The sequence below is a fragment of the Mustela lutreola genome, chromosome 4 (assembly GCF_030435805.1).
Source record: "Mustela lutreola isolate mMusLut2 chromosome 4, mMusLut2.pri, whole genome shotgun sequence".
Lineage (NCBI taxonomy): Eukaryota > Metazoa > Chordata > Mammalia > Carnivora > Mustelidae > Mustela > Mustela lutreola.
This window is the reverse complement of record NC_081293.1, coordinates 89,276,852-89,348,940: the sequence shown is the minus strand read 5'-3', so window position 1 is coordinate 89,348,940 and position 72,089 is coordinate 89,276,852. Positions and strand designations below refer to the sequence as shown.

At 47.2% G+C, this 72,089-nt stretch overlaps 1 protein-coding gene across 1 annotated transcript; it reads right to left on the bottom strand.

Moving 5' to 3' along the window:
- Positions 1-23,961: 23,961 nt before the first annotated feature.
- Positions 23,962-64,914, bottom strand: LOC131829104 (uncharacterized). The gene is made up of 4 exons (XM_059170504.1): positions 64,786-64,914; positions 34,514-34,654; positions 31,794-31,835; positions 23,962-24,917 (listed from the first exon to the last, which is right to left on the bottom strand). The coding sequence occupies exons 2-4, from the start codon at positions 34,524-34,526 to the stop codon at positions 24,283-24,285; spliced, it is 690 nt and encodes a 229-aa protein (XP_059026487.1). The 5' UTR covers positions 34,527-34,654; positions 64,786-64,914; the 3' UTR covers positions 23,962-24,282.
- Between the last annotated feature and the right edge of the window lie 7,175 nt (positions 64,915-72,089).

Genomic DNA, 72,089 nt, shown 5'->3' with positions numbered 1-72,089 from the left:
CCCTTTGGATCACTACATTTGTATCTTTAGGGTAAATACCCAATAGTGCAATTGCTGGGTCATAGGGCAGTTCTATTTTCAACATTTTGAGGAACCTCCATGCTGTTTTCCAGAGTGGCTGCACCAGCTTGCATTCCCACCAACAGTGTAGGAGGGTTCCCCTTTCTCCGCATCCTCGCCAGCATCTGTCATTTCCTGACTTGTTGATTTTAGCCATTCTGACTGGTGTGAGGTGATATCTCATTGTGGTTTTGATTTGTATTTCCCTGATGCCAAGTGATATGGAGCACTTTTTCATGTGTCTGTTGGCCATCTGGATGTCTTCTTTGCAGAAATGTCTGTTCATGTCTTCTGCCCATTTCTTGATTGGATTATTTGTTCTTTGGGTGTTGAGTTTGCTAAGTTCTTTATAGATTCTGGACACTAGTCCTTTATCTGATATGTCGTTTGCAAATATCTTCTCCCATTCTGTCAGTTGTCTTTTGATTTTGTTAACTGTTTCCTTTGCTGTGCAAAAGCTTTTGATCTTGATGAAATCCCAGTAGTTCATTTTTTCCCTTGCTTCCCTTGCCTTTTGCGTTGTTCCTAGGAAGATGTTGCTGCGGCAGAGGTCGAAGAGGTTGCTGCCCGTGTTCTCCTCAAGGATTTTGATGGATTCCTTTCGTACATTGAGGTCCTTCATCCATTTTGAGTCTATTTTTGTGTGTGGTGTAAGGAAATGGTCCAATTTCATTTTTCTGCATGTGGCTGTCCAATTTTCCCAGCACCATTTATTGAAAAGGCTGTCTTTTTTCCATTGGACATTCTTTCCTGCTTTGTCGAAGATTAGTTGACCATAGAGTTGAGGGTCTATTTCTGGGCTCTCTATTCTGTTCCATTGATCTATGTGTCTGTTTTTGTGCCAGTACCATGCTGTCTTGATGATGACAGCTTTGTAATAGAGCTTGAAGTCCGGAATTGTGATGCCACCAACGTTGGCTTTCTTTTTCAATATCCCTTTGGCTATTCGAGGTCTTTTCTGGTTCCATATAAATTTTAGAATTATTTGTTCCATTTCTTTGAAAAAGATGGATGGTACTTTGATAGGAATTGCATTAAATGTGTAGATTGCTTTAGGTAGCATAGACATTTTCACAATATTTATTCTTCCAATCCAGGAGCATGGAACATTTTTCCATTTCTTTGTGTCTTCCTCAATTTCTTTCATGAGTACTTTATAGTTTTCTGAGTATAGATTCTGTGTCTCTTTGGTTAGGTTTATTCCTAGGTATCTTATGGTTTTGGATGCAATTGTAAATGGGATTGACTCCTTAATATCTCTTTCTTCTGTCTTGCTGTTGGTGTAGAGAAATGCAACTGATTTCTGTGCATTGATTTTATATCCTGACACTTTACTGAATTCCTGTATAAGTTCTAGCAGTTTTGGAGTGGAGTCTTTTGGGTTTTCCACATATAGTATCATATCATCTGCGAAGAGTGATAATTTGACTTCTTCTTTGCCGATTTGGATGCCTTTAATTTCCTTTTGTTGTCTGATTGCTGAGGCTAGGACCTCTAGTACGATGTTGAATAGCAGTGGTGATAATGGACATCCCTGCCGTGTTCCTGACCTTAGCGGAAAAGCTTTCAGTTTTTCTCCATTGAGAATGATATTTGCGGTGGGTTTTTCATAGATGGCTTTGATGATATTGAGGTATGTGCCCTCTATCCCTACACTTTGAAGAGTTTTGATCAGGAAGGGATGTTGTACTTTGTCAAATGCTTTTTCAGCATCTATTGAGAGTATCATATGGTTCTTGTTCTTTCTTTTATTGATGTGTTGTATCACATTGACTGATTTGCGGATGTTGAACCAACCTTGCAGCCCTGGAATAAATCCCACTTGGTCGTGGTGAATAATCTTTTTAATGTACTGTTGAATCCGATTGGCTAGTATTTTGTTGAGTATTTTCGCATCTGTGTTCATCAAGGATATCGGTCTATAGCTCTCTTTTTTGGTGGGATCCTTGTCTGGTTTTGGGATCAAGGTGATGCTGGCCTCATAAAATGAGTTTGGAAGTTTTCCTTCCATTTCTATTTTTTGGAACAGTTTCAGGAGAATAGGAATTAGTTCTTCTTTAAATGTTTGGTAGAATTCCCCCGGGAGGCCGTCTGGCCCTGGGCTTTTGTTTGTTTGGAGATTTTTAATGACTGTTTCAATCTCCTTACTGGTTATGGGTCTGTTCAGGCTTTCTATTTCTTCATGGTTCAGTTGTGGTAGTTTATATGTTTCTAGGAATGCATCCATTTCTTCCAGATTGTCAAATTTATTGCCGTAGAGTTGCTCATAGTATGTTCTTATAATAGTTTGTATTTCCTTGGTGTTAGTTGTGATCTCTCCTCTTTCATTCATTATTTTATTTATTTGGGTCCTTTCTCTTTTCTTTTTGATAAGTCGGGCCAGGGGTTTATCAATTTTATTAATTCTTTCAAAGAACCAGCTCCTAGTTTCGTTGATTTGTTCTATTGTTTTTTTGGTTTCTATTTCATTGATTTCTGCTCTGATCTTTATGATTTCTCTTCTCCTGCTGGGCTTAGGGTTTCTTTCTTGTTCCTTCTCCAGCTCCTTTAGGTGTAGGGTTAGGTTGTGTACCTGAGACCTTTCTTGTTTCTTGAGAAAGGCTTGTACCGCTATATATTTTCCTCTCAGGACTGCCTTTGTTGTGTCCCACAGATTTTGAACCGTTGTATTTTCATTATCATTTGTTTCCATGATTTTTTTCAATTCTTCTTTAATTTCCCGGTTGACCCATTCATTCTTTAGAAGGATACTGTTTAGTCTCCATGTATTTGGGTTCTTTCCAAACTTCCTTTTGTGGTTGAGTTCTAGCTTTAGAGCATTGTGGTCTGAAAATATGCAGGGAATGATCCCAATCTTTTGATACCGGTTGAGTCCTGATTTAGGACCGAGGATGTGATCTATTCTGGAGAATGTACCATGTGCACTAGAGAAGAATGTGTATTCTGTTGCTTTGGGATGAAATATTCTGAATATATCTGTGATGTCCATCTGGTCCAGTGTGTCATTTAAGGCCTTTATTTCCTTGCTGATCTTTTGCTTGGATGACCTGTCCATTTCAGTGAGGGGAATATTAAAGTCCCCTACTATTATTGTATTGTTGTTTATGTGTTTCTTTGATTTTGTTATTAATTGGTTTATATAGTTGGCTGCTCCCACGTTGGGGGCATAGATATTTAAAATTGTTAAATCTTCTTGTTGGACAGACCCTTTGAGTATGATATAGTGTCCTTCCTCATCTCTTATTACAGTCTTTGGCTTAAAATCTAATTGATCTGATATAAGGATTGCCACTCCTGCTTTCTTCTGATGTCCATTAGCATGGTAAATTCTTTTCCACCCCCTCACTTTAAATCTGGAAGTGTCTTCGGGCTTAAAATGTGTTTCTTGGAGGCAACATATAGATGGGTTTTGTTTTTTTATCCATTCTGATACCCTGTGTCTTTTGACAGGGGCATTTAGCCCATTCACATTCAGGGTAACTATTGAGAGATATGAATTTAGTGCCATTGTATTGCCTGTAAGGTGACTGTTACTGTATATGGTCTCTGTTCCTTTCTGATCTACCACTTGTAGGCTCTCTCTTTGCTTAGAGGACCCCTTTCAATATTTCCTGTAGAGCTGGTTTGGTATTTGCAAATTCTTTCAGTTGTTGTTTGTCCTGGAAGCTTTTAATCTCTCCTTCTATTTTCAATGATAGCCTAGCTGGATATAGTATTCTTGGCTGCATGTTTTTCTCGTTTAGTGCTCTGAAAATATCATGCCAGCTCTTTCTGGCCTGCCAGGTCTCTGTGGATAAGTCAGCTGCCAATCTAATATTTTTACCATTGTATGTTACAGACTTCTTTTCCCGGGCTGCTTTCAGGATTTTCTCTTTGTCATTGAGACTTGTAAATTTTACTATTATGTGACGGGGTGTGGGCCTATTCTTATTTATTTTGAGGGGCATTCTCTGAACCTCCTGAATTTTGATGCTTGTTCCCTTTGCCATATTGGGGAAATTCTCCCCAATAATTCTCTCCAGTATACCTTCTGCTCCCCTCTCACTTTCTTCTTCTTCTGGAATCCCAATTATTCTAATGTTGTTTCGTCTTATGGTGTCACTTATTTCTCGAATTCTCCCCTCGTGGTCCAGTAGCTGTTTGTCCCTCTTTTGATCAGCTTCTTTATTCTCTGTCATTTGGTCTTCTATATCACTAATTCTTTCTTCTGCCTCATTTATCCTAGCAGTGAGAGCCTCCATTTTTGATTGCACCTCATTAATAGCTTTTTTGATTTCAACTTGGTTAGATTTTAGTTCTTTTATTTCTCCAGAAAGGGCTTTTATATCTCTCGAGAGGGTTTCTCTAATATCTTCCATGCCTTTTTCGAGCCCGGCTAGAACCTTGAGAATTGTCATTCTGAACTCTAGATCTGACATATTACCGATGTCTGTATTGATTAGGTCCCTAGCCTTCGGTACTGCCTCTTGTTCTTTTTTTTGTGGTGAATTTTTACGTCTTGTCATTTTGTCCAGATAAGAGTAAATGAAGGGGCAAGTAAAATACTAAAAGGGTGGCAACAACCCCAGGAAAATATGCTTTAGCCAAATTAGAAGAGATCCAAAATCGTGAGTGGGGAGAAAGGGGATAAAAAGAGGTTCAAAAAGGAAGAAAGAAAAAAGAAAAAAAAAAAAAAAAAAAAAAAAAAGAAAAGAATTTTTTTTTAAAAAAGAAAACACCTAAGAAAAATGTAAAAAATATATATATATATATTAGATAAACTAGTAAAAAATCGTTAAAAAAGAAAAAGGTAACAGTTAAAAAAAAAAAAAAATTTTACCCGAAGGCGAGAAAAAAAAAAAAAATGAAAAAGAAAAAATTAAATTAACTGCAAGACTAAAAAAAATCACAGGAAAAAAGCCATGAGTTCCGTGCTTGGCTTTCTCCTCCTCTGGAATTCTGCTGCTCTCCTTGGTATTGAAACCGCACTCCTTGGTAGGTGAGCTTGGTCTCGGCTGGATTTCTTGTTGATCTTCTGGGGGAGGGGCCTGTTGTAGTGATTTTCAAGTGTCTTTGCCCCAGGCGGAATTACACCGCCCTTACCCGGGGCCGGGGTGAGTAATCCGCTCGGGTTTGCTTTCAGGAGCTTTTGTTCCCTGAGCGCTTTCCGTAGAGTTCCAGAGGACGGGAATACAAATGGCGGCCTCCTGGTCTCCGGCCCGGAGGAGCCGAGAGCCCAGGGCCCCACTCCTCAGTGCGCCCTCAGAGAACAGCGCCCAGTTACTCCCGTCTGCCTGACCTCCGGCCGCGCTCCGAGCTCACCGAGCCTGCGACCGGTTCAAGGTAACACGGAGCTGCGAGCTTACTGTCGGCTCTGTCTCTGTAGCCGGCTTTCCCGTTCCAATACCCGCAAGCTCTGCGACACTCAGACACCCCCGATCCTTCTGTGACCCTGCGGGACCTGAGGCCACGCTGACCCCGCGTGGGCTTCGCTCCGGTTTAGCCTCTGGAGCGATGTCCCTCCGCGGAGCAGACTTTTAAAAGTCCTGATTTTGTGCGCGGTTGCTCCGCCGCTTGCCGGGAGCCGGCCCCTCCCCCCGGGGTCTATCTTCCCGTCGCTTTGGATTCACTTCTCCGCCGGTCCTACCTTTCAGAAAGTGGTTGTTTTTCTGTTTCCAGAATTGCTGTTCTTCTTCTCTTCGATCTGCCGATGGATTTTCAGGTGTTTGCAATCTTTAGATAAGCTATCTAGCTGATCTCCGGCTAGCTGAAGCAGTCTCAGCTTGCTACTTCTCCGCCATCTTGACTCCTCTGTTTATATTTTTTAATGGCCAAATAGTAGTCTGTTGTGTGGATAGACCACATTTTTGTTTATCCGTGTCCTGAACATAGTAACTGTGGGAGCTCTTATTTTTACCTCATTCCACTTATGCACCAGTCTCTTCTGGGCTGTAGGACATGTCCAAATTATTGCTTCCTAATTAAAAAAAATTAGGAATTAAAAAAAACTATTTTATTTTAATTAAATTAATTTTTAACTTATTAAAAAAATTCCATTAGTTGGAGTAAGTTAGTCACCTTCCTCTGCACAGAGGTCCACAAACACCGTCCTCACAGTGCTCCCCACCCTTATCCTGTTTCTCTTCCCTTCTGCACAAAACACTACTCTTAGTATGTTTGTGTGTGTCCCTAAAGATGCTGCAGCTGGGTACAACATGGGGGCTCTGAGCATGTGCTTTTCCTTTTTCAGTTCTGCTCCAAAAATCTCGTTCTCTGCTTTCTCCTTTCCCAGTGCACTCTGGGGCTACTTATGTTGTTGTCAGTCCTTCTTCCCACTTGGGGCTTTTCCCCTGCCACAGGTTCTGTAGCAAGCACTGAGTGCTTCTGTCTCATCAGTTCACCAACAATAGAGAGTACGTTCTTTCTAATTCCCTGCCACAACACACTGAGCCTGTTTCTGTGTCTCCCTATGGATGAATTTAGGAGTATCTCTAGATAGAGGCCCAGGAATGAGATAACTGGTCACAGGACACATGCTTTTTGTCACTGAATGCTCCCCAGACTCCTTTCCAGAATGTTCTGTGATTTGCACTCCCACAGAAGGGCTCAAAAGGCTGTTTCCTCCCACCTAGGCTGACATATGTTATTATGACCCCCTTATTAGTCACTTTGATGGATGTGAAGTGTATCTCATTATTTCAACATACATTTTTTGGCTTACTCGTGGATAGAACATCTTTTCACCAAATGGATATTTAGTGTTCTTTTCTGGAAATTGCCCATCTTTTGTGGATTTTGTGTCTTTAGTGGAATTTTTTAAAGACTGGGACCCCTTAGCTTTGTTGTTGCTGTCATCCTCGTAGCTCATTTGTAAGAACTTTTGGATATAGAATGACTGGGTGGGCTCAGTCAATGGAGTGCCTGCCTTTGGCTCAGGTCACAATCCCAGAGTCCTGGGATCAAACCCCGCTTTGGTAGTCCATAATCAGTGAGAAGCCTGCTTCTCCCACTTCCTCTGACCCTTCCCTGCTTGTGCTCAAGCTCTCTCTTTCTCTCTGTCAGATAAATAAAATCTTTAAAAAAAAAAAAAAGAATTTGGGGATACGGTAGACTTTGATTTATTGTATTTTAGATATGTCTCAAGAATAAAGTCTGTTTTATGTATGCGGTACCTTGAGTGTTGAAGTCTTTCTTAACACTCTGTGGGTATTTATTGTTGATTAGAAGTGCTTAATTGTCTTGAATGTTTTTGTTGTGTTTCTGATGTTTTTTCTACCCTTTGGTTAGTTTTATATTCTCTTCTTTCTTCTTTTGATCTTTAATCTATTTGTAGTCCAACTCTCTATCCAACAGCTGAATTAATAAATAAACATAGAAGGAGAAAATCACCCTTACGGAAAAATTCCAATTAATGAATGCAGACCAAATGAAGGGAATAGAAAATCACCATTAGCACATCACAGCGATATTGCTGCTGGCAATATCCATGAACAAATGCCAAATATTGATTAATTACTATGTTGGTTTTAACATATGTCCACAAATTATTTGATATTCCTCTTTCCAAGAGGTGAAGCTTGATTTCCTTTCTGCTGAGTGTGGGCTAGAATTAATGACTCATTTCTAATAAATAGTGAACAGAAAGGGAAAAATATTAACTCTAGTGGAGAAACAGGTGGGCGCCAAATTGCTGAAGGTTCATGTCACCAGAAATAAGTCATGTGACGGAGCTAATGGAAGGACTCAGGCTTATCACCCCTGTGGCATCCTTCTAAAAATCTGTGCCTCCCAGATCTTCCCAGAAACCCCATCTGATCATGGGAGGACCCTGGACACACCCAAATCCCAGGACACTTTATGAAAAACTTGACCTGGACTCTTCAAAACTTCGGGACCAGCAAGGACAGATTGAGCTGCTGTCTCTTCGGAGAAGACCTGAGGAAACAGCAACTACATACTGTGCGGAATCATAGGACACAAGGGGAAAAAGCAGTTAAATTCCAGTCAACTCTTCAGCTTGAATGATAATAATATGTCAATATTAGTTTCTTAGAATTGGCAAATGTACAATGATTATATTAGGTAACATTATGGGGAAACTGGGTGAAGGCTCTATGGGAACTCTGTGCTCTTTGCAACTTTTCTGCCAAACTAAATAAAAAGTAAAATTCATTTCAAAATAAAAATTTAAAAAAACCCACAAACACTTTACAGATGACATAATAAACTAGAGGAAATCATTTTTCATAGTAATGTGGTGTGGAATGTATATTTATGACTGACAAACTTGACTACATAATAATCTTTCAGTAAAAATATAGCAAGTGTGTAAACCTGGTGATTCACAGACCTGTACCCCTGGGGATAAAAATATATGTTTATAAAAAATAAAATATTATTTAAAAAAATAGCAGGGCAAAAAAAAAAAATAAAGCTAACAGTTAAAGAACAAAATGGGGGTACTACAAGACCACACGTAGAAAGGGATCTTGGATGCAGAGTACACTGGACATGAGGCAAACCCACAGGTAAAGAGGTAATTCCAGTGACCTTGAAACAATTTTACTTCAAAGTCGCTGTAAGTATATCTCTGCTTTACACTGTCCCTGGATGCTGTGAGGGGTGTCCCTGAGCGCTGCACAGGGTGCAGATCTCCGATGTATGAGGACGTTCTTTGGGTGACATCCAAAGTCACAACACCTGTGTACTATTTCCTCACTACTCCATTCCTTAAAAATCCGAAATACATCTCTTCGGTGCTCAGGCAGCCTCTGCCCACAGTCTTCAATTCAGAGTCTTCTGTGGTAACTTATTCACTTATGTCCTTGTGAATCTCTTCAGTCCATCCAAAGCATTGCTCAACAAGTAAACAAACAACATTTTGCCCTACAACATGGCTTGATCAACTTACTGCCCTGGTCCAAGCCTTGAAACACTTTCTGCTGTGGACAAGGCCACTTCAGTGCTGGCCTCCAGGGTACAGCCTGGTTTGCAAGGTCACCTAAGGGACCCACAGTGGAGAGGAAAGGGGCCCACTTATCTCAGACTTGTATGCAATTGTTAAATACTCTCACTCTCTGCTTTTTAATTCCTAAGCAAATGTTTGAAAGGATTTTCTAAGGAGACCACGTCCAAAGGAATTTAAGACTCCCCTGGCTGAGTCTACTCATTACTCCCATTAAAACTGGTCTGTTAAGTAGGACTTCAGACAGTTATAAGTGTGGGTGCCTGAGGGCAAGTGAGGACCCCAGCAGAAGCCCTTGAGCTGAAGCATGAACTTGAGCTTGAGAAACAGACAAGCATAGGAGGGCATCCTAGGAACCTGGTGTCAGCAGATGCATAAAGTCAGAACAGCTAGCAAAGACCTGGAACAAGAAAGTTCTTCTACATGATGCCCAATACCATAGACATTCCCAGTGAACTGGAAGTGTTAGACAAGGAGAGTCACCAAAATAGGGCCAGGGCAAAAAGTGCAGTGAAATGCAGGGAATCATGTGACCCCCTTTAAGTAGGGAGCAACACAACTGCTTATGCATATAAATGGCCACCACCATACCTATTCCTTCCTCCATTTCCTCTTGCCTCAGTCAGTGATTTTCAGATTGACTCCCACAGACACTGGGGGTCCCTGTGGTTTTCCATGGGGGTGGGCTGGCATGGAGGTGATAGATGAAGGCTCGAGCAGAACCCCCACATTTCACGAGTGATTCCATCAGAGAAACGCCTCGTTCATCTCTTGCTGTCCTGAGCTTTGGGAAGGGATGCTTCCTAAAAGCAGAGATGGAATCTCCTGCCCAGGCTGGCCCCATTTCTGTTCTCTCATTACACAGCCATGTGCTGATCCCAAGGGTGAAAACTACATATCCCACTGTAGAGAAACTTTCCCGATTCTTCTCTGGAAGAGACTTCACCTAGTGATGAGACAAAGGTGCAAACCTGGAAGCAGGAGGTGAATGGAACTATTCTAGGTGGTCTTCCCCAAATTTATGAGTGGGCAGCTTAGTGCTGGCTTCATGCTGAGGTGCTTTCCTTTCTGCACAAGTGGAATTTGTGGAGGGATTGAATTCTCCAGAATGGAGGGTAAGGACCTCATTCTCCCAAGGAGCTGGAGCGATTATGTTATTCATTTAGGACAGAGCTAAGGTCCTTGGCTAAAGCTGGTGGTTTAACACACCTCCTGGCTGATTCCCCCATTAACAGGTATCTGTGAAGAGTGAGCTTTAGTTAATGGCACCCATTATGGTATGCACTCCATGGGTTTTGACCAAGGTGAACAATCACATACCCACCAGCAAAGCCATTTCCTTCGTCGCAAACCTTCCATCGTGCTTTGCTTCTGTCATGGAACCCTCCAGGCACCGGCAAGCCCTGACAGTAATGGATCTGTGCTCCATCCCTTCTGCTTCCCCTTTCCAGGATGTTACAGATGGACTCAGAGACTGGAGATCGTTTCAGGCCAGGCTTCTTCACAGTGAATTGCATTGCTGAGTCGTCCACATTTTTGCCTGGGTCAGGTGTTCCTTCTGTTAATGGGTCATATTCCATTGTATGGATGCAGCACAGTTTGTGAACTCACTCCCCTGCTGAAGGACTTCTGGACGGTGTTCACTGTTTCAGGACTAGGACAGAAGCTGGAATTACAACCCTGGACTTTGGTAACCTTTATTAACTCACAAAATGAAGCCAGTAAAGGAGTTTATGTATCCCCATGCACCCCAATTTCCCATCTGGTCTTCCTGGTCACCAGTGGTCTTTGATGAAAGGAAAATATAGGGAAATGTGGTTTGACCCTACTTGCTTTCTGACCCCTGAGGGAAAGACCAAATAGTCCTGGAAAGCCTGAGGGAAAGAGAGAAAGGGGGAGAGAGAGAGAGAGAGTAAGAGAGAGAGAGAGGAGAGGTGGCAAAACCATTCCCTGCTCAATGCAGTGGGAGCTATAGCAAAAGGTGAAGGTTCAGTTCTCTTTCGTGAAGGGAAGAAAAGTGCTCAGAGTGTAGAGACACAGAAAATTCAGACCTCGAGGTCATCTAATCAGTTGGACTCTGCCATGTTTATCCCTTCTGGAATACCTGCCATAAAAGAAAAAAAAAAATTCCTAGATGCAGGGTAATGAGATATGTAATGGTGAAGAAGTGATATAGGTAAAAAAGCAATAATGTAAGACAACAGAGGATGATTGCATATAGGACCTTGAACTGCGAAAATGATCCAAGTTCTCAACTCATTTATTCTGGTATAATTTAATGAAGGCATGAGAAGTCTTCAGAAAGTTCTAGTGAGCCGAGATACTGCAAATTAAATATAAAGTGGAAATGCTAGCATATTTCTCCACAGGAGACTGGATGTTTGATTTTGAAAATTAAAAAAGACTATTTCCTGCCTCAACTAGACACTCGGTCTGGTTACACGTCTTGGGTGTGGCATCCACTCCCTGGAATCTGTGACCCAAATGACATCTCTTCCTCCTCCAGTGCTCCTGGCTGAGGCTGCTGGCCCAGCCTCCCGGTTCCCTGGGTTTAATACCCAGGCTGCTTTTGCCCTCTTTCCTCTGGTGGTCCTGCCTTTTGTTTCTTACCCACATCCCACGGCACCTCGGTCCTTACCAAACTGCACAGTGAGTTGTGTGAGCCATGGTTCTGCTATGTCTCCTTTCAATCTGAAAGCCTCCCCTGGATCCCTGTTACCTAGATGATGAAGCCAAATGTCTCTTGGCCCTTGGCCATACAGACAACACAGCGACACTGAAATTGTTCTGTAATACCGGATTGCTTCTCAATAATCTCAAGCAAGAGCACGTTCTGTGTTCCAGGCTCAGCTGCCTTGTCCTGGCCTGTCCCCCTGGTGGCTGGATCTCTTCTCCCTGCCTGTCCTCATTCTCCACGAGGACCCCTTAGCACTCTCAGCATGTATGCCTCATTGCTGCCTGGACGGGAGGGCTAGTAAGACCTGAAGGAGCACAAGACGATCAATGTAGTCTGAAAATAAAGCATGGACTGCATCGTGTTCAGAGACCAGGTGTCCCAGCAGATGGCGGGCTGCCATCCTCCCTTCCCCATCCCAATCAGATGACCGGGCCACTGCGGACAGGCTGCCAGGCTGCAATGCTCCATCTGGAATGCTACCACCCCAGGCAATCCCTTCCTAGCTGTCAGAGCATCTTCCCCAAGCTGTTTTCACTAACAATGCCTTGGACACCAAAGGTCATGGGCGTTTTGTACACCAGGAACCCAGGCTCTGACACCAGCTGGGTGTGGAACAATTCAGATCCATTCTGATGTGAAATAACCCTGAGCTGGGGCAAACTTCCTGGTCCCACAAGACCATCCCCCACTTCAGAAACCAGTCACAAGTCCTGGCCCACTCGCACTTCTGGTGGACCAGCTTTAGCCTAAACACTCTAGGACCTTCTCCTCAGGTTTGAGAATTTGCTAGAATGGCTCACAGAACTCAGGAAAGGGCTCTGCTCTCTACTGTCAGTTTATTGTAAAGGCTCCAACTCCAGGACAGCCAGGTGGATGAGAGGCACAGGGCAAGCTATGTGGAGAGGGACAGGGCACTGCCACACTCTCTTGGGGGGGCACCAACCTCCATGACTTCCATGCCTTCACCAACCCAGAAGGTCTTTTTGGAATTTTCAGGGAGGTTTCATTACATAGGCACAGTTGATTAATTTGCTGATCATGGGTGATTGACTCAATCTCTAGCCTCTCTCCTCTCCTAGGAAGTCAGGAAGGGGGGCAGAAAATTCCAGCCCTTTAGCCACATGGGTGGTCTCCTGGCTGTCAGCCCCCATCCTGGGGCCACCAGCCATGTCACTGGAAAGCAGAAGCTACTCTCATTACTCTGACGATTCCAAGGGTCTTCTGAGCCCTGTGCCAGGACACAGGGACAAAGGCCTAATACATGTTCCCCATGTTCTCATAGTTCCTTGGCTCAAACCCTCCCATGGTGCCCCATCCACTCGGAGTAAAGGCAAAAGTTGTTCAGTGGCCTGCAAGGTGCAGCATGATCTAGCTCTGCTCAGATCTCATCTCCCACCATCTTCCCCAGTCTCACTCTTCAGCCACTGCCAGTTGCTGCTGCTCACATATAGCTGACATGCCCTGCCTTTGGGCCTTTGCACCTGCTCTCCCTTTGCCAGAAGTAGGCTTCCCAGATGTGTGAGCGGCTGCCTCCCTTACCACCCAGGACCTCAGCTCGAGCATCCCTTTGTTGAGGGGGCTTCCTTTGACGGAGACAGCAGCCTTCTCCTGGGCACTCTTTCCTCTCTCCTATATGTTTCTCCCTGCTGCTCACCATTTCTGACACTCTGAGTCCCCTTGCCTGTCTCTCCTTTGCTCCCAGCACTGAAAGCCCAGAGAAGCCCCCTCTGCTGGTCTCTGGGTCTCCCATGCTCCAAGAACCATGTAGTGGTTCTTTCCCCTTCTGTTGGCCAGAAAGCGTTACCCCCACCATCACTGTTGGCTGGGTGGGTGTCTGTGAGCGTCTGTGCTGCAAAGAAGGAAGGAGGGAAGGAGCGAGGCTGCCTAGGCTCAGCCCACCATGACCAAGTGAAAGCCGGCTGATACCCAGTGATGTGGGGTGGGCCTGAGAGAGGAACCCCAGGTCTTCTGGCTCCCAGTCCCATTCAGTGGACTCCACCGTGGTCAAGGTACCAGCACTGGCCACCTGCAGGACTGAAACTTGGACCCCATCCTCGGACTCCAGATCCCACCTGGTAGGATTTCCCGAATCAGTATTCATGTCCTGACCTGAGTACGTCTTACTTGTCAGTGGGGACAGACACATCAGCCACCCCTCACAGGGGCCAGGCCTGCAGGCGGTTCTGGTCCAAAAACAGTGGACGGCAGGGGTGTTGGTTTCACACGAGAGCACAAAGGGTAAGGGAGCTAGTCCGTGGGGACACAGCCCGTCTTCTGTGCGCGTGCTGCAGTGGAGACTCGACTCGGTTCCCTCACGCCCTGCGGCTGGCTCTGGTTCCAGCCAGGACCGTTCCTCAGTGTGCAGGTGGTCTTACACCTGCTGCTGGTTCAAGTGATGAGCATGAAAGATGTCGTGTACCTCTATGCTCAAGGTTTTACAATCTTTCTTGCAGTAAATACAAAGACTACTAATTTTTTTTATACCTCAAAGCATAAGAAATAATAATATGCCTACCCAATAGACAGCAAGATATTGGTATTATTGATCCCAGTTTCTGTTATTTATGATGCTTGCAGCAAGATATTGGTATTATTGATCCCAGTTTCTGTTATTTATGATGCTTGCTCAGTTGAGCAGTGGTTTACCAACTGATGTCTATGATACATGAAGCACATCTACTATTTTTGGCCACACCATTCTTGCTCTCACACTAATAGGGATGGCCAGAGAGGTGAGCATCTCATATTTTGCTGTTAACACCTGCTATCTCCCCCTCAAAATATGATTTTTAGTTTTCCAGCACTTTATAAAGAGAATGTCTGTCATCTTTCAAATCCATCTACAAGTGTCTACTAACCACTTTCTCCACCAAATAGGGTTCTGAAAAGCCCCTGGTCAGTGGTCCTTGGAGTGCTTACTCTAAGAGTGATCAATATTGACGTCTGTGGACAAATAAATCAATAAATGAATTCAGAAGGGGACAGGTTCACCCAAAATTGACTTCTGACTTATGCGCCATGTATTGTTTTCTTTTTACTTCAGTGTGTGTGTGTGTGACTTGAGATCTGTTCTTCATTTAATCCACCCATACAATTCTAACACATTAATCAAATATTAAACTTTCTAAGCTGTTATATGCCATGCACTGAATATGCATTCCCTGTAAATTTAGAATACAAATGTAAAAAGCCAGATAAATTAAGGAGTCACCACTCACATAAAATCATTTGTTTCTTTTGCTACAAAAGAAAGAAATCTTGCTTTGGGGCCTGGGAGGGTCAGTGGGTTAAGTGTCCAACTCTGGTTTCAGCTCAGGTCATGATTTCAGCGTGGTGAGATCAAGCCCCGGGTTGGGCTCTGTGCTCAGTGTGGCATCTGCTTGAGATTCTGCCTCTCCCTGTCCCTCTGTCCCTCCCCTACTTGCTCTCTCTCCCTCTATCTCAAATAAATAAATAAATAAGATTTTTAAAAAAGCAATTCTGCTTTCTTCACACCTCATCAGAAGATACTAATAACTGAATAACTTGTAACCAGAAACATCTTGGACCAAAAAGCTAAGAGGAAGCCAATGTGGGCAGACTGGTGAAAGGATGTCTCCGTGCCTGGGATGGAGGCTCCATCATTTGAGAAAAATTATCAGACGTCAAGAAAGTGAAACAAGGGCGCCTGGGTGGCTCAGTGGGTTAAAGCCTCTGCTTTCGGCTCAGGTCATGATCCCAGGGTCCTGGGATCGAGCCCCGCATCGGGCTCTCTGCTCAGCAGGAAGCCTGTTTCCTCCTCTCTCTCTGCCTGCCTCTCTGCCTACTTGTGATCTCTGTCTGTCAAATAAATAAATAAAATATAAAAAAAAAAAGAAAGTGAAACAAAACAGAAAGGCACGTGGGCATTTAAAATTTTTAAAAAGGGAGGTCTTAGGATTAGTTTGTGATTTTTAAGAATTGGTTGCTACAAAGTGTGGAGAAATGTGGATCCCTTACTTATCTATTTATTTTAATAAGAGCACAGGGTTTAATAAGGCTCAGGGTTTCATTCCAGAAGCAAAGCCTCAGAGAGTGGTCCAGAGGGAAGCTTTTGCCCCACCCCATCCCTGTAGGCACAGAACCATCCCCCTTATAACAAAGGCATGCACTGCAGAGATTGTATTGGGAATGTTACTGGAGGGTCATGGGAGCCACAAGGGCTGGCTGAAATGCTATTCCTAATAGGGGATAGCCATTCCAGGCACCCCAAGAGCTGGCTGTTCCCCCTCCCCCAAATTCATGTCTGCCAGCTCTGGGCACTGGCTGAGAAACAGGAGTTGGCCAAGGCCAACAACTACCTACCTCTGGAGACAAAAGAAACCAGCAGAGCTCTGGCACTCATCCAGAGTCAGAACACGGGAGGCTTCCTGAACATGAGACATGGAGTGGTTTTCCTCAGAAGACATCTGCTGAATTTTGTGTGGAAGGAGCCTGTGATGCCAAAGCTTCTGAAAAGCAGAGTAAGATCTCCTATAGGCTCAGGGTCTTCAGGAAAGAAAGACCTGTGGCAGTAGGTTCCTGAGATGAGACCTCAACAGGGAGGAGCAAGTAGACACTCATGGTCTACACTTGACCCTAGCCTGAGGGTTTCTGATGCATTCGGTGGGAGGCCTCTGCTATGGACATTTGCATGAGATAAGAGTAACAAATTTAGAGACGTTGGGGGGGGGGGGGTTTGAAGCATACAGTGATTTCTTCACTGAAGACTTTTGAGAGATTTTAAAGCTGTTGTCTTTTTGGTTCAAAGGAGGGTGGAAAAAGGAAGTGGATATTCTCAACCCAACCAGATCCACCATGGATTCTCAACTGAAAGGACTAGAGGGGAACTGAAGGTACACTGAATCTCACTAATGTTTACCCAAACTGCCACCCAGCTCTGATCGAGTGTAACTCTGACTGGTGTAAGGCTAAATACCCATCTGAGAAAAAAAAAGGAAATGTAAGATGTTCCCTGGTGCATAAAGGAAGGAGAACTCTGTCCTCCTAATGTTTCTGTATCATTTTGTTTAGGAAATTTGAAGTTGTAAGTGCTCTTTCCAACTGTACAAGATGTGAAAAAGCTAAATTGGGACTCTTGGCATCTGAAGAATGTCCTTCTTGAAGATCTTTGAGGTATCTCTTCAAAATACAAACACCAAGGAGTATGATACCCCATCCTTCTGTTTCCGGGGGTTCAAGTTTCAACCCTTAGCTCCAAGTGATAACTTCCTGTTTGTGAAAAAGACACTGCAAGTTCTAATTTTCTTTTTGATAGTTAGGACAGTGTAAAAGGATGAGTATCCCTGGCTGTGGGAAAGGGTGGGATTCTATTCTGCCTTTGCAGTATTTTAGTTGATTGTCTAATGGTTATACAATATCAGTTTAATGCTTACTCAATAACAAAACTATTCTCTTGCTTTTAAAAAAAATTGGGGAAATATTTTCTGGGTTTGCAGCAGGCTTAATTTTGGTGTTTTCCCAAAACTCGATGTGGGGAATCAGCCCCCACACATCCTCTGACATAGAAGAACCCCTTCAATAGTGGGGAACATCCCTGGGTCCTCTAAGGACATACCTGGAACACTCTCAGAGTAGAGCCATGCAAAGGGGCAAGATGACAGAGCTGCTAAACAAGAGAGACAAGGGATGATAGAAACAGAATCACAGATGACCTAGCTATTACTAGTGGCAGACAAGGGCTTTTAAATAACTGACTGATGTATTCAAGAGACACATGGAGAAGATGAAAAATGGAGGGTTTTATCAGAGGATTGGAATGTATGAAAATCAAATAAGCATTCTAGAACTGAAACAATACAGTATCTTAAATTACGATATCAGTGGATGAACATAAGTGTAGATTGGACAGGATTGTTGCACCTGAAGACAAATCAATAGAAAATATCCAAAGTAAGTAGGAAAGAAAATAATCATGGTGCAAAATAAAATTATAAGAGACATGTAGAACATGTTCAAAGTTTCTATGGGATGTGTAATTGGGAGTCTCAACAGGAGAGAAGAAACAGAATAAAGCAGAAGCAAAACTCACAACGTTTAAAGAAATACTGGCCAAAAACTTTCCAGAACTGATGAAAAAAATATTAACCCAGAGGTATTTGGTGAGTCAAAACGAAAACAACAAAACAAGATAAAACACCAGACCTTGATGTGCAATTCCATAGCGAAGTTCTATGTTTAATTTCTTGAGGAATCTCCACACTGTTCTCCAAAGAGGCTGCACCAACTTGCATTCCCACCAGCGTGTAAGAGGGTTCCCCTTCCTCCACATCCTTTTCAACACATGTTGTTTCCCGTCTTGCTAATTTAGGCTATCCTAACTGGTGTAAGGAGACATCTTAATGTGGTTTTCATTTGAATCTCCCTGAGGGCTAGTGATGATGAACAATTTTTCATGTGTCTGATAGCCATTTGTATGTCTTCATTGGAGAAGTGTCTGTTCATATTTTCTGCCCATTTTTTGATATGTTTGCCTGTTTTGTGTGTGTTGAGTTTGAGGAGTTCATTATAGATCCTTGATATCAACCTTTTGTCTGTACTGTCATTTGCAAATATCTTCTCCCATTCCGTGGGTTGCCTCTTTGGTTTTTTTTGTTTTTGACTATTTCCTTTGCTGTGCAGAAGCTTTTGATTTTGATGAAGTTCCAAAAGTTTATTTTCACTTTTGTTTCCTTTGCCTTTGGAGACATATCTTAAAAGAAGTTTCTGTGGCTGATATCGAAGAGATTACTGCCTATGTTCTCCTCTAGGAGTCTGATGGATTCCTGTCTCACGTTGAGGTCTTTTATCCATTTTAAGTTTATCCTTGTGTATGGTGTAAGAGAATGGTCGAGTTTCATTCTTCTACATATAGCTGTCCAGTTTTCCCAGCACCATTTATTGAAGAGACTGTCTTTTTTCCACTGTATATTTTTTCCTGTTTTGTCAAAGATTAATTGACCATAGAGTTGCTGAGTGAAATAAGTCAAGCAGAGAGAGTCAATTATCATATGGTTTCACTTATTTGTGGAGCATAACAAATATCATGGAGGACAAGGGGTGTTAGAGAGGAGAAGGGAGTTGGGTTAAATTGGAAGGGGAGGTGAATCATGAGAGACTATGGACTCTGAAAAACAATCTGAGGGGTTTGAAGTGGTGGGGGTGTGGGAGGTTGGGGTACCAGGTGGTGGGTATCATAGAAGGCACGGATTGCATGGAGCACTGGGTGTGGTGAAAAAATAATGAATACTGGTTTTCTGAAAATAAATAAATCAACTTAATAATCATAAAAAAAAAACACCAGACCTTGGTCTTTTTAAGTAAAACCATTAAAAATCAATGACAAAGGGAGGCACCTGGCTGGCTCAGTTGGAAGACCATGCAACTCTTGATTTCAGGGTTGTGAGTTCAAGCCCTGTGCTGGATATAGAGTTTCCTCAACAAATAAACTTAAAAAAAAAAAAACTGTGAAAAAAAAGAAATCTTTAAGGCAGTTAAAAAAGAGCCAGAACACTGAAATATTCCTTTCCTTCCTAACTACTTCATCAAACCATTTAAAATATAAATACAAATGGAACCACCACACTGAAGAACTCTTACTACTGTAGCAGAGGTTATATATACATGCTTGTAGAAGACTGTTCCTGCTGAGTGAGGTTTGTTATTTAATTTGTGAGTATACTTTAATCCTATGAATATGATTCTGAAAGCAGGACCTTTGGATGAGAAGGCAAAATCATAAAGCAAAGAGGTTGTCAGCTGGAAAGTCATAGACATCAGCCTCCAAGGGGAAAAACTCAAAAGAGAAATAAGTCTGGTGCAGAGGAGACATGCAAGAAGAAGCTGGGAGTCCAGATGCATGAGAGCACTGGAACTAAGAACGGTTACATTTGTAAACACACTGAAAAGGAAACGTGTATGGTAAGAAGGGTGTGGTGTTTTGGCCTGTCATGTGGATTTATGCAAGTACAAGTATGCTGAAGTTCATTGACTATTCTTTTTCCTATGTTACCCAGATTAAACAACACGACAACATTTCACCACCTTTTTAGTCCTTTTGTGATTTGGCATCAATATTAAAAAAAAAAAAAAAAAAAAACTCCACTGCCTTAAAATTCTTTCATATAAAAAAGGGATTTTTTTTCTAAAATCACTTTTTTGAGTCATATTTATCCTCGCCAAGTCAGTCTGCTATACATTTTTAAAAATCAATATAGTGCACCAACTGAGCTAAACAATGTGAGAACTCCAGTCTTTGTGGTTAACTTCTGACATTCCTGATAAACACTGACCAAAAGGAATGAATACCCCAAGCTATTTCTCTTCTACCACAGGAGATGGGGAACCTTGTAACTTTCCTGAGTCTTGCCTACTTTCCATGAAAACTTTGTAATTTCTTTCTGTAAGAAGCTCATTTTTGGTACACTTATCATGATGGGGGGAAAAGCTCATTTTTTCCCCCTGATGCTGGCCAATGGGAGAGCTAGCTATGTGGGAATCAGCGAGAATAACACAACATGCAAACTGAGTGAAAGATTTGGATTCTGCCCAGTGAGCCTGCAGTTTGTAGATTGTGAAAGAGAAACAATGATTTTTAAATCAACACATAGAATCAAAAATAGTTCTAACAGATGCAAATAGTATATCTTATTAAAGGTGATCTTTGAACAGCAATTGTAATAATCATTTCATTTGACCATGAAGATGTTATTGTTATGTCCATGGTAACCTGGTATGGTGGAAAGAACATAGAATCAAATGGGGATTCAAAATGCAGTCCACTTCTTCTTGAGATGTTCAAGCCATTCGTTTCTTGGTAAGTAAACTTAAATGAGTAATATTTCCATCAGACAGATGCTCTGAGAATTGAGAGAGAAACAAGAAAGCATTGAGTACAGCACCTGACACAAATGTCAGTCCCTGGTTCCTCCGTCTCACCTCAATAGTACTCAATAGTACAATAGACATTTCTTAGCGTCTCAAAAATATAGCACAAGTACTTCTACTAAATCCAAGACAAAATCAATATTACACTTACTTAACTGAACAATCAGATACACATAGAAAGGGCACTGAGTCACCCACTGGAGAAAGGGAATGTTAAGTAAGTGGCCATATGTATGTTGCTAATTGACTAAGGGAACTGAGCAGTGTGGAGGTAAAACTCCCCCTTCAGCATGTGTTTTAGTCCTAAATCTTGTCATCTTGTCAGAAGACCTACTTGGATTTAGGGCACAGGAAAAAAAGAAAAATAACTAGAAAAAATTAAATGCAGGGTTGGGCTCTCACATCCAGATTTAGGCTTCTCTCATAAGAAAGAAAGAAAGGAAGAAAGAAAGAAAGAAAGAAAGGTCAAGTTATGAATGGCTACCATGTACTGACTATTAAGTATGTCCCAGTAACTGTGAGCTTAACTGTGTAGTTGTCAGCCCACTCAGTCACTATGTAATTCTGATAAAGGGGTTTTACTCACTTTACTTTACAAGTGAAGAAACTGAAGCCAGGTGTGAGTAGATAAATGTGTCAAAGTCAGGTACCCAGGTGGCACATTTGTTTCGGTTGGTTAAGTGTCTAGCCCTTGGTTTGTGCTCAGGTCATGATCTCAGGGTCATGGGATCGAGCACATTGGGATCTGTGCTCATCAGGGAGCCAGGCTGAGATGCTCCCTCTCCCTCTGCCCCTCCTTCTACTCTCATGTGCTTGTAGGTGCACGCTCTCTCTCTCTCAAAAATAAACAAATAAAATATATATTTTTTAAATGTCAGGAACCTACTCAATGATAGAACAAGCATTTAATCCTAACCTTTTGAATTACAAAGATTCTATCCTTTATTTGTTGTAATTCCTCTCTCACGGTCTACACAAATATACCAATATTTGTTCATTGGTTTCATAGTGAGAATGCATAGTCAAGGCAACACTTAAGGAAAGGAAGAAAGGAAGAAAGGAAGGAAAAAAGCAGGAGGGAGGGAAGAAGGTTGGTTGGTGTGCTCTCTAGGGCTTAGAATTTTGTTGCTGTTGTTTCTGATTTAATCATCTCTGACTTACAGACATTTCTTAGCGTCTCAAAAATATAGCACAAGTACTTCTACTAAATCCAAGACAAAATCAATATTACACTTACTTAACTGAACAATCAGTCCCTCAAGGCAGTTCAAACAAAGATGCAGTCTTGTCATCCTGCCAAGAAAGTGACACCTGCTCCACTCCTGGGGGGGGGGGGGAGGCCCCTTATGGCAGATTCTACTCACAAGAGCTGCAGTCCAGGTCATTAGTCACCATTGGGTTTCCATGAACCTGGGCTGCCCAGGAAGACACGACCCACACAGGCACTGAATGGAGAAAGGCTTTCCTCCCGAAATAAGGGACAGGGCAAGAACAGCTTTAGTAGGGAGCATGTCTCACCCCTTAGCCCATTCATGGCCATGGTATTCATGCACCCCTCTCAGCTGCAAGGGGAGCACGCCATTTCCTCACCGGTGGGAAGAAGGTAGAGCAGTGGGACTGGCCACGTGCCACATGACACCTACACACACTGAATCAGAACAAAGAATTGAATGTCAAGCTGGGAATAGGAGAAAACAGTCCCAAATAAGGTGAAAGGCAGCACAGGCTAGGAGAGCTCCTGTTTCCTACAAGGAGATGGTTCATGTCCGAGGCTACTCTCTTGATCAAGAGTTGGCAGATGGCATGACGTTGTTTCCAACAATTACTATGTCATGAAATTAGAGTTCTATTTTGCTGTATTTGGGTCTATAAAGCTTTTTTTTTCTCATCTGAAGAAAATGCATATGGAAACTTTTATCAAGGCAAATAATCATTTATGAACAGCTTAGAATATTTGTCATAAAAACACGATGCCAGGCACACCTAAAACTAACCAATTTGTAGTAATTTGTGCCAGTAGAAGAATTCTTTGATGATAATATTTTTGATATTTGATGATAATATTTTGATAATTTTGATAATATCTTTGATATTATCAAAATATGGAAATTTTTATAATTGATAGAAATAATTGACCTGAAATAATACTGACAAGAAATTAAACGGCACATAGTAGAAGAGTTTACCAGGCAAAAATGGACAAATCTGAACCCTCAGGACTTTGGATTCTTGTTAACCAATTGAGGAGAGGAATGTCCTCATGTCAAACAAGGCACCATGACAAAAACTAGACTCAGGAACATAGTATATGACACTGCACAGAGCAGGATTGATAAATCTGTACTTTCTATAAAATTAAGACAAAAAAGAACTGAAATTAGTGGGCTACAAATAAGGTGAAAATTTCAAAGTATTTTCCCTGTGCTGCAAAGCCTTTGATCAAAGAATTAGTGGCTATAGACAGGAGTTTTAATGGAAAAGAATCCATCGAGATCATGACAGTTGCACATTTTATGTACAATGTCCTCAGGGTGGAAATAACAAGGTCAAAACTTGAATTGCTTAAAACTGGCAGGACAAGACAGAAAACTAGACGTTTCTTAACAGTGGTTTCCTACCCTTGGCCTTACATTTTAGAGGCTTACATCGTTCACAGATAAAGTAAACATGCTTCAAAGGGACCAGAGCCCTTGACTTTTCTGTGAGGATGTGGAGATCTCATTTGCTCCTACCAAACCCAGCACACTTTACAATTTCTTCTCTCTTTAGATGAGTTTCCAATTCTTGCATCTTCTTAAGGACTTTTCATTTTTTTTTTTCCATGTTCAACTTGAGACTGTGAATTTTGGCTTCCATACCCAACTCCTATTTTGCAAAAATATCTGCAGAAACCTAGACGTGCTAATGTTGCATTTTTTAATGGCAGCAGTGAGTCAGACTTGGCTGACTACACTTACTTACTTTGTGACGTTAAGAAACTACTTACATTTATTAAGCCTCCATTTCTAAGTCTCTAATAAGGAGATAACAGCCCTCAATTTGTGTGTTCATGGTGAGGGTTAGTAAGACTGGCCTTCCAAAGGCTTTCTGTGACTCATATTCCATAAAGGGAGGATTTGTCTGCCTTCCCAGCAGGTGAACTATGAATTAGATCTTGTTTATCAATTCTTTCTTCAAACACACCTTCATCATCTCTGCACTCGAAGGGGTTTACTCTACACATTAAGGTTTCTCTCTTTCAACTCATGCACCCCATTGTCAGAGTCACAGACTCGTGTATGTACGTAATCTTTGGTATTGTGAAAACTCTCATTATTTCAATGGGTGTTTGGTGTGGAGACATGTATGTGTCTTCAAATTGAGTTCAACAGATCAGAAGATGACTTACATTGCAAAGAGATTTTATTATTCTCCAAGGTCCCCACAGGAGGGGGTCTGCACCACTGAGGGCCACCTTAGTCAGGAGACTAAGGTGGAGAGGCAGAGGAGATGAAGAGAAAATGTGGACAAGGACCTATCTTGGGGTTTCCATGGGATGGAACAGGTGAAGCAGGGTGGGCAGGCTTGGGATTGGTTAGTTTGAACCATGTCAGTAGGCTGTCGGGCAGAGGGGCTGTCCCAAGCTGCCTGGCCTCTGGCCTGGGGCTAGAGCATGAGAGCCCAGCACACAGGAGGAATGGCTGGGTGTGGAACTAACCAGCTGCTCAAGTAGAGTTACTTATGGGTCTCCAGTTGGAGCCTCAAAACTAGGCCAATACAAGCTACAGAAAGCTGTACCCAGTGTGAGGGTGAGGAAGTACATACTCTCCTGCTGTAGGGAGTGCAGCTCATGCCCTTGGAGGCTGGTTCTTACATCAGGGAACTCAGGAATCCCAGTGTAGCTGGAGGCCTGGGGCCATATCATCATGGTTCCTGAGCTGGGAGAGTGCACCCCCATCAACAGCCACAATTTCATATGATAAACCAGCACTCCTGGCTCACGCCACGGGCCAGTGAGGGATCCAGCAGTTTGGAGAAGGTAAAGTTTCAATTCAGAGGAAATTTTAATTTCCTCCTGGGTCTTGGCATAAGCCAGAACATGCAGAAGAGTGTGGGAGGTGGGAAACGGATTAGCGCACCTCTCTGGAAGTGTTTTCTGGTGAGGAAAGACCTGTGTAGGTGTGAGGACTGTCTTCCCTGGGTGGGAGGATGCTGGATGTTGTCTAAGGACACCCTCAATGATAGTAGGCATCAACCAAAATGCCGGGTCGCCAACTAAACTCTTCATCACGTCGAAGAAAGCCATTGGTGGTAGTGCATTCCAAAGCAGCTTGCGAAGAACCGCATAGTTCCATCCAAAATTCCAAGTCAGACCTAGGAAATTGAATGTGAAAAGGAAGAAAATGGAAGTCTAATGCTCAAGTTGCATTTTTAGCCTTTTCATCTGGGACCTCCTTATCCATGAGGTACAGCTGACAAAAAGGCTGCACTTGAATTTCTTTTAAAATTATGAGGAAAAAAGTGAATATAAATAACAATGACTATATTAAACAACTAGATTTTTATACTAATACAGTCATATGATGGAACTTTTAATACTTTCTAACAGAGGAAATAGTCCATGGAGTAAATATACTCACTCAGTCAGTGAGAATAACGACCCCAGCATTGCCCCCACTCTCCTCCCCAGACCCTGTGTCCATGTGACTCCACGTGGACAAAAAGGACTTTGCACATTAAGGGTTTTGGGATGATCCTGCAGTACCCAGTGTGATCTTCAGGGTCCTCTGAGGACAGAGCATGTGTGTGAGAGAGAGGGAGATCTAACCAGAGAAGAGGGGTTGGAGTGACGTGCTTTAAATGTGGAGAATGTGGCCACAAGCCAAGTAAGGTGGGCATCCTCCAGAAGTTGGAAAAGGAAGATGGTCACTTCTGCTCTGGAGTCTCTTGAAGGGACGTGGCCCCACTGACACCTGGTTTCATGTCAGAGATCTGACCTCCAAAACCAGAGAAGCACCAGTTTCAGCTGCTTGAAGGTGCTGAGTTTATGGACTTGTCAACAGCTTCCATAAGAAACTATGACACCCATGAAAGTTGCAAAGTGGTCCCCTCACCTTTGGCAAATCTCTGACATAGTCGGGCTTTAAATTCTTCCTCTGTCACGGAAGGAGACTGAAGCAAGTCTCATTTGCACACTCAGATTATTTCAAGGCCAGACAGGTAGCGTAACCTGGTGACTCTAGACCCTCGTTAGGAGCAAGAAGTCAGTCTGTGGCATACTGGTGCTGGCCTAGCCAAACAAAATACCCTCAAAGACATGGGTGGGAAGGAGTTGTGTGAAGTCCCTCTCAAAGTCCTTATGGAATTTTTGTCTTTTAAAGATTTTATTTATTTATGTGACACACAGAGAGAAAGCACATGTGTGGCATGGAAGGAGGGGGAGGGCAGGCAGAGGAAGAGGGAGAAGCAGCCTCACCACGGAGCAAAGAGCCCCACTCAGGACTTGATCCCAGGACCCCTGAGATCATCACCTGAGCTGAAGGAAGACACCCAGCTTACTAAGCCACCCAGGCATCCCATCCTTATAGACTTCTACAAGAGACAGCTCAAACTCTTGAAACTGTAAATGAACTTGGAAAAATGTCACTTTATATTAACTAGTAACTTATAGCAGCTCAAGATTTTATAGGTTCAGTGCATCTGGGTGGCTCATTTGATTAAACGTCTGCCTTCTGCTCAGGTCATGATCTCGGGGTCCTGGGATCGAACCCCATGTCTGGCTCCCTGCTCAGGAGGGCCCTGCATCTCTCTCTCCTCCATGCCTGTGCTCTCTCTTGCTCTCTCTGTCACCATCTGCCTCTCTCTAAAATAAATAAATAAAGGCTTTTTTAAAAAGAATTTTTTACATGCTCACTGTTATCTACATGTAGAAAATGGGTTCTGACACCTGGGAGAGTATTTGGCATAAAACATGGGTTCCAAAAGAGTGTTCTTTGAAAATAGAAGCACATCCTTAGACCAAAGGTCCTGAATTATCCCCAAATCAGACCTTTCTTACCAGCATGCGAAGCCCATCTACTTTGAGTTCATAAATAGCAAGTGTTTGCTTACTTGTTTTTACACGTTTAGAATCAACACATTTACCCCCCTTGAGGGATGAAAAAGGATTCACTCAGCCCGACTTTCTCTATAATCTCCCTTCCTTCCTGGAATCAAGATTGCATCTAAGTTTTTCTGTCTGGATAGGACTAAAATAACTCCATCAGGAACAGTACACCATGTGCCTCCTGCTAGATGAGCAGTGGGCACTGCAGACAGACATCACTGCTGCATTTCCCATTCAAGGGAGGACGGTCTAATGGGAAATTCCAAAGGCTCTTCAATACCAGTAAAACCAGTAAAAGGCATCATCGTCACCTATAAAAAGAACAATCCCTAAAGTCAAATTAATTCTGAAATTGTGTTCTTCATCATTGTGGAAAAAATTAATAAATTTTTCCTTTAAGGATTTTCCTTCTTTCTTTAGGGAAAAAAAAAAAAAGGTGGCATCCAGAGCTAGAAGAGCTGGTCCAAGTGGCTTACTTGGTATTTGCAAAGTATTTTCCCACTAATTAAATTGTGTTATATCTAAGGTTACATCCACAGTCTCCTAACCTGTTTACAGTTATATTTTAATAATAGGAATAATAGATATTTTAAGTCAATGTGATTTCTTAGATGGTGACAAAAAGTCAATTACTAGTATACATTCCCAGCCAAAATTAAATACAGTGATAAGAAGATATTTTGTTTAGAGCAATAACAATTAACTCAGAAAATATCTTCTCAAATTTTAAAATTTCAATGGCAAGTTTGTTTTTTAATTGATTTGGAAGATTTTTAAGTTTTAATTTAATTTAATTTAATTTTTTAAATTTTTAAATTTATTTTCAGCATAACGGTATTCATTGTTTTTGCACCAGACCCAGTGCTCCATGCAATGCAGGCCCTCTCTAATACCCACCACCCGGTTCCTCCAACCTCCCACCCCCCCACCACTTAAAACCCCTCAGACTGTTTTTCAGAGTCCATAGTCTCTCATGATTCACCTCCCCTTCCAATTTACCCCAACTCCCTTCTCCTAACTCCCCATGTCCAGCATGCTATTTGTTATACTCCACAAATAAGTGAAACCATATGGTAATTGACACTCTCTGCTTGACTTATTTCACTCAGCATAATCTCTTCCAGTCCCGTCCATGTTGCTACAAAAGTTGGGTAGAAATCCTTTCTGATGGAGGCATCCTACTCCATAGTGTATATGGACCACATCTTCCTTATCCATTCGTCCATTGAAGGGCATCTTAATTCTTTCCACAGTTTGGCGACCATGGCCATTGCTCCTAAAAACATTGGGGGTACAGATGGCCCTTCTTTTCACTACATCTGTATCTTTGGGGTAAATACCCAGAAGTGCAATTGCAGGGTCATAGAGAAATTCTATTTTTAATTTCTTGAGGAATCTCCACACTGTTCTCCAAAGAGGCTGCACCAACTTGCATTCTCACCAACAGTGGAAGAGGGTTTCCCTTTCTCCATATCCCTTCCAACACATGTTGTTTCCTGTCTTGCTAATTTTGGCTATTCTAACTGGTGTAAGGTGATATCTCAATGTGGTTTTAATTTGAATCTCCCTGATGGTTAGTGATGATGAGCAGTAATCTCTTCAATATCAGCCACAGCAACTTCTTTCAAGATATGTCTCCAAAGGCAAAGGAAACAAAAGCCAAAATAAACTACTGGGACTTCATCAAAGTCAAAAGCTTCTGTATAGCAAAGGAAACAGTCAAGAAAACAAAGAGGCAACCCATGAAATGGGAGAAGATATTTGCAAATGACAGTACAGACAAAAGTTTGATATCCAGGATCTATAATGAACTCCTCAAACTCAATACACACAAAACAGACAATCATATCAAAAAATGGGCAAAAGATATGAATAGACACTTCTCCAATCAAGACAAACAAATGGCTATCAGACACATGAAAAAATATTCATCATCACTAGCCCTCAGGGAGGTTCAAATTAAAACCACATTGAGATATCACCTTACACCAGTGTTTTGCTGGTTTCCAGTCCCTAATTCTTGATTCTGAAATTTTAGTTCTGCAGCTCTTCTTTTGATTTTTTTTTTTAAAGATTTTTTCTTTATTTATCTGACAGAGATCACAAGTAGGCAAAGAGGCAGGCAGAGAGAGGGGGGGAAGCAGGCTCCCTCCTGAGCAGAGAGGCTGATGTGGGGCTCGATCCCAGGACCCTGGGATCATGACCTGAGCCGAAGGCAGAGGTTTTAACCCACTGAGCCACCCAGGCACCCCGAGAGAGAGAATTTCAAGCAGGCCCCACACTCAGCAAATAGTCCAACGTGGGGCTGGATTCCAGGACCCTGATATCATGGCCTGAGCCGAAATCAAGAGTCGGACACTCAACAAACTCAGCCACCCAGGTGCCCTTAGAAGATGCTTTTACTAACCAACCTGGAACAACTTGAGCAACAAAAGGAACAAGGTATCATTGTATGATAATCAAAATATAAAATAACTAGCCATGAATTCATGCTGATATAAATGGATTAGTAAATAGGAGAGAACAAAAAAATCTCCTATGCAGAATTCCTGATAATTTATGTACATAATTATGTAGCTACCCCAACAGGAAGGAGGTATAGTGTAAGTGGTATAGTGTAATTGCCCACTTCCTTCCAAGAAGTACAGTATGAAGAGAGAGAAAACAAAGTAATAAGTCATGTCCAGAGCACTAACCCTTGATAGGATAAAACCAAATCACATTTTATCTCTGTGGTCTTCCTCCAAGAAACCCATAACCTCAGTCTAATCATGAAAACAATAGCAGACAATTCCCAATTGAGGGACATTCTACAAAACACCTAACTCTACTACTCAAAACTGCCCAGGTTATCAAAAACAAGGGAAGTCTGAGAAATTGTCACAGCCAAGAGAAGCCTAAAGAAATGACTAAGTGAAATGTGGTATTCTGAAACAGAATACCTGCATGGGGGAGAAAACTCCAGGGTCAACTATCAAAAGACAAATCACATCCCATAAAATAATAGTTGGCAACCCATAAAATGGTCAAGTGTATCCCTAATATATAAAGCGCTAGACTGAAGAAGAAGAAAAACAAACAAACAAAAAAAAAAGCCACAAACCTAAGAGCAAAATGGGCAAAAAATATGAACAGAGGGTTCACAGAAATGTAAATACATCTTTCAGATACATGAAAAAATACTTAACCTCACTCATAGTTAAGAAACTTGCAGATATAAACTTCAGAAAATTCCATGTTTCTCTTTCCACTGCCAAAATTCCAGAAGTTGAACCACGTGTTCTTTGGGGGAAGCTGTGGACAAACAAGAACCCATGCGGTGTTGATGGGAGTGACACAAAATGATACCAAAATCCTGAATGATCGAGTTATCAATTATATGCACCCTTTGACCTGGCAGCGCACTTCTAGTAATTTATCGGTTAGAAAAAACCTATATGTACAAGGTCATTCACTAGAACACGGTTTGTAATAGCAAAAGGTTTGAAATAGTGCATAACTGATAATAAACAGTTTAACTATGGAACGTCCATGCTTGAATTACTGTGCAGCTATAACAAAGAAACAATCCATGTTCTGTTTAGATGCAGATGTCTGGGACAGGCTTTTAAGAAGTGACAAAAAAGAAAGAACAGAAAATCAATTATAGACTCCTTACTCGAAGTGTGGCTCCCTAAGCAGCAGAGTCTGCTTCACCTGGGAGCTTTTTAGAAATGCAAAACCCAGGGCCCCCACCAGATCCACTAAATCAGCATCTGCATTTTAACAGGATGCCAGCGGTGTACACCTGCATCTAAGTTTGGAAAGCCCTAAAGATGATGGATTTCCTTCTAAATAAAAGTAGGGGGCATACAAGAGTATTTTTTAACTGAAGAAAGAAGCACTGGTAGGACAAACAAGACAGACAGATATCTACAACAGGATGACCATAACTCCAGGTTGTCTGGGACTGTCCCGATATAGCCAGTTGTCCCATTATAACTTTATGGAACCTCTTTCATTCTCAGTGGAAGTGTCTCAGTTGAGATGAAAAATGTCACCCTTCCTAGAGGGAACATCACTTAACCTTTTAACCATGTTATTACTAATTCAAAAGTATTTTATTAAAAAGAGAGAGAGAGAGAGAGAGAAGACCAGTCAGGAAAAAACACAGACTGAAGAAAAGCAGTGAGCCAAGGATGGTTGGGCAACAAACCCAAGGAGAGTCAACGTCTGGGGCAAAAGGGAAAGGGAACTTTGTGAGCAACAGTAAGGGGATGTATCAGAGTTAAGAAAGGAAAGCTAGCAGGCAGGTGTCAGAGACAACAGAGACTGAGGATTATGCTGCAAGACGGTCAAGTAAGACAAAACCAAAAACTGGATTTAACTACAATTTGGTAGCCTTTTCCAGAGCTGACTCAGGAGAATGTTGAAGAAGCAAGAATGCATTCATGAAGTTGAAATATGAATGAGAAAAGCAGAAACTAAAGCCAGAACAGTCGGCTATTCAAGCTAGAGATGTGAACAAGCTGACACAAACCCTTAGGGAGAGTCATCTGGAGGACGCATGGTCCCTCCATTCCAGCAGATCTTCGAAGTCATATTCCTGGATCAAGCAGGACCATGAGAGAGCTGTCTACTCAAACCTCATTGTTCGGTCCCCTGAAAAGCATCCATACACTTCTAGCACAGTGCTGTGTCTATCAGAAATGATTATAGGCAATTTCAGTGTTGTTATTAGAAAAATCAAAGGAAGTTTTACAACTTGCAAAACTCTGTGAAATTAAGAGTCTTGCTTCTCATTCTACCAACTGTTCTTTGAATTTGCTTGATAGACTTGATATACTTCCCTTCAAGTAATTCTTGCCTATTTCTGTCTTTTTGGGTTATTTTAAGATTTTTATTCATTGGACAGACAGAGATCACAAGTAGGCAGAGAGGCAGGCACAGAGAGAGAGGGAAGCAGGCTCCCTGCTAAGCAGAGAGCTTGATGTGGGGCTCGATCCCAAGGACCCTGGGATCATGGCCTGAGCCAAAGGCAGGGGCTTTCACCCACTGAGCCACTCAGGAGCCCCTCTATTTTTTTGTTTTAAAAATATGAATCCTTTCAAATTTTAGAAAACTCATTTTAAAACAAAGTGGAAATAAACAAACAAAAAGCTCACCTGGTATGTGTTCATTTTTTGCTCTTAGTGGAGAAGGGAGAGCTGAGGAAGAAGGAAGGAAGAAGGAAGTTAGAAGAGACTTGGCCTGCCTTGCAGTTCCTGGATTTACCTGCCTACACAGCTCCACATACAAGATACTTACGTGTCCATGTGTGGCTCTGATAGATGTTGAGTTTAGACATGATACTTTTCACTGAGTGAATGTAAACATTTGTTTCTTATTGATTTATTACCAATTTAGGTTTTGTGACACAGGAAAATTAAAAACATGAGATGAGTTTAACATTTAACAGTAACCCAAAGGAGAAAACACTCTGGCTTTTTCAGAACTGATGTGGGAAAAATTAAAAATTAAAAATCTCAAGCCACATTGTTAATCTGTTTTCCTGTGAACATTATTAATCCCCTGAGGTCAGAAAATCCAAGAAACCTCTGGAAAAAAGAGATGGGGTGTTGAAGGCGAGATAAAAAATAAATGTCTAATGTTTGTTTCTTACAACTTTCAAAAGGTCTTTTAATAAGAAACTATCTTTGACTCAATTAATAGTGACAAAATGAGCCCTGGCCTGGGAATTTGCACACCTGGCCTTTTTTTAAAAAATATTTTATTTCTTTATTTGACAGAGAGAGAGAGATCACAGCTAGGCAGAGAGGCAGGCAGAGAGAGAGGAAGCAGGCTCTCTGCTGAGCAGAGAGGCCGATGCGGGACTCGATCCCAGGACCCTGAGATCGTGACCTGAGCTGAAGGCAGAGGCTTAACCCACTGAGCCACCCAGGCGCCCCTGCACACCTGACTTTTAACCATGGTTCTACCACCAACAAACTGCATGATCTTTGTCAGTCACCTTCTCAGACTCAATTTTTTTTTTCATTTTTCAAATTAGGCCAAAACAGAAAACCTCTTTCCTGCACTACCATCCTGTAGGTCTATAAGGCCAGGAGGAGAGCAGGAACCTCTGCATCTTTCTAGATGCCAACAACAATGGCAGATGGGGAATGGAAAATGAGGGGAGGAGCAGGTGTTCAAGGAGGGGTGATGACAGAAATTCCTTCGTTATGGCTGGTGAGCCTTTCATTCCGATCATGCCCTCACAGACTCTCCAAAGGGGTGACATTTCCTGTGTAGCCTGCGTGCCCACCCCTCTCAGCTCCAGCTCACCTCACTCTTCTTATTTTGTCCCAGACCTTACACTGTCACACAGCCTTCGATGCCTTCAGGATACTGTCATGCTTATACGTAACAAATAACAAATGAATACATAATAAATAATAACTGGGGACATGGGGAATGTCAGAGCCAGGAAAGGGCCTTGGTGGCTAGCTAGTACAGCCTCTTCCCTCTTCCATTGCCCAAATGAGTTAACTGAGCAATGAAGGCCCTAGAGAATTGTCAAGGCTCCAGCCACACGTTATTACATACATAACAAATACAATAGCAGCTAACAAAATGTGAGTGCTCAGAATAATCATGTCGACTATTCAGGGCTCAGGAAATGCTTCCTGAGACCTTTTGACTTGGAGGGCTCAGGCAGAGTCAAACGTGCCATGCTTTTACGTGCTTTTGAAGGAATGTTGGGTCCCATTTTGATACATCCTAGATGTCTAGCATTGCCGTCCTTGAGGCCCAAGTTTTCCCCGAGGTGCAGAATGGTGCTTGGGGCCCCAGTTCCTCTGGCGTGGTGTCTGGGTGCTCCCGAGTCGGAGCTCAGATGAGGGACAGCCTCTCCTCGCTACACCCCTTGCTGCTGCCAAACACACAGGCTGAGCGGGGCCCATTTTCTGGGGCTGCTGCCAGTGTTGAGCCCAGCATTGGGCACGGTCCTGTGCATGAAAGCGACGGGCGGTTCCAGGGCAGCACCCTCGGGGAGTCCAGCAGGAGTAGGATTGCTGCCCCTTGAGTCGATCCCAGGGTGCTTTCCAAGGAACATGAGTCCTGAGTTGGCTATCTCTGGAAGGAAGTGTTCTTTTGAAGAGGAAAAGTTGGTTTCAAGAACCCACCTTTGTGGACGTTCACGTCTAACTCTGGTGGCCTTTCCAAATGTGTTGCTTACCTAAGCTAGACAACTTGAGGTCACCCTCAGAAACATGGCCACATTAGCTCATGGGTGGGCAGTCCCCTTGCTCCTTATTCTGCGGGCATAACACCGGGACCCCATGGGCTCAGGGTTCATTCAGCAACTGGACCATGCGATTGATTCCCCCACAGCTGTGGAACTCAACGAGCACCTTGACCAGCTGGATGGGGCTGGGATGAGAAACTCTTTCCCTCAAAGCCAGAGAACCCACACCACTCCACAGTGTTCTCTGGGGACTTATGGGGACAATGAAGGACTCCGCTCTCCACCTGGAGTGGAGAGTGCACTTGGAGTGCCCTTATCTCCCGGACAAGTTTTCTCCCACTCACCAGCGACTCCTACTAATGAGGATCTTCCGGTGGGACCTCCAATCAAAAGGTCTCGGGACTCTGCTACCAGGGGTAGCCTGGAGTTCAGAAGTTTTATGTAAGGCAGGGACTTGCAGAACCTTCTCCATATGTGCCAAGAAGTAATTTTCCCCCGCAGCCAACTCTAGACATTCTGGTTAAGGGTATATCTCTAAGTTAATTGACAATAAGAGGCTATCTTTTCCTCTGGAAGAAAGACAGAAGCCGGCAAGAAAGACACCCAGGTCAAGGCCTGAACCTCAACCCAAGGGAGAGGTTCATAACCAAGACAACTTACCACTGCGATGCATGTGCACCAGGGAGATGACAGCGGTCACACTCCTGGATGTGCTGCACTTCCATTTGCACTGAAGAGACAGAGGCCAGACGCTTTGGATGCTGCCCAGGAGGCCACGTCCCCTGAGCCTCGAAGCACCACCTGTAAAAACAAGGAGAGCATTCAGTCGAGGTCTCAGGACCCACACGTGGGGAGACACGGAGTCACCCAGGACCGAAAGTAGGCCTATCCCTCCCAGTAGGGAGTGAAGGCTCAAGGAGGCCCAAACCAGAGGGCCTGCCATCTGTCAAAGTCTTAGCATAGCTGCTGGAAGACCTTCCCCTAATACATGCTTAGAGATTAGGCTGCCAGGAGTTCCATGGGGCTGAAATGGGCCTCTGGTCTTTCCTTGCTAAGACGTGCCTCTTGTGGACACTGGAACTCAACAAGAAAAAAAAAAAAAAACAACAATAACAACTATCTTCCCCTTCCCCAACACCCTTCCACTTCAGGGTCGTGTCTATGGCAGACTTCACGCTGTGCACATTTTGCCCTGATAAACGCCAACCCTCCAATAAAGCACAGAGCATGGAGCCAGGCTTGGGCACCCCGGTGACCTGGCTGGCTGCCGTGGCTGCCTGGCCCTGCCTGTCTCCCTCCCTTCTTCCCTAGCTCCAGTCCTTTCTATAAGCATCTGCCTGGGCCCTGGGACTCTGACTCTGCCCCAGGTGCCCCAGGCCCTGGGTGCAGGCTGTCAAAAGGCAGTTGAGGGGCCGTAGACTCCAGTTGGCCGGCCCTGTGCTCCTCTCAACCCAACCACCGTGGTGACCAACGTGGGCCCAGGTGCCAGATCCAACTGCGGAGCCCACCTTCCTGCTCAAACACAGGGGGTTTCTCAGAAGCAAGGCACATTGGCCCCAAATAAGCTGCCCCTAGGCCCCCACCCCACTGGCCTGAATATCCCTTGGGGACAGAAGTCCCAGACGCCAATACAATCTCCACTCCAGGCAGCGCATTTCACTCCTCACGTCTTGCACAGGTTGTCTGATGAGTCCAGAAAAACCCGCCTACGGTCTGGCCTGCATGCTACTGTGATGTTAGGAACCCTTCACCTCCCCAGAGTTTGAAAGCTCACCTGACCCATTTCGGAGGGCTGTCCCAGCAACCACGCCCACTTCTCCTGCCAACCTGGGACTCTGCCTGCAGAGGAAATGCCCATCATGGCTGGCCAGAGGCATGACACTCTAACTGCCCCAGCTGAACAGAGCAGGAGACCCAGCAGAGGAGGGGAGAAGGGGCAGGCCCTTGGCTCAGAGACGAGCCCACATGGTGCTCCATGGGACGTGACATCCCTCTGGGAGCTGTCAAAGAAGGGGCAGCTTGGACAACAAACTCAGGGGCTTCATCGTATCACAAAGGGCTATAAACAGTGAGCCACGGGGCTTTCTCAGACCTGAGAAGGGGCTGTGACCAGCAAGTCAGGCTGACGTGGATATCGGGTTGCTACGGGCCCTCCTGGCACCATGGGCCACTGAGCACAGACTTCATGGCAGAGGCCAAGGTCCGCACATGCCTGGATTCCCCAGGAAGCCTTCCCTGCCTCTCTCCGGCAGCACATCCTGGGAAGCAGGAGGATGCCTCCAGGGGTGATAATCCCTCAGTTCTGAGGGCAAGACTGGAAGCATCTCTCTGTCTTTTGGGTTGGCCCAGCCCTCCACAGATCTCCTTGTTCCCCGCAGGGACCTGAAACCCACAGTCTCCCCTTCCCACGGTTCCCCAGAACCAGGCTCCTCAACAGGGGCACGCTGCCCGGCCCCTGAGAGAGGCAGGCCAGGACTCCCAGAGGGCAGGGGCACCTGGAGCACACTGGTCTCCCTCACAAACACCTCCACGGTGTCCTAGATGGGCTCAGGCCAATGCTCTTGGAGGCCGCCAGGATGACCCCAAAGGGCCGGTATTTCTTCACACCTACAGATGGAAAGAGACAGGGATCAGGGGGTCGGGAACCACCCCCTCTCTTGGAACCACACTGAGCTTCTGCAGGCAAAGCCCCGGGCATCCCCAGAGGGTGTGTGTGGAGCGGCGTCCTCCTCCTTCCCTGACCAGGGACTTTCATCCACCCAGCACAACAGCAGACCCACCCAGCCCCTCTGCGCTGAGGGTCAAGGGGGACAGCAGGCTTTCTTCCAGAGGAAGAACACAGGCGCCAGAACACAACGGCATGGGTCTTGCCATTCCTCTAGAATCTCTCTGTGAGAACAGATGGGGAAACACCCCAGCATTGGAGCAAGAAATGCAGTTTGGACTCTTGAGTATTTTAAATTGTCCTTGTCCAGTGGCTTCTACCTTGCGTTTCTCCTGGCAGTATTACTGAAAATGTCAAAATCAGTGTTCCTCCAAGAATGCAAGTCAGCCATCAGGACTACCCAGACATGAGACCCTAAGTCCCATCGAGATGGGTCATCCTCAAGCCTTCTTCTTAGTGGGATGCAATCTGAAGACTCAACTAGCTTGGATGATCCAGGAACTAGGAAACTGCCACCTTCCAGGGGCAGAAGGGACCTGAAGCAGGATGCCAGCCACCCAGACAGTGAGAAGGGATGGTAGGAAAGAACACTCGGATCATTGCTGTTTTCCTGGTAAAAGGATGGCAGAAAAGAGATGGATGAGAATTCTCAAGGAAGATTCGTGATGATGGAAGCTTTGCTAAGAGAGCCACTCTGAAACTAGAGTGTGAAGGACAATCAGGAAGGAAACCCTGGGCATATCTCCTGTGTCAAAGGTCCGAGCACCGAGAACTTTTGATGTCTGGCCCATGAACCTGCTCAGTGGCAGATCCCCTACCACCTGGTACACATCCCTCTACTCTGGACGGAAAGAGAACAACACAGCGCCTGTTAGCTGCCAGCACTCATCGTCGTCCTTGCAAAACACGTGCCTGTGCTTTTCACTCATGAACCTATACTCCGTGCTCCAAATCGGGAGCACACCTAATTTCCCTCCAATCTGTGTCTCCCAGAGGACCGTCCCTAATTCCCCAAAACAGAAGTGTGCCATTTTGTTTCTTTTCTTTTCCAGCATCCAATTCTTGACTGACACAAAGATGTACCAAGGCAAAGGGCCACGGTAGGCTATATACACATCGTCAGGTGACGGAAAACATCAGAGGAAACATTCAAAGGCCAAAGTTCACTTCACCTTAATTCAGATTCCGGAAATCGATGGGTTTCCTATTCAGTCTTTTTGGAAAATTTCTCTCCAAAGAACCATCCCTGGCTGTCGGAAGTAAAATGTCTGTTTTGGGGGTGCCTGGGTGGCTCAGTGGGTGAAAGCCTCTGCCTTCAGCTCAGGTCACGATCCCAGGGTCTTGGGACCGAGCCCCACATTGGGCTCTCTGCTGTGCAGAGACCCTGCTTCCTTCTCTCTCTCTGCCTGCCTCCGCTTACTTGTGATTTCTGTCAAATAAGTAAAATCCTTAAAAAAAAGTCTATTTTGACAGAACATCAGAAATCCATCCAATTTCCTCCATCGTAGTCTCTAAGATACTCTAAATAGCTAGACTTGTCTTCACACCACCACCACCAAGGAAACCCTCACCAAGTCGTAAACTCCAATTAATTGTTATCCGACATTTGCCAGAAGGACAGAGATGACTGGGTATTACTCAAAACTTAACTTCTTAAAAGTACATATTTTCATAACATCCTTAAGAAAGGTTTCCAAAACTGTGCCAGAAAAATGATCTATTTAGATATCAATTGGGTCAAAGGGTATAATTGTGTTACCTGAAGTAGCATGATGATTGTATTGTCCTGTATAAATACATGCTGTTACTAGTTTGGTTTTGTTCCCCCTCCCATTGTATTATGTTGCAGAACTCATAAAATATATTCATTTATGTATCATTTCTATTAACTTGTTGATTTATATTGTAACGTTGTTACTCACTTCTTTGGCAGAGCGCTCCCAAGCAGGCCGAGCCACAGGCCGAGGCAGAGGGAGAAGCAGGTGCTCCTTCCCTGAGCAGGGAGCTCAACTCGGGCTGGATCCCAGGGCCTGGACCTGAGGTGAAGGCAACTGCTGAAGCGACTGAGAAACCCAGGTGCCCCAGTTAGAAACTGTTGTAAAGAAATCACGTTCTATTTGTGGCCTGTAAATGCCTACATCCCCTGGGTCATTGCCAAGGAGTTCTGGATGGTCACTTTCCAAGAGACCACACGGCAGTGACCAGGCCCGCAGGGACTTACAGTGGATGTGGCCCCCTGCATGCCCAGCTCCCGGTTTCAAGGGGTGAAACCAGCAGAGAGGTTTGGGGTCCAAACACTCCAGGGTGCACAGACTGACCTCAGCAAACAAGAGGGTCCTACCCAGCTGTCAGCTGCCTCATCCTCTGTGTCCATGTAGGGATACCACATGTGCGTGCCATGTATGCAGGCCCTGGAGATGCCATCTGATGCTGGAGACGACCCGCTGTCCACAAAGGGCGATCTTCCCGGCAGACCGGAAATGGAGGATGGGGGGCAGGCAAAAAGGAGGTCCGTGCACTAAGGGCCTCTGAAATCGAACGTGCACGGAGAACCCAGGGTTTTCAAAGGGTATCTCTCTGTCCCCTGCAGAAAGGGCACCTTGCAATCCACATGAATGCAGCTCACTGAAAAATGACAGACATATGTTTGTACGCTTAGCTCATGGCTCAGGTAGTACGCCCCACAGACAATACTGGGAACTGACACTCTTGGCTCCCAGGGGATCCTAGAAGGCACACAGGGCCTTCCTGGGGAAGGGAGCCCCTCAGGAAGCCCTTTACATATTTTCCTATCTTTTAAAGTATTTATCTATTTTCTCTCTTTTCAGTGAAACAGTATTCATTGTTTTTGCACCACACCCGGTGCTCCATGCAGTACGTGCCCTCCTTAATACCCACCACCTGGCTCCCCCAACCTCCCACCACTCGCCCCTTCAAAACCCTCAGGTTGTTTTTCAGAGTCCATAGTCTCTCATGGTTCACCCCCCCTTCCAATTTCCCTCAACTCCCTTCTCCTCTCCATCTCCCCAAGTCCTTCATGTTATTTGTTATGCTCCACAAAGAAGTGAAACCCTGTGATAACTGATTCCCTCTGCTTGACTTATTTTACTCAGCATAACCCCTTCCATTCCCATCGATGTTGCTACAAAAGTTGGGTAGAAATCCTTTCTGATGGAGGCATCCCACTCCATAGTGTATATGAACCACATCTTCCTTATCCATTCGTCTGTTGAAAGGGAGCATCCTGGTTCTTTCCACAGTTTGGCGACTGTGGCCACTGTTGCTATAAACATTGTGTCTACAGGGTAAATTTTCTTTTCACTCCATCTGTGTCTATGGGGTAAATACCAAGTAGTGCAAACACAGGGTCCTTATTCAACACAGCAGGCAGGACTTGGGGAGGGGCAGAGGGAGCAGCACTCCCCCTGAGCAGGGAGCCAGATGCTAGGTTTGATCCTGGACTCCAAGAGCAGGATCTGAGCCGATGGCCAATACTTAACCCACTGAGCCACCCAAGAACTCCTGGAGAGACTTTGTGAAACAATCTCGTATAAATAGAGGAATTTTCCAGAGTAGCAGATAGTAAAATGAACATTTCAGTCTCCTAGGTGCCCTCAGGAGTATCCTTTTTTGAATGTCCAAAAATGAAGTTAGTTAACGTACAGCGCAGTATTGCATTCTGCAGTACAACTCAGGGGCTCATCACTTCTCTCCACCACTCAGTGCTGACCACAGCAAGTGCCTTCCTCAATGCCCATCATCTATCGACCCCTCACCAACCCACTTCCCTCCATGACCCCACAGTGTGCAGGGATGCCTTCACCATGAGAGTTCTGTCATGAGCCATTGCCACGATGACCCAATGACACGCATCCAACCTTCCGTTTCAACTGTCACTCTGTGAGCCGAGGCCGTGACAGTTTGGTGAATGGCTGTAGAGGTCCCCATGATGGGGAATCTTAACTGCTGTTGTACAGGTATGTGCCTATCGATTTTCTCAATTCTCTTCTCTCAACCTGGCTGCCTCCCTTTTACAGAGACATGCTTCTTCTCTTTGGCTTTTCCTCTCCACCCTCTGATTCCTCCTCCCAGTTCGATGCCTGTGTTTGTTCGTTTGTCTGGGTGATTTCATTGGGATTTCGTGGGGAAGCTGCCATCCTTAAAGCACTTCTACGTTCAGAAAACCATATTCTTTCTGAATACCCATTTCGGACACAGTCCTACAGGGACAATACACAGGTCACACGTCACACTGCTGTCCCTGGATCAGAGAATCTTGGTGTGACACAGGCACCACACTTGAGGGGAATGAATTGCCAGTCACGTCTTCCCGATGGACATGACAATATCAGAGGAGAACGGTCAGCGGTCAAAATGCAGCTGTTTTTAGAAGGAGATACACTGGAAGACAGTGGGGTGGTCTCATGGGTTGATGTGAAGGGTTTCACGGGCCGTCTGCTTGATGCCTGGGAGTGGACAGGAACGGGCTGTGCCACCGGGTGGGTGGACAGAACACAGGGCAGCTGCATGGTGGACTGTCTGCTGGTCTCAAAGGTAATCCTGGGCTGGGTTCTCCAGTATCAGCCTAGGGAGGGAGACAGGAGACTGTCTGCTAAACCTACAGTCTCCAGAGGGAATCAGGAGACCTGAGAGTAGACAGGGGATGCTGGCAAAAATGAGAGAGTAGGGAGGGACTCACAGCAGCCAGGGTAGCCTCACTTCCATCCAGGCTCCTCAGAGCAGTCTGCACGGCAAGAGTGGGTCACTCAGCATCATCCGTCTCCTTCCTGAAACCAACCACCCCCAGCCCACATGGCTACCTCCATGTCCATTCGTACCATCGACTGCTCCTCGGCATTGGCGAGCTCAAGGGAAGCGCATTCTCGGTGGGGTCAAAGTGTGACCTTTGGGAGCGGAAGGCAAGTGAGTTCTCGGCGGGGTCCTATGTGACCGTTGGGAGTCTGAATCAGCTTGGGAGCCAAGCAGAACCCCAGGAGCCGTGGGCTGCAACTGGCCTTCAGGATGGCCTTGGGCGACTGTGCTGACCTTGCAGAGAGGTGAGGGAACATGGCCCATGCTACACGTTCCTGGTCCTTCACTAGGGCCCCACTGGGCAGAAACCGCCATATAGTTGATGTCAGGGCCCCAAACACAGGTGAGTGAGGACTGAGGCTAGTCTCATGGCTCTCACTCCCCCCTACAGAAACACTGGCACAGAGGGATTTGAGATTGTGAGGGCAGCTCTTGGTTTAGGTCTTCAGGATGTTTTCTCAGGGGCCGTGGGTTGGTGTCAGGGGCTCAGGGTTGTCCAGCAACAGGGAAACAATGACATTCCTGTCCCAGATCCATCCCTCATCACAGTGGCAACTCTGGATGGTCCTTTCACCACCCTACATTTCAGGGCCCTCCACTGTCCAGTGGGGTTGCCAGCCTGTCACCACTCCTATCGGTGCTGCTGTGGGGAGGACCGGACAAAGGCACACAGATTCTCTGTTGGCTGTCAAGCATCATTCTCATGGGAAGGATAATGAGGGGGCTTCCATCCTCCCCTGCAGTGGAGCCATCCCAAGTTCCACGTGTGGCTTCACCCACAGCCAGCCATCTAGCTGAGTCTGTAGGCAGTCTGTTTCTCAACACCTGCCAAGCGGCTGGGAAGCATCCCGTCCTCCCCAAGGGCCCAGGCACTCCTTGGACTCAATCACTTGGGACACCGTGATGGCACACTAACATCTAGGCCGGAGGGCAGGGACAGGGGGCACAGAGAGTTCTGGGGAACACTTTCAGGTAGGTGTGGCTTCTCAATGGGATGTGAACCCAGGCCCTCAGGTGTGCTCACGGCGCTCTGTTGTGTTTCTGTCCTGTCTCTCTTCAATAAAAGCCATTTCCCAGAGAACCTGTGGGTGAGGGAGGGGGCAGAATTCAGAGCACGGCACACGGCGACCTCTTCATAAGTCCCACCTGGAGGGAGGAATGCCTGCTGGGCAGCTGGAGAGTAGAGGCAGCTGAAGGATGGACTAGAAGGAAAGGATGTCCAATCCCCCTATGAGGTCTACACCATTGAGGACACCGAGGAAGGTACCTTGGGGATTGACTCATTACGTTGACTGGAGATGTATTCTTTCATTCAGTAGCACAGACATAACCAAAGCTTTGAAAACTGCTGAGACACCTTGTCCTCTGATTTCACTGGTAGCCATTTCCCTCTATGCTGTCCGTCCATCCCCTTTTAAGTTCACAAGACACGATGAGATTCTCCTTCAAACTGGATCCAAGGGACACAGGAAAAAAGTGTCTACTAGCTGAAGGGATGGATCTTAGGTCTTTCTGGAACACACAGGTCCCTATCGGTCTCCCCAGGAAACATGGTTCTTAGATGTGTAGGTAGGAAGAGACTATATTTTCTGCCAGGAACGCTGAACAGAAAAATGGACCAGAATACGACAGGAGGTTTTACGATGTCCCCTCTCCACTTCCACCCATTAGCCACATCTTAACACGGGTGTGCTACATACCATCAAAGGAACAAAATGACCTCACCACATTTGGGGAACTCAAGTACCCAGCACATTCCATGTGGTTACCATTCTACAAATGGGGCCAATGCATTCGGTGACGTCTTTTCATTCTGGAAACAGACAGAAATCTGTGCACTAATGTCTCACACAGCTGGGTTCCCAATAGCCCCAGAAAGCCACTGCCCCCAAATTCATCATGGTATGAAAGAACACATTCCATGGCATCCATACACATCATGGAGTGCAATTCAGGTGTAAGAAGAAACAAATGTTTCCAATATTTTATGAAACAGATGGACCCTGGAAACCTAACACACATGTTGAAAGCAAGCACACAAAAAAAGAGGTACACTACATGATCCCAGGCTTTCAGGACACTCGAGTAGGGACATTCGGAGACCCAGAAAGTGGAAGGGACATTGCAGGGGAGGGCCGGTCATGTTGTCATGGCTACAGAGGTGCCATGAGATAGGATGGCAATGTTTTCCCCGAAGATGGCAGTGTGGTCTACAAAGCATCACGGATGTCAGCAGTGTCACTGAACCGACACGTACTAACAAGTACAACCATCCCCAGTATTTAGATTCCATCACCAAAAAACCTACTTCTCCAAGGCACGATAGAGGACCAATAGGGTCACACAGCAGAGGTGCACAGAAGACAGCTGAACAGGCCCCATGACCAGCTGAAGAAGTGGCAAGCTGGCTTGGCTTCACAGTGGGCAGGAGGGCTCACGGGACTGCGCCCTGAAACCCAGGGTGCCTTGAGTGTTTCCCAGACAGACGCTGATGAGTTCCCACTGATGATGTCCCCTCCGTTGGAAAGCCAAGGCCCCATTTCCTTTTCCATCCTGCTCCCCTCTTCTGTGTTTCTGTGTCCACCACTGCGTACCATGTCCACCACTGTGTATGCCACTGTTGGCCCACTGGCAAGTCAGGCCTTGCTTGGTCACCCTTCATGTCGATTCCCTCTGGCCCTGCATCCACATCCAGCAGACTTAACTCCCCGAGTCATTCCTGAGTAGCACAGCCAATGTCCTGACAGCTCCTCTCTGTTCTCCTAGACCCTGTGGAGGGCCAGTCCAAGGACCTTCCTAGGGGCTGGGCAGAGGAAGGTCCTCCAACTCTCCCTGAGGTAAGCTCACCTCTCTCAGAGACAGAAATGGTGCTTCTTTGATTTCTTCCATCAATGGAGTTTGAGGAACATCTGGCACTTTACCTCCCAGGGCAAGGGGGCAGCAGTCTCCTCTCATGGAAGAATGCTGGGTCTGACCTCTTAACACTCAGTGGAAACAAAAAGGGTGATGACACAGGACAGCCTCAGTTACAAACTCCATGGGATCAAACACCTTCTTCAGCAGAAAAGGTTTCTCATTGAAAGAGAACGTTCTGTCTGTTGATCAGAATGGACTTCAGAGATTGAATGATGCTCCAGCATCATTCAAACGGTCCTCTTGAACTTGGGTGGGGGCACATGGACTCAACTACGGGACCTCATTCAATGAACTGCCTGAAGTCCTCCCCAAACCAAAGAGCTGGCCCAACAGCGGACAGGATGCTGGGATCCTTACTGTGTTTCTGTTTCCCCAATTGCAGGTAGACGCTGGGAGCAATGAGAGCTGTACATATTTAAGAGCATTGGGCTCTGGGAGGAAATCTAGAGTACAAAGAAGCCTGCCCCCTGATTCTGGGTTCCAACAAGGAACAGGGGTTGGGGGATACTGACCGAGACTGTCCAGTGAGGCACGGTCACCATGTTCAACAGGGCCTGGAAGAACTCGTACATAGGGAAGGGGTGATCTGTGTGCACGTTGGATGAAGGCCTTGTGTGCATGGGTGCATGGGTGTTTGCGTGTGTGTGTGTGTGTGTCCCCATGCGTTATGCTTGTGAACACGATTGTGTGCCCTTCCCAGGAGGTCTTTCTCACACTTCCATCACAATCACAGTGTCACCCTTCCAAAACATTCTCATAACCCTGGCACACATTACATACTCCTTCCCCTACTAACCACAGCTGTACCTGGAGGACATTTCCCTTTGCTTTCCTGATACGGGCATGGTACGGAGAGGAAGGATCCAAACCCTTGACCTCCTACTTGGAAAGCCAGGATTGGAGCTCAGGTTCCAATCTGAAAGTTGCTCTGGCCTATACACCTGTGTTAGTCCCTCAGCCAGGGGGTCATGATGTACCATGGGTGCTAGCTAGCAGAGGGCCACCAGCATCCATGCACACAGCCAAATACCTAGATTCTATGATGGTCCCTGACAGGACCCAACAGGACACACTGGCTTCCATGGACACAGAAGCCAGGGCAAGCTTAGAAGCCCACGTTAAAGATTACATCCTGGCCCCTGGAGTCAAGTGCACAGAGAAAAGCCACATCCTCATGCTCAAGCCCACATGGCTGGAAAGCGTGTGGACCCGTGGAGGACAGAACAGGGCAACATCGGTCATAGCTGGTCTCAGTGTGTACACACGACCGACCAATGGCAGAAAAGCATCACGGAGGGAACTGACTGTACTTGATAAGATTTCCCTACACCTCAGGAAGGTTCAAATTCTCAAAGCACACATTCACACACCACTGGTCAATAGGAAATCAAGGTCAAGCTTGGGTGGAAGCTTTGGACCCAACACCCCTGGGGCAAATCCTGCAAAGCAGGCCTACTGCCTATCAGCACACACTTCAAGACTCCTCTGTGTAAACAACTTCCCACCGGTCAGAACACCTGGGAGGGTTCGGACAGCCACTGTCTTCAGGGGAAACACACACACACACACACACACACACACACACACGGGACAGCTCAAGAATAGTGGAAGGAATCTATCACACTCATCAACGGTGCCAGCTGTTTACGGAAGCTATAATGTCTGTGCTCTCCAGCGTTGCACATGGGATTTTCTGAAGACAAAGAAAGGATGAGTGAAGCAAACTACTAGGCTCCTTTCCTGACGGTTGAATGAAGCCCAGCAAGCAAGGCTGCTTTTTATGCCATGCAAAATATTACAGAGACGTGATGCATATAGTCGCAGCAGATGGGGATCTTGGTCCCAGGGCTGATGCCCAAAGAAGCAGTGTGGGACCCCTTAGTGGCACGTCAGTCAGGAGAGGTTATGGGACTTGGTCCTCACACAGAAGCCAGGTTAGGCTTCACATGTATTGGACTGGCTATTTGGGTTTAATTGGGCTCGCTTTAGCTAGAAAGACAAAAACCCTCTTCACGTTTCCTCCCTGCTCCTCTCCCGTCCCTTCCCCTCTGCACCAAGGACAAGGCTGTCAGACTCCGGTAGGTTTTGCGGGCCGACAGGCACGAGGAGAGCGTCCGGGCCAGCCAGTAGCTCCCCTTGGGGCTGAGCGGGATGGCGAGTGTCGCGAGTCCTGGCGCATTAACGAACCACACCAGACTCGGGGGATCTGTCGAAGCAGGATCTCACTTTATTGAGCGGGGTTGCAGCTTATATTGGGTAGGGGATGGGAAATGAGGTCAGCGGGGAGAGAGCCTATGGGGTTTGGTTACGTAGTCAGTAACTGGGTAGGGTGTGTTGGGCGAGAGGAGGAAATATCAGAGATATGCGGAACCGAAACCGCCACGTTGGCGCCAATACTGCCACGGTGGCGCCTTTTCTAGCCGGAAGAGAAGGCAGGCCAGCGCCATCTTTGCTGTGCCCAACACAAGGCCCGGCAGCAGTGCGGCCCGTACCTCCTACGCGCCCGCACGCACACACTCGCCTCCTGTCCTCATCCATCCAAACTCCCCGCCTACTTCCTGAGCAGCCTCACCAGTGTCCTCACGGTGCCTCTGTATCCTCCTAGCTCCCCGCGAGGACCTGACGGAAGAGCTACCCATTTTGAGGGCCGAGGAAGAAACTCCAATTCTCCCTCAGGTAAAATCATTGTTCCTCAAGATTTTATTTCTTTGAAAGACAGAAAGACAGAGAAGGAAAGAGAGACAGAGAGCGCATGAGAGTGCAAGCAGGGGGAGTAGCAGAGGCAGAGGAAGAAGCAGGCACCCCTTTCGAGCAGGGTGCTCAATGTGGGCCTCCATCCCAGGACCCTAGGATCAGGTCCTGAGCTGAAGGAAGAAACTTCAATGTCTGAGCTGCTCGGTCACCTCAGTAAAGTCATTTTGTGCTTCTGAGGAACAACCAGTGTTTGATTTCTCTTTCCATGAACATCTGAGCATGGGAGGGGAGAGACAATATCCTTGGTGCTGAGAGCCTGCCGTGAGTTTATACCATTAATGGACACTGGATCAAGATGGGCACTGAGGAAACATCACCACCATTGCTTAGGCAATGGATGGTCATGAGCATTTTCCACCAGGTCATTCTATGGGATATGGCTTTAGAATGAGTTGCTGAAGAAAATGGATGGGGGGGGGGGTTTGACATAACAAGCCAGAGCCTTTTTGGGAGGTCATTTCCTCCTCCTCTGGATTATAGATGCAATGACCGCATCCCATCTAGCTTGCTTACAACACACACCAAGGGCACAGAGATGTGTGCACACGGTGTGCACAGGGTGCTGGGATCCTCACTGGGTTTCCCTTTCTCCAACTGCAGGAGGCGGCGACCGGATATGTCCCATATGGGTATTCCCCCATCACTCCCTTTAGGGGGACAGATCTAGCTGAAGAGTAAGGTAGGGCTTTCTCTCCTCCTTTGGTCTGGAGAGCATCCCCCATTCTGAGTTCCTTCCGGGAATGGAGGCTGGGGCGGACTGAACAAACAGAGTGTCCTGCAGAAAACCAGGACCCTGTGCTACAGTCCCTGCAAACCAGTAGGTCATTCGGGTGGTGTGCTTGGTGCGTCGGAGGGTTGGGGCTTGTTTTCGTGTGGGTCGATGCGAAGGGACCAGGCATGTGGGTGTGTGGAGTGCGTGCGTTTCATCAGAAGACATCTCCTGCTGAATGGACTTGAGGGCATGGGTCAAAGATTCAAAACCAAACTTCCTTCATCTCCGCTGCGCACCCCCCCACCTCGAGGACACCACATTCCTCGCTGACCACAGCTCCACCTGGAGGGCTGCTCAGGATTCCCTTTCTTCAGACACAGATGGGGAGAAAGGAAGGGGCCCACATCTGTCCTAGCTCGGGACGTTTCTCAGACAGGGTCAAAACACAAAGGAATCAGAAGCTACTTTCGTCGACCCAAACATCACCACCAGCCTTACAAAAACGCTCCCACCTTGAATGCTCACTGGCAAATGGCAATGGCCAGGAAAGCTTCATCATTAGCTCGGGGCCTGATCCGACTTCCTGACAATCTGCTACATGGCCAGGTTAGAGAGTGCCCTTCCCTTGTCTGGCCTCCTCTTGCTCGTGAACTTGCCAGTTCCTGACTGGGGGAGCTGGGTCCTGGGAAACTGTGTCCTGCGGACTCCAAGGACACACCCACATGCCACAGGAAAGGAAGACGGGAAGAATCGACACTTTGTGGATGGGGACTCTGTTGGAAGGGTTAGATGTCAGTATGTAGAAATCCTGGGTCTTTGGTTTTCCTGACCCCGCGTGACTCAGGGACAAATAGAAACCTCTAGGGTACTTGTGCTTGCATTGAAAGCAACCCTGCCACACAGTGTTCTTCTGCAGAAATACAATATCCTAGAAGAGGTGAGAGATAGGTGGGAGCGGCCAAGAAGCGGTCTTGACAATGACCACAACACAGTCACTGGCTGGAGGAACTTGCCTGTCAGTACAACGGACCGTGTCTCTTAGTGTTCACCCTCTTTCGGCTTGAAGAGGTCCCTGATTCCATTCCCTGTAGCTCAAGTTCAGAGTCAATATTTTTCCCTCCATTCTTGCTCCTTGCCCTGACCTCTCTTGATGCAGCAGCAGTTTCCATACCCACGCAACCCAACGTCGGCATACTCTCCCGGGCACGCCCACCCCAAGCAACACTCCCTGAGCTCTTCCTGCCGAGCCCCACCAGTGGACTGACCATTCTGTGGATCTCTCCCTAGCTTGGCTGGATAGACAGGTGGGGGAACTTTTGGCAGGAACGACAGAGGAAGATGCCCCATTTTTCACCAGAGTGGTACGTTAGCCTTTCTTTGGTGGAGACACAAAAGTCTTCTGGCTTTTTTAATCAAGGTCACATTAAAAAAACAAATCTCAGCATGCACAATTGACAGGGTAGGGAAAAGTTTGAGGGAGAATCTGTTACCAAATGCTACCTAACCCTGAAGGCATTGCAGGGGTGCAGGGAGAACCACAGCAGGATCACCTACCATCTGGAGGGCAGGGAGCTTTGGTACGGGTAGCAGCTATTTCTCCTCGCCACCCATTGTGTCCAGTGGGACCAGGAACGTGGGACCTCTAGGAAGACTGGGAGCATCCGTGGAGGACTCATTTTGCTCTCGGGCCTCTAGCACACTTCCCCATCTGGCTTCCTCCCATCCCCCAGAGAACAAAGGAGCCATGCAAACAGGACAAAGCCTGATTTGATGTTCATACTGTTTTCTTTTCTGAAATTACAGATGTCCCTGCCTGAAGGGGATGGTGGTAAGTAATCTGTACTCTAGAGTCACTCCCTTGTTTGCAACAACCTGGAAAAGGGCAAAGCTGGGGGCTTCCTCGCAGGCTCCACGATGAGAACCACCCTGATTCCAGGTCTGGCGGGACTGAGAAGAAGGGTCAGAGTAACAGAAAGGGATTTTCTGGAGAAAGACCCGTGGCCTCATGGCTCTGTTCTCAGAAACTACTGTGCTGCTCTTTGGGTGGTGCAGGTTTGGGGGCAGGCAGTAGGTGTGCCTTGAGATGGACTATTTCATAGCTACTCTAGGCCCTGTAGCTCCAATGGGAGGCAGAGTTTCGATTTACGTCCCTGCCCCTCTCCAGGACATTTCATCCTCCATCCAGGAAGGGCCCACTACAGCTCAGTCCATACTGATGAGCTCCCCACCTCCACACACTTGTCCGCACGTGCACCCCAAGCAAAGCTCCCAGAGTGATTCCCGAAGATTTCCATTGTGGTCCCAACACTCTCTGTGTGTGTCCACCTAGATCCCCTGGCTAGCCTGTACGATGGCCTTTGACCTGGACAGCACAGAGGGAGAGGCCCCATTGTTCACCAATGTGGTAAGTTAGCTTTTCTTCAGGTGAGGTCCAGCACCCCTTGTTTCTCTGATACTCACAATCAGATCCAAACACCTCAGCACATACAATGTCCTTGGTGGGCAGATTCTTGAGGGAGCGACCCTTAGCCAGGGAGATCTTATTCCAAAAACCCTACAGGAAACAGCAGGTTCAGTTACAGTCCACAGGGTCATGAGCTTTTTCACGTGTGCTACTGACACCACCGTACCACCCAATGGGCCCAGGGCATGCAAACTCTAAGTGGATTCCATATCACTGCCCATGACCCTGCCCATCACTAAAAGAACAAAAGAGCTGTGCACACAGGACGAGGCAGGACTTGATGTTCATCATGTTTTCTTTTCTGAAATTGCAGGTGGCCCTGCTGTCCTCTAAAGTCACTCATTGCTTTGGAGCAACCTGGACAATGGGCAAGGTGGGGATTCCTTGCAGGCTCCATCTTGAGAGCCACCCAGAATCCAGATCCTGTTGCAATGAGACTAAGGGTCATGTTCTGGACCGAGACCCGAGGCCTCCTGACCCTGCCCCCGGATGCTACCATGCTGCTCTTGGGTGCTGTAGGATCGGGTGCTGGGCACGAGGTCTATTTCCATGGGAATCCATGTGCTGTGATTCTCAGGGTCGGTGTGTGTGTCAGGTGGGTGAATCCGGTGTTCTCGAACGTGTCTTGTCCCCTCAAAATGGCGATTAATGGTGTCCACGTTCTCAGGGATATTTCCCATCACTGTCACGTCATGAACGTCCATTCATGGGAAAACTCTTCAACACCTACAATTGAAAGAGGTGCCAATACACGTCAATTCCCCCAGAAAACAAATCCTGTCACTAACTAGGAAGGGCTAGACTGTGCCTCAAAGACACAAGTGTGTCCCTGTTACTGAATCAGTGTCCATGGGGCTCTCCCGCCAAGGTAGGTCTCGGGCAAGAATGGTCACATCACCTCCCTCTTGACACTGCGCTCACACACACACATCTCTGCATCAGAGGCCCCACGATGCGTCTTCCCAACCTCATCAGAAGCACTGAGTGCTAGGACACACTTCCTCCCTTCTGCAGGCAGCTTCCAGGGCAGCTGCGTGCAACAGCCCGTTCGGGGACGACCCGCACAAAGGGGCAGTGGCCAGGGAACAGATGGGGCCAATTCACTCCGTGTTTCTCCATGGAGATCTACCATTTCCCTGCAGATACTGTGTCTAGGAATGTAACTGGCCTTCTCCCAGGGAAATCCCACACCCACCACTGGTCCTCGCTGGGGCTCTCGGAGGTGGGCCCAAAAGATGTCCTATCCAAGGGGGAATAAGGTCGTCTTCAGGGACTGAGCATCACTGGGGGCACCTGGGCCCCGTCCATGCAGGAACGAAGGGTGCTCTGTGCATTGCAGGGTGGCCAAACAGAACCTCAAACCTCAACAGGTGTGACAGGACAATCACTGCCCATTTCACTGGCCATCTGTCTGTGCAAGAGGGCCCTGTTAGATTCTGAAGGTTTGGGCCAATAGACAACTCAAGGGAGTTCAGTGCCTGGGAATGGAAACAGAGCCAAATCAGGGTTTCAGGGTTCTTTGGCAGCCAACAAGACTTTCTCTCATGAGAAACACCTATTGGAACAGAATCTGATTTTCCGACATCTCTTTTCCTCACTCGCACGTGCGGGATCCACGGGAGTAGCTTTCGCTGCTCTCCAAGGGCACTCAACGGGCTTTTCCAGGGTAATTGCACCAGTCTGCATTCCACGAATTGCATACAAAGTCTCCAATTTTCTGCCTCCTTCCAACATGGGTCCTTGGTTTGAATTCCTGGTTTGAGTCCTCGCTACCCTAACTGACAATGCCACAGCTCAGCGTCCTTTGGATTTGCAGTACCCTCACAATGCCTTATGTTGAGCATCTTTTCTGACGATGGCTGTTTGACTGGCCGAGTCATTTGTTCCCTTTGCAGCACAGACTATTCCAGTCTTTTTCTCAATTCTTTTATTTGGTGAAATCCTAGTCTTCTTTTGTTTGGTTGGCTTTCTTTCTTATTTTTCCTTTTTGCCAGTGAACACACCTTTCCTAAAGTAAGGATTTCCAAGGGTGTCTCCAATCTGTGGGCTGCCTTTTCACTCTGTTTGCTGTTTCAGAAGAGGATGCTTTTTCTGGGCGGTCCTCTTGTCAAGCATCGTGATGCAAAGATGAGTGCATTTCCATGGGCATTTCTCTTCCAATCCCAGGTGCCCCTGCCTCTTTGTATGCCAGCACCCTCCTGTTGGCTCAGGGGAGTCATCCACGGTATTGGAAGGTCAGCTTCTAAGGACCCACCACCGACTTCTTCATATTCAGAAATGTCGTGGCTCGTTGTGCTCCTTTGTGGTTCCCTTATCTACTGTAGCAGCTCCTCTGTCCTGAGAACGTCACATTGTATGCTTTTGCTCAGTGCTGCACGGAATCTGTTCCCCATTTATTCTAGGAACTGGGACTTCACCTTAATCTCTTCGGGTCCAAAGACCTCCAGCAGTGCCTGATGGGTGTGTGTGATCCTGGGAATGTCTTCCTTTGATCAATGTCCCTGTCAGGCCAGCCACGGTTGCCCAAGCAATATGCAGGAGAGCAGGCCTGTCTCTCACTCCTGGTTGGTTTCGAGTGCTGAGCGATCCAGGAAAGAGTCTGTCTAGTATCCATCGTACAGTCATTTCTTATCTCAGTGCAGTATATGGAAATCATCAAGGGACGAAAATGTGCAGTTGCTCACTCCCACTAGCCACACGTCAAGAGTCCCATAATGACTGGAGTTTCTGATGGTTGCACTGGGAGGGGACAGTGGTCATGGGCATGCAGAACTGACACTGAGGTGACTGCTGCAGCATCCTGGCCTCATTAGAAGGCATGAAACTCCAATCCCTGTCTCCTCCAAGGGCTCCAGCTCCGCCAGCCCTGTGAACCTCTAACAGCACAGCAAAAGGGTCAGGCAGATGCTGCATGGCCCAGAGACATCTCAATGTACCTGGGATGAAGGGGTGAGTCGGTTTCTCTCCTAAGGGCTTTGCTCCTCTTTCAGTTCCTTCAGATCTACTTGTAGAGAGCATTGACAACTCCACCAGTGAGGACGAAGTCTCTTCAGGTAGGGAACGGCACCGAGGAGGGGAACACTGGGACAGGGCTCCTGGGAACATGAGGTTGCCCCTGCCACTCCGGAGAATGAAGAAGGTGGGTCAAAAACCACCAAGGAAAGGGATGATCTGGCACAGGCATGATTTGCTCATTTCACGGTTTGGGGATGAAAAGAACAGATGATGTGTCCACGGGCCTTTAGGTAGGCTGGGTTTGTCATCACCTCTCGACTCCTTGTGCAGCTCCTTGAAGGATCTTTCCCATCAAAGCTGCTCGTGCCTCCCTTGGCCGCTGCCACATGTCAAAGCTTGGTCTCTCTGCTCATGGCCTCTCGGGAATGGTGCACAAGAGATTCTGCATCTTGCTTGGCACGGGCCCAGACATGGTTATGCTCAGGCTTGGCGGCCCCGACCGCACTCTTCTGGGCAAGTGAACCATGACACTACGTTCTGGTCTGAGCCAGGAGGTGGAAGACAGGTCTAAATTCTCTCCCTCATAACCTCCACTACCAAACCATCCCAATTCTCTCCAAGCTGCTGTATCTTCAAGGGGACGCCCAATGCTGCAGAAGGGAAAGCGTACTTCCCCTGAGTTCACTACACAGATGCCCATAAATCGTAGCTTCTGCCAGCCTTCACACCCCAGCTGAGTCTGACCTGTGGACGTGTTCCCAAGGGCAGGACGCCCCCATGCAGCTACCCTGGAGACTACCTGTCGTGGGCCACGGTCCCCTGGGCCTGTGTGAAGGGGCTGCTGGACCTGATTCACACACTTGCTGCCCCAGGTCCACTCTACCTCTCACCAGCTGGTGTCGAGGCATAGCACAGAGCCTCTTGGGAGCAGGGCCAGGGAGTCACAGTTCCTCTCACAAACCCACCTCGCCGGCACACAGCCCTGGCCATGCTCTCCACTCCCTAGGCATGCCCAAATGGCAAATGTTCCTCAGGCCTGCCCAGGGCCCTACACACACTGCTACCGCATCCATTCCTGGCAAGCCTCAGCAGGAGCACTGGCAGGAATCCTGTGTTTCAGTGACTGCACCGCAGGACGTTTTCCAGGGCTTCCCTGAACAGCTGAGGGCACCTGCACAGTATCCCGTGCTCCCGTCTCCATGCAACCTCCATAACTCTTAAGGAAACACAGGGCATTGCATTCCCTGAAACACATCCCAGGGAAGGTCATCTCAGTCCCTGGGCAGACATGGGCTGTGGGGAGGTGGTGGGCCATCTCTCCCGGCACTTCCCCAGCAATCCCAGACCCATGACAGCTGCTCCCAGCAGAGAGGGATCAGGGGATTGATTCTGGGGGACCCAGGATATATCCTCTCTTTCCTTGGTTGCCCCCTCCTGGACAACAATAGGACTGGTGGAGCTTGGCAGGGGGAAGGAGATGGAGCATCTCTAGGCAAGGAGGTGGAGGAGGAGGAGGAGGAAGGAGAGCAGGGAGGGACAGGAGGGACAGGAGCTGCACTAACTCCCCTCTGTCCTCTCTCACAGCCACCCCAGCATCCTCGCTGCTCTCTAACCTGGACAAGAATTCCACGGAAGACGACGATTCCGACAGAAGGAGCCACCCTGTGCCTGTAATTCACTTCCACCTCCATCTCTTGGGCTTCCTCTCTCCTCTGTCCATAAGCACCTCCTCCCAGCTCTTCCCCTTTCCCTGCTTTGACGACGCCCACCCTGGAGGCCCTCAGGCTTTGCATCGGAACTGCTGCATGAAATCCCTGGGCAGCCCTCCTCACCCCTTTTCTCCCATCACCCTGACCCCTCACCACTGACTCTGGGAAGCAGCCCTGGACTGCAGAGCAGGGAGGAGGGCTGGGAGTCTACAGGGCACGGATCACCCGGCTGGAGGGGCCTCAGGAAGGGAGGCTGGGCCTGGGTGTCCCCACTGGGTTCTCTACTGCTGGGGAGTCTGCGCTCATGCCCAGTTCTGCTCTTGCTCTCAAGAAGCTTCCCTTCAGTAAAATTCACACAAACAACAAGGGAAGCAGAAGAAGAGGAGGACTCAGGAACAGGGTGAGTCGGGCAGGAAAAGGGGCCCGACACAAGCTCTCCCTCGTTGTCCCGTCCTTGTTGTGGGTACCTCAGCAAACCGCACAAAACCTGGGGTGCTGCCCTAGCCTCTGCCCACAAAGAGGAGAGGAGAGGAAGGTCTCAGTCCCTGCAGGCACTAGGAAGCCCTGAGAACATCCCACCGGCAACCTCCACCTGATCCATGCAACTCCCTGTGGTGGTTGGGCGCTGTTGTCCAGGAGCTGCTGATCTTGGAGGGACGGCCCTGACTGCCTGGAGGGACTGGACCCCAGGCATCCTAGGCACGGTTCTCTTCTGGCAAAGGGCTCCACACCCCCCATGGAACCCCAACCTCTGCACAACCCAAGCCTTGCCCTCCCACCCTGCAAAAGTCAGCAGACGGCTTGCTCCTGGACAACACTCGTCAGGAAGAGACAGTGGTGGGGTGGCCTCATCTCCCACTTCAGGCACGTGAGAAATGAACAAATAAGACAGGCCCCCGGGCTCACAGGAGCAGGACAGCTCACCCCTACCAGCGCTGCATCCCTGTGGGCACAGAGTCGGGCCCCATCTCCAGCTGAGTCCTGTCCGCCGGCCACCCCCGTATGATCTGACCAACACCTCTAGTCCCCCGAGCCTCCAAGACGCCTCGTGGGAGGTAGTGGGTCCCCTCATGGCACCATTTCGCTTTGTGAGTTTCATACTCTAGAGACTCTCGATCCCTCAGTCGGCAGGGGAGACCCACCAGGGAAAGGCCACCCTGCCTGCTCCCACCTCGCCCAACACCTGCCCACAGCCCGTGGACTGTGCAAACTCACTTCCCGTGGGAGTCGGGAGCACGTCGTCTCAGCCACACCACCTGCAACACTCGTGTGGGCAAAGGCTCCCTCCACAGAGAAGGGCACGTCCAGGGTTCTCAGAGAGGCTGGGTAGGGACAGCACTGCAGGAGGAGAACCCCCGCCGTCATGGAGGAGGACACTCAGGGAAGGGGCCTGAGGGACCCTGGCAGTGTAGCCTTCATTCAGCCCCAGGGGGCCCACAGGAAATTCCCCTTTCTTCAGGTCATGCATGGGTCCTGCAGGGAAACCTCCACCTCAACACCTCAGAAGACACGTCCCGCAAAACCCCACAGGCCTCTGGTAAGACCTGGCCCATGCCACATGCCACTCGCTATCTCACACCACTCCACCCGTTGTCTCCACAGCTGCCACACAGGACATTGTGCCCACGACCCCGGGGCACCAGAGGCTCCTGGGGTGCTCCGACAAAGGGAGCCAGGGCGGCCCTGGGGACCCACTTGCGACTCCGATTTGGGCCCAGAGGAGGATTCTGCGTGAACACACAGGGAAACATGCCTGCAGGAACGGCTCTCTTCTGCCTGACCTCCGTAGGCCAAAGAGACGACTTCTGGGAAGCCCACCAGAAGATGGCACTGGAGCCCTGAGGATGAGATGAGAGGACCCTCTGAGTCAGCAGCCACACCCAGAGTTGGTTGCCTGCGCCCTGCCAATGACGGACACTTGGAGCACGAGGCAACCATCTGGGCCCACAACAGTCCGTTGTCTGGTGAGACTGGGCCCACCTGAGACTGGGCAGGACAGCAGCCTTCCCCTCATCTCCCCTGTCTGCTGCAGGTGCTGCTCCTCCTCCCACTGTCCCCTGCAGTCCCCAGAAACCTTGCACAGCATGACACATGCAGGACAAAGCAGCACTGCCAGGGCCCCTTGACCACACTGGGATCGACTCGAGGGGCAGCAACCCTACCCCTGCTGGATTCCCCGAGGGTGCCACCCTGGGACCGCCCCTGTCGCTTCCACGCACGGGACCCTGACCAATGCTGGGTTCAACACTGGCAGCGGCCCCACAAAACGGGCCCTGCTCAGTCTGTGTGTTTGGTGTCAGCAAGAGGTGTAGTGAGGAGAGGCTGTCCCTCATCTGAGCTCCAACTCGGGAGCACCCAGACACCACGTCAGAGGAACTGGGGTCCCAAGCACCATGCTGCACCTCGGGGAAAACTTGGGCCTCAAGGACAGCAGTGCTAGACATCTAGGACATACCAAAATGGGACCCAACATTCCTTTGGAAGCATGTGAAAGCATGGCGCTTTGGACTCTGCCTGAGCCCTCCAAGTCAAAAGGTCTCAGGAAGCATTTCCTCTCCCATGGCAACCCTCAGCATCTCCTGATGTTCCATGAGAATCTCTTCACCTTGGAACGGGGCCATCACTGGAAACATGGCTGATCTGAACAAGGCTTGGGTGGACTGTCCTACAGAGACAGCAACGCTGAGACCCAGATGGGACCAAAGAGCTTTAAGGGACTGAAGCTGACTTTCAGGAAGCCGGTGGCCAGCAAGCCCCTTGGGAATGCTGGTCTTACCCCTTGGCCTCCAGACTACCCACCGCCTCACCAGGAGCAGAAAGAGTGTCACTTCTTGGCAGGAGTGGGAACCCCAGGATCTATCAGGCACCTCAGGAAAAGGAACCTGCCCAAATCCACAGGTATCACAGGCCAGCCCTTTCCTTGGCTTCTGGCCTTGAGAGACAACGTTTAGAGATTCCTTGGAAAAGGCCCAGAGATGCAGATTCTAAGCGATCACTCCGGATTGATCACAAGTCTTGCTGAGCTTAAGTCAATAAGGGGGCCACGTGGGTTAAAGCAGGGCTTGCTTTCCAAGGAACATTAGCCCTAAGTTGGCTGTCTCTGGAAAGGAGTGTTCTTTTGAAGAGGAAAAGTCGGTTTCAAGAACTCACCTTTGTGCACGTTCAAGTCTAACTCTGGTGGCCTTTCCAAATGTGTTGCTTACCTAAGCTAGACAACTTGAGGTCACCCTCAGAAACATGGTCACATTAGCTCGTGGGCAGGCAGTCCCCTTGCTCCTTATTCTGCGGGCATATCACCGGGACCCATGGGCTCAGGGTTTATTCCGCAACTGGACCATGCAATTGATTCCCCCAAGACTGTGGAACTCAACGAGCACCTTGACCAGCTGGATGGGGCTGGGATGAGGAACTCTTTCCCCTCAAAGCCAGAGAACACACACCACTCCACAGGGTTCTCTGGGGACTTATGGGGACAATGAAGGACACTGCTCTCTACCTGGAGTGGAGGGTGCACTTGGGGTGCCCTTATCTCCCGGACAAGTTTTCTTCCACTCATCAGTGACTCCTACTAATGAGGATCTTCCAGCGGGACCTCCAATCAAAAGGGCTTCTTGCAATGGTTTCTTCTCTCCCAGTCCTACTGATCCAAGATCAATAGGGGTGGCCCCTATTCAGGTACACTGGCAAACAAAGGCTTTAGCTAAGCATCCAACTGCCCTCCTGGGAAAAGCAACCACCCAATTCATACGGGGATGGCCCCTGACTCTGAGGACTTGGCATCAGCTCCAGAGCATCCCAGAGAACAAAGGCCACCAAACCATGACAGCAGGCCCATGATATTACCAAGTACCACCTTATGCTTCAGATACGCCTGAACTAACACCCGAAACCAGCCCAACTGGAAACACAGTGACCCTTAGGCCTGGACATGACCACTCTACATCCATGGCTCCGAACTCTGGAAAGGCTCTGAAGTCCACTAGAATGAAGATGCCCCTATGAAAATGTGGAGGACAGGTGCTTTAGCAACAGCAACAGTTTCAGGGAAAGGTGGTAAGAATAACCAGGTGTGCTGTCATCAGTCAAACTTGGACTGCTGAGGCCAAAGCCTGTCAGCAAACATGTCTGCCCCCAAAGCAGAGATCCTAGTGCCCACCTGTTGGTTCTCATTGGCAACAAATCATACAAGCATTTATCCGGACTCCGACAGGCCTTACTCATCCTCGTCACCCATGAAGCAATTGACAGAAAAGTATCTTCTTCCCAAGCCAGGACCCGCCAACCCGATATGGGCCTGAAATGCTTGCACGTTCCAAGAATGGCCCTCCCAACCCAAGGAGCCCTTGAAAGCCTGACTGCGGTTCAAGGAGACTCGGGATTTGATAAGGGCCCCTAGCTGGGACGCAGTGGCCATGAAGCTCTAACCTGGGCCCATGGCTTCCCCAAGCTCCAGAGGCCACTGGACATTTGGGCTGGGCCAAATGCATGGGTGCATCATGAAGACCATCACTGACCATCCCCACTTCATGCAACAGTGCATGGGTGCTCCGTTCCACTGACGTGGCCACCTAGCATCCATTGTTGCCCCTCTTTGGGAATAGAGGACATTGTGGGGCATGGGGAAGTCCTTACTGAGTACACAGTCAAGGCCCACCATGTCACCCCAAACAGGATTTCTCAGTGAAATACGGGAATGATCCCAATGCACAAAGCAGTTCTACAGAACACAAAGGCTTCAGAGGTGGTAACTGCTGCACAAGGTGGAGCCTGTGCCCATCGAAAGACACAATGCTGTGCATACATTCCCCATGATCTCAAAGATAACTATGGGTTCCTACCAGATGCCACTGTTCAAATCCCCACTTCTAAGGATCCCTCTCCTTAAGGACTGGCTCAACTCTTGGCCTGGGGGAGAGTTCTCACCCACTATCAGAGGACTCTTCATGGGGATTCTCCTTCTCTTTCTTCTTCTAACCCTTTTGTGTTGTTTCCCACCCCCTGCCCCATCTCTGCAGGTGGTGCCAGGAACCCTTCACTGCAGTAAATTCCAGAGGACAGATGGTCCTTTCCGCTCAGTAAGATCCAGTCACAAGTTCTCCCCTGCACTCAGCGGCCTCTTCCTTTTACAACTCTGACCGCAGAGGCCTCCCCCAGCTGGGCTTCCCCTACCTGACCAGCAACAACCCACGCAGAGGGACAGCTCTGTGCCCCTATTCAGCAGGAAGAAGTTACAGAAGATGAGACCGTCCTCCTTCATCAACCTTAACCACGCAACGCTCTGCAGTGGTCAGGGGTGCAGGACGAGAGAGGAGGCTAGCTGAGCACCAAGCAGGAGCTGCCACACCACACCACCCCCCAACCTGTGATATGGGGAACATCCCTCAGGTGCTCTAACTGCCCTGAAGCTGAGGAAAGGAAAAAACAGATTCATCACAGAAGATGGAGATCAAAACCCGGCAAGACCAGAGTCTCCTTCAGTTTGTAAAAGACCTCATGATTCTGCAGGAAGAGGCTTGCTTAACGAGAGGCTAGCGACCTACCAGAGGCCCGGATCTCCGTTTCCTGAAGCCCTGACATCTCCCTCCCCTCCACAACACTGAGGGAGGCTGAGGCCGAAGGAAATGTCCGTAGGATAGAGTTTCTTTTCAAACCTGCAGTCCCTTGAGAAGGACCTGTGAGAGGAGGAAGGTAACATTCCTCCAGGAAGCTCCGCACCATCTTTCAATTCATACCTTCCTAGAAGGAAAAATCACCTTCCCTTCACAAGAACAAAGCCAACTGTATCCTGGGTGTCCTCTGTCCACCTGCCACGTTCTTGCAAAACCTCCCTTTTGCCTGACCTCCCCCAATGCCATCCCAGAAAGTCAGCCTCCCGTCACGACCCCAGCAAGCAGCCCTTTCTATCCAAGGGTCATATCCCTGTGCTTTAATAAAAATCACCTCCTGCCAGCAAAGCCGTCTCAAGACTTCTTTCTTGACCATCGGCCTTCAACGCTAACCTCTTCCCTACATCAGTTCTGTCTCTTGTAGGGCTCCTGTGGAAACAACACTGCCACACAGGCCCACTTCTGTCAACTCTTCCGACTCCATCCACCTCACCCACTGCACATTCTGTGTCCTCCGAGGACAGGACCCTTCTGTGATTATTGCACTCAAACCTTCACATGGCCCCTCTTTCAGTCCTTGACGTGGTTGACGTTGCCCTTCTGAAACTCCCCAGCATCCCACCCTCATTCTCTTTGTCTCGCAGGTTTATCTGGTCCATAGATTGTCATCACCAACACCCTACAACTGGTTTCTGCTCCTGAGTAGAGGACTCCATCCGTTTCCTTTGTCATCAAGCTCAAATCTTAACTCTCAGATGTTTGTCTCACAACTTTCAAACTTCTTCTTTCCCCTAATGCCTCTCTACCAGTTTCTCTTCCCCCTTTTTCAAGCCGCCCGCCCATCTTTTTGTTCTTTGTATTCCTTCCGCCCTCCCCCTCTTTCCTTTTCTCCTTCTGTTCTGTTAGTCCCCACTCAGCACTTCAGTACTTTTTCACCTAGTGTTCCAGGACTCTTTCTGGTGTACAAGACCCAGGAGCTCACGGCAATACGTTCCCTATTATAAAGGATGAAGGGAGACCCACACGGGGGCATCTCAAAGGTCTGCTTCTCTGAAGTCTATGGGAAGCTTCAGGGTCATGAACCCTGGCCTTCCACATTAGAGCTGGACATGGGCTACACTAAGTGTTCCCCACAATCCCCTGTCATCCAAGACCCTGAGCATACGGGCTGTCCCACCAGAGACCTGAAGAGTTTCATTTCTTGGCTGAAAGGGGCCTCAAGTCAAGCCACCACCCGAGTGTTTGGAAAAGTCACTGGCTTCAGCACGACTCACGGGTATATAGTCTTTGAAACAGAGACATCGAAAATTTAATCAGCAGTTGACGTGGGGGTGAGTCTAACATGTAGAAAGATCTATCTGAATTCCAGAAAGGAACACGGCACCCGACTACAAGTGGCTTGCAGGGGTAGACACAGTGACCATTCCTGAAGGAAGGGGCTGAAATATGTGCATTGAGTCAGGAAGGGAGGAACATGAGTGTGCAGTCCTGCCACAACCCCTTCTGTTCTGGCCATTAGCAGAGGGTTCACACTGCACAGGAACCTGGCCAATACTGGAGCACAGCACAGAGAGGTCTCACGTCCCTCACCTCACTCTGGGTATGCTGTGTCCTGGGAAGACAAGCCTTGTATTTGCTGACAATGTGGAAGAGCCTTCAGCCATGTGTCCCTGGTGCCAGGGACATCAGAGCTTGTTCATCCTGGATTGCAGCACACCCATCTCCCCAATGTGGGAGAGCCTTTAGTCAGGGCTCTAACCTCGGGAGACACGAGAGAACTCACGCTTCCAAGGAAAGGAGACATGACACACATGGGGGGAACAACTCCAGGGCAGTGCTCACCTCTGTACAGAGTAAGACCACCGGAGATGCACCTCAGCGATGGAACAAAGGTAGGAGACCCTTCCTTCAGAGAGCTCTGCTCTTCTTCATGTCCAGGACCTCACACGGGGTAGAAGCCATGTTCTGGGATGGCTGCACAAGAGCTCGCAGCAACATGCATCCCTTTGAGGTCATGGGCACGTTCCCACAGAATGAAACCGGTTGAAAGCATTTAGGGGAAAGCATTTAGGCCAGCAACACCCTTAGCTAGCATCCGAGGATCCACAATGGCGGCAACCCCGACAAATGTGGTCAACGTGGAAGAGCCGTTAGATATAACTCTCACATTTGGAGACACCAGACAACTCAGAGCAGCGAAATCTGTGTCATCACTGGGGCCCCGCCTGTACCCAGAGCGCCCACCTTGCTCACCGCCACAGAAATCACACAGTACAAACCCCTTGTCTCCCGTCACTGAGGCAGAGCCTTCAGCCAGAAGTGGGCCCTTTCCCAATACCAGAGAACTCACACGGGGAGAGCCACTAGCGTGGTATCCTGGTGGGAGAAGCTTTAGGTGGGGCTCAAGCCTGAGGCTCCTGCTACCATCTCAGAGTGTGCTTCATTCCTCACACGGGAGCGAAGGTGCAGGCACCCCTGGGACCCCCTGCATCATCGCTGTGGCTGAATGCTGAGGACATCCCATATGGAAATCCCATTCCTCACGGAGCCAACACAGGAAGGATCTGGGAGGATTCACACACAGGAAAATCCTCCCAGTCTGATGAGCAAAGGAATGGGCTCAGGTATCCCTTCTTCCCTAGCCAGCAATGACACCCTCACACCGAGGAATCACTGATCCCAACGCAATGGGGGGAAATTCTTCCCTGGACACTCCCATCATAGAATCACTGGGCAAATACCTCCCAAGGAATTCCTCGGGGTCACACTGAGATACAAACTCAGACACTGCAAACACATACAGCAGGGCGCCATTCTGAGGGATGCGGAATGCGCTATTCCAGTAACCAATAGCAAGAAATCAAGCACATCTGCTCTGATCCAGCAGTACTTGCATGAAGGCCAGTCTCACCAAACAGGCGGGGTCTCACAACCGTGCACACTGTCCCAAGTAAGAACGGGGGACGTTTCCTTTAATACCTCTCACAATTGACACAGGTAACGTCTCTTGCTAGCAAGTGGGGTCACAGGAAGTAACACTGCCTGGGATCCATGAGAACATCAAGTCAAGGGTGAACTCAGAATCTCAGAACACAAGGCGATCGATGGATGTTCATGAAAACAGGAACTTATCCATGTAGGTAGATTGCAAGGATGAATGGTCACAAGATTCAACAAACACATGGTTTGTGATCTACCTCTCATATGTCCTTCATTCTACTAATATTGTCCTCACGAAGTGCAAAGGATTTACAAATTAATGACACACTTAGAAATATCTCTATTTACTTCACTGATTGGAGAGTGACAGAGCTAGCAAGGGAGTAAGAACAGTCGGGATCGGGCTGCAAGGAAGATGGAGAAGGATGCCCAATACAGGGCTTGATCTCCCAGGATCCAGCGATCCTGACCTCAGCCAAGGGCAGATGCTTACCCAACTGTGCCACCCAGAGGCTTGCAAATTAATTTCATCTTCTACAAGGGTGTTCTTTGGAAGACCTGTTGGGACCAGGCAGGAAAACCTCGACAGGTCAGCATCAGGCAGTGAGGCTTCCTCCCTGTCTATGAGAACGTGGGAGTCAAGGGCTTTTCTCCACCACCAAGAACAGCTACGTATCTCTGGGCCTTAGAGGGTGTACGACCACTGCAGATGTAGAGATACTCCCCGATTCAGAAGATTTTAGAACAGGAGGGGGTTCTTACACTCCCTTCCATAAAGACAAAGCCTGTCCAGAAATGCCTGCGAGGTTCTCTCAGTTAAGGGACCAACGTCTGGCTTTGGCTCAGGTTATGATGTCAGGGTTATGGGACTGAGCCCTGAGTCAGGCTATGGAAGGCATGGGGAGCCTGCTGAAGGGTCTCTCTCATCCTCTGCAACTCCCACTCGGCCCACAAAAAGAAACATAGAAATAGAGAGAGAGAGAGAAAGAGAGAGAGAGAATGTACATGACCCATGTACATCCATTTGTAAAGATGCCCGGGATTCTTTGCTCTAGATGAATGGCCCAACAAAGCAACTGTGGGCAGAACATCAATCGTCAAGAGAATGTCTATACAAGGTCAGGCTGCAATAACTCAGGATTCTGCTACCAGAGGCAACCTGGAGTTCAGAAGTTTTGTGTGGGGCAGGGACTTGCAGAACCTTCTCTATATGTGCCACTAAGTCATCTTCCCCAAGCAGGAAACTCTAAACATTCTGGTTAAGGGTATATCTCCAAGTTAATCAAAAAGAAGAGGGTATTTTTCCCTCCAGAAGAAAGACAGAAGCTGGCAAAAAAATTACCCAAGTCAAGGCCTGAACCTCAACCCTGGCAGGAGGTTCAGAACCATGACAACTTACGACTGTGGTATACATCCACCAGGGAGATGACAGAGGTCACAATGCTAATATATTTGGCATTTGAATCTGCACTGAAGAGATAGAGGCCAGACGCGTTGGATGCGGCCAACGAGGTCAAGTCACCTGAGGTTCAAAGTACCACCTGTAAAAACAGGGAGAGCATTTAGTTGAGGTCTCAGGACCCGCACTCAGGAAGACACAATGTCACACAAAATGAAAGCATTCCCCTCCCTTCCAGCATAGAGCACATGCTCAAAGAGGCCAAAACCACAGAATCCCGAAATTTAAAGATTTAGCATTGCTGCTGGCAGACCTTCAAATGATACATGCACAGTCAACTGGCTACCAGGAGTTCCATGATATCTTTGCCAGACCGAAGCAGGAGGATGTGGGCCAGGAAATGGCCCAAAGGTTAATCACCATGTGCAACTAGTGACAGGAGTCTAAATAAAGTTTCTGCTGCTCCCAGAACCTGAACAGAAGATCTGCATAAACCCTATTTCAACTGCATTTTGCATGACCGTCCAAGGGTTGCTTACTTCTCCTTGCATCTTCATTCATCTTTGACATGCATTCTCATTCTTCTACCTTGTAACTTCAATGACACGGAACCCCCATTGGAGATATGCATATACTCTACCTCCTCAATGTCTTTTCTACTCTATGTGAGTGACTCTGTTAGTCTTGCTTCCTTACTTTCCTCACAACGCTATTTGGCTGAAATGAGCCTCTGGTCTTTCCTTTCTAAGACATGCCTCTCATGGACCCTGGAACTCAAAAAAGGAAATAAAAGAACCAACAACTAATCACCACCCAATATGAATGTAACCTATACCTTGAAGATCGAAGTTGCTTCACTCCTATCCAGAGACTATGTTACTGACCTAAAGGGCAAGCCCTCCAACAACCAGATTCTAGAGGATTCTGGGACGATTTGGGTATAGTTCTGATAGGATTTTCCCAATCCAAAAACACTGCCACCCTACAAAGTGAGGTCCCCAAACCTGATTGTGAACTAAACAAATTCAGAGCTTCATGGGACCCATTGTGAAGCACAGAAATGCCTGGCAGTGGTGGCAGCGTGTGCCACTCCCCATGGCTGAATGATTTCAGTTCAAAAGATTTGGGATGGTTTCTTAGATGCAAGGAGGCAGCCACAAGCACACTTGGTTTCTTAGCATCTATTCTAACTAAGCCTGCCAGGCATAGTGACGGACCATTCCATACATATTTTGAAACCCTGCTGTGCTGGAACTTCTCATGAGGAATCTCTAGAGTGAACTTTTAGGAGTGTGTCCAGGCCAAAGCCAAGCACAATACTACCATCAAATTTGACTGCAATACCTGTCAATTTGGGTGGATTCCTCTTCTCGATTCCTCTCCCCAAAATATCCTGAGGTTCCTATACCTACCAACAGGTAACATTCCCTACTCATCTGGCAAGGCTCCTGAGCACTGTGTTATCGAGGTATGAAGCTGCTATTGTCAAGGGGCTCCACAAAGTCACCCTTAATTCCTGAAAATTGTCTGTTCATTATCTGAGTCTACACACATTACTGTCAAATTGGACATTTCATTCAATCCCTTGGTAAAATAACCAAGGTTTCCAGCGGTGTTCTGTTAATAAGAAAAAGGCACTTGTTCTGAACTTACGCCAATAATCCCAAGTACCTTGGAAGAAAGAATTCTCCCTGAGAGTTTCTGAATGATGGAGAGTTCAGGAAGGGAGAGAAATTAAATTTTCCAATTTGTTCACACAAAAGTATTTCATCACATTTCTGTAGATCATGGATATTTTCAGATACAGCTTCCCTAAGTCTGGGAGAAGAAATATTAAAGAACCAGCAACGTTTCAAACAAGAGTCACAAAGGTAGGCTCATGTTCCTCAACTCACTCAGTCCCCCTTTAATAATGCTTGCTTGACTTGAATGCAGCTTTTCCATGAGTTCTGAAAATCCATACCCAGTTGAGTTTGAAAATTTTCACGATTGGACACTAAGACCCCACAAGACACATTACTGTGTATAGTCACAGGCATTTAATGGCAAAATAGGGATAAAAGGCCTGTGGACACACACTTAATGACATATATTTTCACCTAACATAGAAGGCAAGACATCAACATGGAAGCAGAGAGGCCACAAGACCTGCATCCTGGTCGTCAGGGCATGGCGTGTCCATGAGTTTCCATATCTCCAAGCCAAACACACTCATGTCTTCTGAGCTAAGGTTTCTGCTTCTAGAATTTTCTCCCAAGGAGAAAACCAGCGGGGTTGTAAAGGATTTGCAACAGTGTTTAAGGAGGCTTCCTGGATAATGATGAAGCCCTGCAGCTCACCGCTTTGCCCAAGGCCCACAAACCTGTTCAGTGCGCCCTTTTCATCCACCATGGTCAGGCAGGTATAGCCCTTTCTCCCCAGGTTGCACAGCACACCCTCTCCTGGTGTCCACCAGGCCGCTCGGCCTCTGTGTTCCATGTCCTCAATGGATCTCTTTGGAAGAAGGTAACCCGCATAGTGGTGGAAAGAGCAAATATACTCCTTCCCACACTTTCTCCCTCTTTGCACTCAACCAAGGTTTCTGCAGGGACATGCAGATGGGGTTCTTCTTTTGTGGCGCCTCCAAGAATCCCCTTGCACAACACCCGAGCCTTAGTGCTTAGCAGGCTATTTTGGTCTCTACCCCCACCGCCCACCTCAGCCACGGAGCAGCATTCCACCTGCCACCCTCCTCAGAAAGAACTCCTGCACCCTAGCTAGCTGCTCTCTGTCCAACGTCCAGATGCTGACCTAGGAATCTGAAAGGAGACTGGAAGAGGAGATACGCCCATCGCACTCAGGTGCCTAAGTGCACGCCACACTACACCTTCTACTTCAGGGTTGTGGTGATGGAGACTTGCCACTGTGTGCTTTTTGCCCTGAGACATGCCAACCCTCCAATGCAGCACAGAGCACAGAGCCAGGCTTCAGCCCCCAGTGACCTGGCTGGGCCTGCCTGCCTCCTTCCCTCCCTGGCTCCAGTCCTTTCCTATGAGCATCTGCCTGGGCCCTGGGACTCTGGCTCTGCTCCAGTGCCCCGAGCCCTGGGTGCAGGCTGTCAACAGGCAGTTGAGGAACCACAGACTCAGGCTGGCAGGCCCTGTGCTCCCCTCAACCCAACCACTGTGGTAACCAATGTGCGCCCAGGTGCCAGATCAGACTGCAGCCCCCCGCCTTCCTGCTCAAATGCAGGGGGCTCCTTGGAAGCAAGACATGTCAGCCCCAAATACCTGCTCCCTAACCCCCTCCCCACCAGCCGAATAACCCCTAGGGACAGATGTATAGAGAAACCAACATAATCTACACTCCAGGCAATGCATTTCACTCAGCCTCTCATGGTACTCAGGTGGGTTAGAGCAAGATTCAGCATAACAGCACAAATAACGCTTGAGTAGTGAGCAAATGTGGTTCTCCCAGAGCGGCAACATTTCCAGATACCCTGCAGCAGGCCTGGTTGTCAGCCTACCTGTGCTTCAGTAAGAGCCCTGCTCTGACATTGATGAGCAAGCCACAGACCAAGAGTACCTCTGCAGGTAAATGGGCCCAAATGCAAACTGGATCCTTTCATTTTGTTGTTTCGATTTTGTTCCAAAGTCCAGGAAGATAGCTCTGGGGCATGGATGGGGGTCTCCGTTCAAGAGCACAGGCAGTAAATGAGCCATATGTTCCCCTCAACACCACTCCTGGGACAGGCCAAGTCAAGCTACCACCCGTGTGCTACCCTGTGGCCTCAGCAGGGCCAAAGCCGAGCCTGCTCCCTGGATGTGGAGAGAACAGGGATGCAGTCCCTGAGCCACACATTCTGAAGCCAGAACTCTAAGGGAACTATGCATGTGGGCTGGTGGTAGCACAGAAACTGGGCGGCACCACACTGCCCTGAAAGCCACGCAGGCTCCTGGAAGCCTCAGAGTAGGGGTCCAGTGCCTGCTCTGCATTCCAGATTGCCGCTGCTCTGTCCTGACTCAGACCTAAGCTGGAACCCTTGTGTCCCTCCAAGTTCAGGTGGCATAAAAAGGGCCTATAGTAGGGGTGGACCTGGGAAGGGAACCCCCTGAGGCAGATCCCAGGATGAGGCTGGATGGCATATCAGGGGCTCCCACAGCACATTGCTGTGGGAACAGGGAGCCCAGTGTCTGTGGGGGGTGTCCACATCACTGCCTCAACAGCTGTGTCCCTGACAAATGACTGAATCTGTCTGTGCCCCATGTTTTCTATAAAACTGGGCCTCACAGCACTTTGTCCCCCAGAATTTGGTTGAGATTAACAAAGACAATGAACAATAAGCACCTCACCAGTGCTTGGAACAGAAGCGCCATCCATGAAGACACATCTCCCTAGGATTGCTTGGTAGGAAACCTGTTTTGGAACCCCTGGCTCAGCTGATCATGTGGTCTTGAACATCAGAGAAAAAATACCAGGCCTAAGGGAGCCTCCCTTCAACATGGTGACTCAGAGCCACCCTGATCCAGTTACACAACCTCCTCTTCAGGGACATTCCTGCCTATCTGGTAAATATCGGGCTATGTAGATGCACTACCCTGCAAGCCCTGCCCCAGGAAGCCTTGGGCCCAGCTGTCTTCCCACATCACCAGGACAATGGACCTGGGCCTCTGGCCTTACCTCGCTTCTCAGTGGTGATGATGGTGGCCTCTAGGGGCTTCCGCAGTCCTGCCTCATCTTGATCATCAGCCTGAAGATGTACGCTGACTCTGGGTCCAGCTCGGTGGCCATGAATTGCCTCACCATAGCTCCCATCTCCACTGTGGTGAAAGTGCTGGAGTTGCTGTTGGCCAGGCAGTAGGCGGTCTGATAACCTATGGGTGGGACAGGAGGGCCACACATCAGTCTCATCACCCTGCTCAGATCCCACCTTCCAGCCACCACCACTCTGCCGTGTTTCCACCACGTCCTTCCTCCTCTGCCAGGATCTGAGAGGAATGGCACAGCCGCAGTGGAAGATGGAGCCTCTGAGTGCTGAGCCCCCATGACTCTCATTCCCCTTCATCCATCCCACCACCAAGATATGGAAATAGTTTCATCTTTAGTGATTCAATACTTACATAAAACACCAGTACTCATCATATCAGCCATTAAAAACCTCCCAAAAAACAAAGTTCCAGAACCAGATGCCTTTCATGGTAAATTCTACCATTCAGGGAAGGATTTATACCAGTGTTTTGCCTGCTTTTCCAAAAAACAGAAGAGAAAGCTTCTAAACCCACTTGCTGAGACCAACATGACCCTGATACAAAAATAAATGAGGACACCCCAAGAAAAGAATCTTACAGTCCAATATCCCTGATAACTATAGATGCAAAAATGTTCAACAAAATACTAAAAACCCAAGTTCACCAATATGCTGAGATGATCATATACTATGATCAAGTGGGATCTTGCAGGAATGCAACAATGGTTTACAGGTGCAAATCGATCAAAGTGATATAGCGCATTAACAAAATAAAGAATAAAAATGATGTGATCTTCTTGAGAAGCAGGGAAGCATTTGACAAACTTTAATATCCATTTGCAATCAAAATTCTCAACAGAGCACATAGACCAGGAACATACCTCAACACCAAAAGGGCCATATATGGGCCACCTGGGTGGCTCAGTGGGTTAAAGCCTCTGCCTTAAGCTCAGGTCATTATCCCAGGGTCCTGGGATCAAGCCCTGCATCGGGCTCTCTGCTCAGTGGGGAGCCTGCTTCCCCCTCTCTCTGCCTCTCTGCCTACTTGTGATCTCTCTCTCTCTCAAATAAATAAATAAAATCTTTAAAAAAAAAAAAGGCCATATATGACAACCACACAGATAACCACACAGACACTGAAAAGTTTTAGCTCTTACTATTTCCTCTAAGACCGCCGAAGTTAGAAACACTGCCACTCTTTCCTTGCCACTTTTACTGAACACAATAATTAAAAATCCAAGGCAGAACAATTATGCAAGAAGATAATCAGAAGGCATCAAAACTGGAAAAAAAGAAGTAAAATGGTCACTATTTGCAGATGATACAGAATAGAAGGAAAACCTCAAAGAAGCCAGTGAAAAATTGTTCAAACTATGACTAAATTCAGTAAAGAGACAGGGTACAATATCACTACCCCAAAACCTGCTGCATTTCTATACACTAATAACGAATCATCAGAAAATAAATTAGGAAGATCATCCCACCTGAAGCTGCATCAAAAAGAATAAAATAACCAGGAATACACTTCACCAAGAGGTAAAATCTTGTATAATGAAAACTACAAGACAGTAAGGAAAGAAACTGAAGGCAACACACATAAACCAAAACATATCACATATTCATGGGTGAGAAGAAATAATAGTAGTAAAATGTCCATACTTCCCTAACCCATCTATGTTGTAATTCCTATCAAAATTCTAAGGACGTTTTTCACAGAAAGAGAACAAAAGGATCTAAAAATTTGTATGATGCCACAAAAAACTCTGAATACCAGAGCAATCTAGAGAAAGAAGAACCACACTAAAGGCATTGCGCTTGCTCATTTCAGACTAATGACAAAGTTTGAGAATCAAAATAATCTGGCATTGTCATAAAAACAGACACACACATCACCAGAAGACAGGAGATAACCCAGAAATAAACACACACATCTATGTCCTGGGACCTTTATGACAAAAGAGCCAAGAATAAACAAGGGGAAAGAAACAGTCTCTGTCATCAGTGGTGCTGGGAACACTGGAGAGCCACATGCAAAACAACAAAACTGCACCATTCTCTTATACCATACCCAAAATTTAACTCAAAATGGGTCAAATACTTGAATATAAGTCCTGGAACTATAAAACTTGTGGCAGAAAACACAGTGTTTGGAAAGGTCCTTAACATAGGTTTTGGTAGTGGTGCTTTTAAGCTGATACCAAAGTAAAAACAAACAAAGAAGCAAAGTGTGGGCCTACATCAAACTATAAAACATCCAAACAACAAAGGAAACCATCAACAAAATAAAATGGTAACCTAAGGTAAAATATTTGTAAATTATATATCCAGTAAGTGGTTAATGTTTAAAATATAATGAACTCATGAAACTCAACAGCAAAACAAAACAAAACACACAAAAGAACCAAAAACTCCACAAGTAATCTAATGTAACAGCAGCAGATCCAAATAGACATTTTCCCGAAGAAGAAATACAGATGGTCTACACGAACACGAAAAGATGCTCAACATCATTAATCATCAGGGAAATGCAAATCAAACCAGAATGAGGTACAACTTCACACCTGGCAGAAGTGTCATT

What these genes read in the sequence shown, in the direction of transcription:
- LOC131829104 (XM_059170504.1), bottom strand. An exon ending in AAAAAATGAACACATACCAG is followed by an intron (nt 24,918 to 31,793) that starts GTGAGCTTTTTG and finishes TCAATTTCCTAG; the next exon opens with GTCTGACTTGGAATTTTGGA.